This window comes from Giraffa tippelskirchi, chromosome 4 (genome assembly GCF_054371585.1).
Source record: "Giraffa tippelskirchi isolate mGirTip1 chromosome 4, T2T-mGirTip1v1.2.pri, whole genome shotgun sequence".
NCBI lineage: Eukaryota > Metazoa > Chordata > Mammalia > Artiodactyla > Giraffidae > Giraffa > Giraffa tippelskirchi.
This window is the reverse complement of record NC_137278.1, coordinates 50991755-51063843: the sequence shown is the minus strand read 5'-3', so window position 1 is coordinate 51063843 and position 72089 is coordinate 50991755. Positions and strand designations below refer to the sequence as shown.

At 36.4% G+C, this 72089-nt stretch overlaps 2 long non-coding RNA genes across 2 annotated transcripts; both read right to left on the bottom strand.

Moving 5' to 3' along the window:
* Positions 1-18441: 18441 nt before the first annotated feature.
* Positions 18442-57171, bottom strand: LOC145544533 (uncharacterized). The gene is made up of 3 exons (XR_014081469.1): positions 56869-57171; positions 56242-56389; positions 18442-19063 (listed from the first exon to the last, which is right to left on the bottom strand). It is a non-coding gene; the product is annotated as an uncharacterized LOC145544533 (long non-coding RNA).
* Positions 24164-27069, bottom strand: LOC145544532 (uncharacterized). The gene is made up of 2 exons (XR_014081468.1): positions 26557-27069; positions 24164-24769 (listed from the first exon to the last, which is right to left on the bottom strand). It is a non-coding gene; the product is annotated as an uncharacterized LOC145544532 (long non-coding RNA).
* Positions 57172-72089: the final 14918 nt, after the last annotated feature.

Genomic DNA, 72089 nt, shown 5'->3' with positions numbered 1-72089 from the left:
TGTACACACCAAAGCTTTCTTATCCATTCGTCTGCTGACGGACATCTAGGTTGCTTCCATGTCCTGGCTATTATAAATAGTGCTGCGATGAACATTGGGGTACACATGTCTCTTTCAATTCTGGTTTCCTCGGGGTGTATGCCCAGCAGTGGAATTGCTGGGTCATATGGCAGTTCTATCTCCACACTGTTCTCCATAGTGGCTGTACTAGTTTGCATTCCCACCAACAGTGTAAGAGGGTTCTCTTTTCTCCACACCCTCTCCAGCATTTATTGCTTACAGACTTTGGATAGCAGCCATTATGACTGATGTGAAATGGTACCTCATTGTGGTTTTGATTTACATTTCTCTGATAAAGAGTGATGTAGAGCATCTTTTCATGTGTTTGTTAGCCATCTGCATGTCTTCTTTGGAGAAATGTCTGTTTAGTTTTATGGCCCATTTTTTGATTGGGTCATTTATTTTTCTGAAATTGAGCTGCAGGAGTTGCTTGTATATTTTTGAGATTAATTTTTTGTCCGTTGCTTCATTTGCTATTATTTTCTCCCATTCTGAAGGCTGTCTTTTCACCTTGCTTATAGTTTCCTTTGTTGTGCAGAAGCTTTTAATTTTAATTAGATCCCATTTGTTTATTTTTGCTTTTATTTCCAATATTCTGGGAGATGGGTCATAGAGGATCCTGCTGTGATTTATGTCTGGCTATCACTTTAGATAGCACAATTTTGCCGAAGCAGAAAGAGCAACAGTTTGGAAATTTTCAATCAGCTGGCTTATCAGTCATGATAGGCTAGGTAATGCTAAATAATATTAAAGATATTTTAAAAATTCCACAACTTTATAACAACAAATATCTATATTTTTGTTCACATTTAATTTTTCATGTCAGTGTCATGCTGGAACTCAGGCCACGAAGTAGAATCTGTCTATAACATTGTTGGCTGTCCTTGTAAAGTAAAAAGAGAGTTTATAAATCAATGTGTTATACTGGTTCTTTAAGACTTGTCAGTTTTACTAACACACTCTACTTCTGTTGATGGATGATGGTGATGTTGAGATAGATAGATGATAGATAGACAGACATATAGCAGTGTGTGATATAGCAAAGCATCACATAACCTATGTTTCCCTCCAATCAATGACATGACCATTCTTGAGTTCCACTGAGGAAGAATGTATAGGTTTGCTCAGAGAACCAATGGACATAAGTGAACAGCAGTACAGGCTGGTCTGCCCATGGGATTTTCCAGGCAAGAGTACTCGAGTGGTTTACCATTTCCTTCTCTAGGGGACCTTCCTGACACAGGGATCACACCCTGATCTCCCGCAGTGTAGGCAGACGCTTTTACTGTCTGAGCCACCAGTCAGTTCAGTCGCGCGCAGTCGTGTCTGACTCTTTGCGACCTGATGAATCGCAGCACGCCAGGCCTCCCGATCCATCACCAAGTCCTGGAGTATACCCAAACCCATGTCCATTGCGTTGGTGATGCCATCCAGCCATCTCAGCCTCTGTCGTCCCCTTCTCCTCTGGCCCCCAATCCTTCACAGCATCAGGGTTTTTCCAAAGAGTCAACTCTTCACAAGAGGTGGCCAGAGTATTGGAGTCTCAGCTTCAACATCAGTCCTTCCAATGAACACCCAGGGCTGACCTCCTCTACTACGGACTGGGTGGATCTCCTTGTATTCCAAGGGACTCTCAAGAGTCTACTCCAACACCACAATTCAAATGCATCAAGTCTTCGTCGCTCAGCTTTCTTCACAGTTCAACTCTCATATCTATACCCGACTACAGGAAAAACAATAACCTTGACTAGACGGACCTTTGTTGGCAAAGTAATGTCTCTGCTTTTTAATATGTTGTCTATGTTGGTCATAACTTTCTTTCCAAGGAGTAAGCATCTTTTAATTTCATGGCCGCAATCTCCATCTGCAGTGATTTTGGAGCCCCCAAAAACAAACTCTGACACTGTTTCCACAATTTCTCCATCTATTTCCCATGAAGTGATGGGACCAGATGCCATGATCTTAGTTTTCTGAATGTTGAGCTTTAAGTGAACTTTTTCACTCTCTTTTTTCAATTTCATCAAGAGGCTTTTTAGTTCCTCTTCACTTTCTGCCATAAGGATGATGTCATCTGCATATCTGAGGTTATGGATATTTCTCCCAGCAATCATGATTCCAGCTTGTGCTTTCTCCAGCCCAGCATTTCTCATGATGTACTCTGCATATAAGTTAAATAAGCAGGATGGCAATATACAGCCTTGACATACTCCTTTTCCTGTTTGGAACCAATCTGTTTTTCCATGTCCAGCTCTAACTGTTGCTTCCTGACCTGCATAAATGTTTCTCAAGAGACAGGTCAGGTGGTCTGTTATTCCCATCTTTTTCAGAATTTTCCACAGTTTATTGTGATCTACACAGTCAAAGACTTTGGCATAGTCAATAAAGCAGAAATAGATGTTTCTCTGGAACTCTCTTGCTTTTCTGATGATCCAGCGGATGTTGGAAATTTGATCTCTGGTTCCTTTGTCTTTTCTAAAGCCAGCTTGAACATCTGGAAGTTCACAGTTCATGTACTGCTGAAGCCTGGCTTGGAGAATTTTGAGCATTACTTTACTAGCGTGTATGATGAGTACAGTTGTGAGGTAGTTTGAGCATTCTTTGGCATTGCCTTTCTTTGGGATTGGAATGAAAACTGACCTTTTCCAGTCCTGTGACCACTGCTGAGTTTTCCAGATTTGCTGGCATAGCGAGTGCAGCACTTTCACAGCATCATCTTTCACGTTTTGAAATAGCTCAACTGGAACTCCATCACCTCCACTAGCTTTTTTCGTAGTGATGCTTTCTAAGGCCCACTTGATTTCACATTCCAGGATGTCTGGCTCAGGTGAGTGCTCACACCATCGTGATTATCTGGGTCGTAAAGATCTTTTTTGTACAGTTCTTCTGTGTATTCTTGCCACCTTTTCTTAATATCTTCTGCTTCTGTTAGGTTCATACCATTTCTGTCCTTTATCGAGTCCATCTTTAGATGAAATATTCCCTTAGTATCTGTAATTTTCTTGAAGAGATCTCTAGTCTTTCCCATTCTATTGTTTTCCTCTATTTCTTTGCATTGATCGCTGAGGAAGGCTTTCTTTTCTCTCCTTGCTATTCTTTGGAATTCTGCATTCAAATGGGCATATTTTTCCTTTTCTCCTTTACTTTTCACTTTTCTTCTTTTCCCAGCTATTTGTAGTGCCTCCTCAGACAGCCATTTTGCTTTTTTTTTGCATTTCTTTTCCATGGGATGGTCCTGATCCCTGTCTCCTGTACAATGTCATGAACCTCTGTCCATAGTTTATCAGGCACTCTGTCTATCAGATCTAGTCTCTTAAATCTATTTCTCACTTCCACTGTAAATCATAAGGGATTTGATTTAGGTCATACCTGAATCGTCTAGTGGTTTTCCCTACTTTCTTCAATTTAAGTCTGAATTTGCAAATAAGAAATTCATAATCTGAGCCACAGTCAGCTCCTGGTCTTGTTATTGCTGACTGTATAGAGCTTCTCCATCTTTGGCTGCAAAGAATATAATCAATCTGATTATGGTGCTGACCATCTGTTGATGTCCATCCCTAAAAGAAGATACAAAGAGGTATTTTGTTGAATTAATGAATGAGTATTTGCTAGCAAATTTTGTGTATCTTGACTAGAACTTGATGTTGTAAACCTATCTATTCTATATGTTCATAGAGCAGTGAAATATAGCCTGGGACACTCTTCTCTAGTGCCATCCTTCCCCAGTTCTTCTTAAAAATACATCCTTTTCTTTCTTCACTCCTTAGGTTAAATATCACTTCAGAGAGAATTCCCTAATACTCTAGGTTAAATTAGTGGATTGTGGCACTTTTGTATAGAATACAAGTAATCATCCAAATGGAATATATCTTAAATTTATTCTCTACATTTAATGGAGCATGGGATGATAGTGAGAAGGACATGCCACCCACTGCAGTATTCTTGCCTGGAGAATCCCATGGACAGAGGAGCTTGGCTGGCTACAGTCCATGAGGTCACAAAGAGTCAGACATGACTGAAGGTACTTAGTACACATACACGGAGAAATAGCAGTGGTCAGATCCAGACAGATCTTATATAGTGCACCAGGACCCCTTGGACAAATTATCACTTAACTTTTCATTGCAAGCTCCTTGAAGACAGATTAAGGAATCTGACATGAGTGTCACCAGGCTAAAGTAAGGTGTTTCGTGTCTGCATTCCTATCTGGAGGATCTAAGGGAGGACCTGTTTCTTTCCTCATTCAGGTTGTTGTCAGAACTCAGTTCCTTGTAGTTATAGGACTGAAGTTCTCATCTCTTTGCTGGCCATCAACTGAGGATATTGGATTGAACTTGGCCAATCAATATTCCAGATATTTCTGAACAAATTTCTTATTAAAAGGTCAATTATTAACATCCTTTTATCATTCTTTAATCTTAATTATTGTTGCCATGTATAGAGAATACATACAATTATTTTGAGAATTAAGACATGGATACCTATGAGTGGTTGGGGAGGCATTGTTTTCCTTACCACAGTGATTTAAAAGATTTATTGCTTTTACAAAAAATATGCTTAATCTGCATAAATTTGATTTTGACTTAAGAAATCAATGTGGCATTATGTTAGGTATTGTTTAAATAGCATTTTATAAATTTACATGTATATAACTATTTATATATACATAATATGTACAAAGATGGATGAAATACCAAAACTAAGGGAAACTGAGTCCTGTGGATATTAAATGAATCAACCTTCTTAGGCCCAGGTAATGACAAGATTTCTTCAAGCCCCTTGACTTTCTCCCAATAACACTGTCTGCTCATTTCATTATATGTATAGAAAGCTATCTGAATAAATATTTTTTTTAAAGTTATTCAGTGTAGTGTGAAGCATATAATTAACAAAAAAATGCTTATGTAACTTCATTTTAAAAAGAGATTATCTTTATAACATTTAATATAAACATTTGAGTTTGAGTAAACTCTGAGAGATGGTGATGGACAGGGAGGCCTGGCATGCTACAGTCCATGGAGTCGAAAAAGAGTCAGATACGACTGAGTGACTGAACTGAACTCATTCATTTCTGTATGCCAATTTGCTGTTGTTAAATCTTTTACCAAGTAAAAAACATTTTTGGTCTAGTCACAATATAATAGAAATATACATCAAATAATAAGTTAAAAGTAAACTAAGCTTATTACATGTTTTTTTTTTAATTTTTTTATGCTTTCTCCCTCAAACGCAAACTATATAATATGTGCCCTTTGATCAACAGCCCTCCCCAGTAAGCCCTGTGAAAGCAGTATAAATGCTAATATTTTGTGGCTTAATTTTTGCTCAAATGCATGAACATAACATAATAAAAAATTGGTGTTTTTCTGGGGCTCAGTAAATGCTATTTCTTTTTTTCTCAAGATCTTTGAGAGAGTAAATAATATCAAAATACCCAAACAATCATGTAATGCATATCCCAGAATGAAAAAGGAAAATCACAGTCCATTTGTACACTCTCTGAAATTACCCAGCACAGACCACAGATTCTGCCCTTAACACAGGACCAAGCTATAAATCATGTAGTAATTTTTATTGTTGCTTGTTCTCTGGTTTGGGTGACAACTTAATATTCTACAGTAGTATTCAGCTGTAAAATGGTGCACATGACTGGTCACAGGCAGTAAAGGAAGTCCTTGTACTTTCTGATTGCTACAGGAAAATCTTTTGTGTAATTTGTAATTGAAATAAATAAATAACTATACAAACAGAGCAACTTAGGCCTTGCTGAAAAATGAGTAGAAAATCAAATTGAAAGTGAGTTTTCTTTGCCCTCCATGTTTTAAGTGCTCTGCTAGACAGGTCTGAAGGCAGGATACTTACTGTATGTGTTATTGATGGTAGTTTTCATTATCTTCATAGTTTCATTACAAAAGTACCAAAGCACCCATGTAATATTCCCCAACCTTCAGTTTCACTGATTAGAATTGTTCTTTGTATTTGGTTTTCATTTTTAATAGTAATCACAACATATTTGGGGCTTTATAGGTAGCACAAGTGGTAAAGAGCCCAGCTGCCAATGCAGGAGATGTAAGAGATGTGGATTTGATCCCTGGGTCGGGAAGATCCCCTGGAGGAGATCATGGCAACTCACTCCAGTATTCTTTCTTGGAGAATCCCATAGACTGAGGAGCCTGATGAACTACAGTTCTTGGGGTCATAAAGAGTCAGACACAGCTGAAGTGACTTAGCACTCACAACATATTTGTTATCTGCTTTCTTTTAATATAATCACCAAATGCTATACAATTATGTCCTCTCTACAATGTACTTGAAATTTCAAAAAAAATTAATATAATGTACTTTAAAACTTCACCAGTAATACACAAACATACACACACACACACAGGTATACATACAAAACTCTGATTTGTTCTTAGAGCAAGGAGAACAAAGGAATCATTAGATTTTTAAAGGAAGCTCATCTAGTTCAGTCACAGGCTAGTGTCTAAAAGCTTTTTGGCTTCGAAATTCGTGGATCAATATGTCGTACATTTATCTGCTATCTGTACCTGCTGCTACTATTTTATTTTAGGCCTTAATCATTCTATGTTCCCTACATTACAAAAACTTACTAATGACTCTGTCTTTACTCTTACCCCACTAAAAACTAGCTTTCATGTGGCAACCAGAGCTAACTCTTTAATAGATGTCTGATCATACCACTTTTTTTTCTTTCTCCGACTCCTATCACCTCAAAAATAGTTCATATGTAAATGTGTAGTGAAGACCTTTTGATGTCCTAGATTATTTCCAATTTGAAATTGCATTTTACTCTCATAGACTGCATACTTCTTTGCTCATTCTGCACCTCTAGTATAAAGAATTCCTATCCACAATTATGCACTAATTAAATAACACCTCCCTTTACTTTTTCAGTGACTAAAAACCACTTTATGTGAGCTAATATAGGACCTTTCTCCAGCCTGTTTCTAGTGTTTTTTTGTTTTTGTTTTTTGTTTTTTGTTTTCAGTAAACTACAAATACTTCTATATCTCTCCCTCATCCCTGTATTTTAAAATCTAGGAATATAGTAAGCTTTTGCCTCACTTATAACATATACCCAATACTTGATATGTTCTAAGTTATATTGACCTCCTAGAAATTTAAAACATGAATCAATCATGAATCATACATATGTGTGTGTGTGTGTGTGTGTGTGTGTGTGTGTGTGTATGTTGGGGATAAACAGGAAAATAACTTAAAAATATTGTGTATCTCATAAAAATGCTTTAAAAGATTGGTATTCATTATTGAATGTTTGGTAGAAGGTAAAATTCATGAATGTAGTCCTCTATCTGATCCTGGATTTTGTTGTTGTTGTTTTTGGGATGTTTTTGATTACTGATTCTATCTACTTACTAGTAATCAAAGTGCTCAGATTTTTCATTTCATCATTGTACAGTCTAGGTAGATTGTTTCTAAGAACTTTCTTCATGTTTTCAATTGTCCGGTTTGTTGGCATATAATTGTTCATGTAAATCTTTTATTATACACATGAAGAATGCTCAACATAATATTAAGTGAATTTATTTTATTGAAATATAGTTAATTTACACTGTAGTGTTAGTTTCAGGTATACAGGAAAATGATTCAGTTATACATATACATATATCCATTCTTTATCACATTGTTTTCTCATAGAAGTTACTACAGAATACTGAGTATAGTTCCCTGTACTGCATAGTATGTCCTTTGGTTTCTAGTGTATATATATAGCAGTGTATATATGTTAATCCCAGACTCCTAATCTATCCTTCCTCTGCATTCTCCCTCATAACCATAAATTTGTTTTCTATGCTTGTGGATATATTTCTGTTTTATATATAAGTTCATTTGTATCTTACATTCCACATGTAAGCCATATCATATGACATTTGTCTTTCTGTATCTGATTTACTTCACTTAATATGATAATATCTAGCCCCATCTATGCTTGCAAATGGCATTATTTCATTCTTACTTATGGTTGAATAGTATTTCACTGTATAAATATACTACATCTTCTTTATCAATTCATCTGTTGATGGACATTTAGGTTTCTTCCATGCCTTAGCTGGAATGAACATTGCTGCAATGAACATTGGAGTGCATTTATCCTTTCAGATTATGTTTTTCTCTAGATATGTGCCCAGGAGTGGGATTGCAGGATTGTATGACAGCTTTTTGTTTTTGTTAAGGAACATCCATACTGTTCTCTATAGTGACCATACCAATTTACATTCCTACCAACAATGTAGGAGGGTAACCGTTGTCCCTACATATATTTATAGATTTTTTGATGATGACTAGTCTTACTGGTGTGATGTGATACATCATGGTAATTTTTATTTGAATTTCTCTAATAATTAGTGATTCTGAGCAACATCATTAATGAAATAAAAAAGAAAAAGTGTTAGTGAAGTTGGTGAGAAACTTGGTGAGGCAGTGTACACTGTTGGTAGAATATAAATTGATGTAATCACTGTAGAAAACAGTATGGAAGTTTCCACCACATAAAGCAATAATTACCATAAGATCTAGCAAGTCTTCCTTTGTGTATTCAGGTGAAGAAAAAGAAAACATCAACTGGTAAAGATACATGGATCCCCATATTAATTGCAGCATTATTTGCAATAAGCAAGATAATGAAACAACCTAAGTATCCACCAAAAGATGACTAGGTAAAGAAATTGTGTTATATATATATATGCATACAATGGAATATTATTGAGCCATAAAATTTAATGAAATCCTGCCATTTGGGACATAATGAATGGATCTTCAGGGTGTATTGCTAAGTGAAATAAGTCAGACTGAGAAAAACAAAAATCCTATGATCTGTATTATTAGTGTAATCTAAAAAAATACAAAATAAAAATAAAACCAAACACATAGATGCAAAGAACAGACTGCTAATTGCCAGAGGCAGAGGGATGAGGGGTGGAAGAAATAAATGATTTTTTTTAAATTTGTTTAAATAAGATAAATTAAGAAATAATATTTCAATAAGTGTAAGTTCCATGAGGGTAGTGATGTTTTACTCACTGAATTATAACCAGCACTTCGAAGAATGCCTGACACATAGTAGATGCTTAATAATGTTTATAGAAGCAGTACATAGCTGTTATTGCTATTTGGAAAGTCTAGGCTGATAAAGGCAAATCCATCTTGTTGAGAATGTTAAAGATCTAAAATGGTAGCAAGAGTACCCCTCTGAAGGACAATTTTCAATGTTTTATGACAAGGTTCATGAGAGATCATTTGTATTGAAGTATAGTGATGTTAGTTTTGGAATGCTATGGGACAAACCAGCTTATGCTCAGAGGCTGATAGGTAATTAGGGCAATGGACAATGATACTGAAAACCCTGCACTAAGATATGCAGTTAGTGAAGATGGAATTCTGTCTAGTGATGTTCATTTATATTTCTTAAAGAAGATGGCTGAAACTGAGTAACTCAATTATTGATAAGAAAGACCAGGAGTAATAGAAAGAAATTTACTATTATGTCTTTAGTGTCACGTTAGTCACTCAGTCATGCCCAGGTCTTTGTGACCCCATGGACTATAGCCCTCCAGGCTCTTCTATTCATGGAATTCTCCCAGAAAGAATACTGGAGTGGGTAACCATTGCCTTCTCCAGGGGATCTTGCTGATCCAGGGATCCTGTATTACAGGCAGATTTTTTGTCTTCTGATCCACTAGGGAAGTGTATTATGTCTCTATGATGCCCTTAATTTAAAGTAGGGGAAAAAAAAAAGATAAAACAGATATAGGAAAATGATAAGAATGACTAAGAAATTTTGGGAATAAAATTTTCATGAAAGTCCATGTGTGGTTGTGTTTGTGTGTAGTGGGAGGTGGGGAAGTAAGTGTGAAAATTAAGCTATCATTGATTATGTATAACAGAAAATTTTAATGGCTTAAAATAAGGAAATGTGTTAAGCTAAGGAACAAATTGCTTAATATAGGTGACTGCAGGGTTGGCAGTTGAGTCTTTATGGAAGAATCAGGATTTTGTCATTTTTTTCACACTATTTTTGGGTTGTCCTCAGTTTAGTTCTCCTCATGTTCTTGAGATCCTAGGCCAGTATCACATACAGATACTTCAGTTGTCAATGAATAAGATGTTAAAAAGTGCTGCTCATCTCTCTTTTACAATGAAGGTGATTTCCCAAAATTGCTGCCACAGTTTTCCTCTCATATCATTGAAGAGAATTTCATCACACACCCATGAGCGTGGTACCTATGAGTAAATAAGATTTACCTCTGAGCTGATATTATAGTCATCCTGCCTCAGAAATTATACTGAAACAAATGTGCGTTTGTGCAGCAAGGGATAAATGAGCAACCAGTAACTATTTTAGTTAAGGATGCTCACAAATTGGTTTTTATATCCGTGATATTTTTTCTTTCTAATATAGAAAGATGAAATTTCCAATAGTGCATTTTAATGTCAGTATTCAAATGTAAGCAACTTGTTCAATCAGCAATATGATGCAATATTGATTTGTATTAATATTCCAAGCATGTATTTAGAGGTTTTCCAGATTTACATCCGAATTTCATTCAAAACTTTACTTATTTTATCATGTGAAAGAGCAATTTTAAATTGTGAGTAGATTGCCAACAAGAACACAACAAAGTTACAGGTGTTTCTATTAAAATATCATGTGTGTTTCTGAAAAATCAGTTTTGCAAAGTTTCACACTAAAACTGTCAGAGCTTATGAGAAAACGTAAGGGTAGAATCATGATAATTAAAACATAAGAAACTTTATAACTGAGGTGCTAATCAACACAATAATATCCACAATAAAACAATATGATAGCATAGTTACAAAATGGTATTTCTAATAAATAAATGCTATACTGAATACAGGTATGTGCATTTCTTTAAAAACAGAGAATGGGCTGTAAGAGTTGTGCCTCCTAATTAATAAATATTTGGACTATTTTAAAAAATGCAATGTGAAGATCTTCATAATTATACTTCCACTGTAAAGCAGGTGACCAACTGAGTTGAGAGGCAGGTGAAAGTGTGAAAAGACTCATTTCATTTCTATGGATTCCTCCAGAGCTCACTGTATTCTGCCCTTGTATTTCCATTCAAATCTTGCTACATGTACCAGAATGGCACAACACATTTACAGGATGAAGGTAAAAATCTCATATGAACTAATAATTTGATTAACATCTCTCTACAGTGTACCGATTATAGATCTATCATCTATCTATTTTTCTCCCTATCTATCCAATTCATGTTGCTGTATATAACAATACTCACTCTAAATATGGTTTCTCATGTGGCAAAGTGGTAAAGAATCCATCTGTGAATGCAGGAGATGCAAGAGATGTGTATTTGATCCCTGTATTGGGAAGATCCCCTGGAGTAGGACATGGCATCCCATTCAGTTTTCTTGCCTGGAAAATCCCATGGAAAGAAGAGCCTGGCAGGCTACAGCCCATGGAGTAGCAAAGAGTTGGACACAACTGGTCACAACACACACACACACACACACATACAAACACATTATTTCCTTCCCAATATCAACTCATTGGGAAAGAAAGACCTTGATGCTGGAAATGATTGAAGGCAAAAAAGAGGGGTAGCAGAGGATGAGATGATAGGGTAGCCTCACCAACTCAATGGACATGAATTTGAGAAAGCTCCAGGATATAGTGAAGGACAGAGGAGCTTGGCATGCTACAGTCCTTGGGGTCATAGAGAGTTGAACAAGACTTAGCAACTGAACAACAGCAACAACTAATATATATATATATATATTATATATATATATAAAACAACTAATATATATTAAATACAACAATATATATTAAATACAGTTGTATAAACACAATTAATATATATATATAACTAATATATATACATATAAACACACACTTCAGGTTACTTAAGCACAAAGTACAGCCATGCAAGCGTCATATTTAAATAAGTCAATCATGTTTCAAATAGTTAAATCAGTTCCACATAATTATCAGGTAGATAGATGGGAATGTGTTTTTGAAAGGAAATAACTTACTTGTTGCAAATGAGTTTCTATATGCTTTAATGTTGTTAGTATAAAATGATGCCATACCATTTGATCTCAAAAATTCTGAAGACTCTTCAAGAACTAGACTAGTTGAATGAATCCCTTCTTCCTGTTCTTTCATTCACTGTTAGAAACTTGCAATATGAAGTGGAGTCTGGTAAATCCTTTTTCCTTAATACATGACAGGAACTATACATTTTAGAAAGAAACTAAAATTTTTGCCTTGTATGGTACAAAACTTTCATAATTGTTAAGCTGATTTTTTTATTTTGTTCCAAATATCTTAGAAACCAAAAAAAAGAAGGATGGCAGTTATGAGACTCTCAATGCTTTTAATCCAAGATACTCAGGAGAAATGTAGCTTCATTTATTTTTTTTCCTGAAAGATGATATAGAGAACATGGTATGAAGCACACAAGAATATACTTGTAACACTATTTTTTTTTTAATTTGTTGTTCATAAACCCAGAGATCCAAAATGAAAAATTAGTATCAATTAAAATGACTTTGGATGACAACAGAAAATAATGTGCTAATGCCTGGTTTGGCCAGGGGACAAGAAAGATGTTTCTTAGCTGAATGCCAGTTAGAAATTAAAAGACTATTTACATATTTAACAATCTACTGAGCCAAAAGGTAGTTGAATCTATCTTACTAATTTTTCCAAACAGAATTTATGCATGGATTTGAAGGTAAAATGAAAATTTCCATCAAAGCAGCATAGATAAGCAATCATTGGTGCTGGAGAAAGAACATATTTTCTGAGATAGTTGCCTTTGAATGGAGTGAAAGCATTAGAGTTTTATGGAATTCATCTATGTTCATGAAATAGAAACAGTATTTTCAGAGATAGAACATAACAGATTCTTCATTAATATGTATATTTTTATAAACCTAAAAGTGTATGGTTGAAAAATTACCTTAGAGCAGCTCAATTGCAAAGGTCAAGTTCCATATTTACAAAATTTCGAATATACAAGGCTGTGTGTATGTGTGTAAGCTTTAAAAAGTAAAAGGGTTCCAAATCTGTTGTATATAAAAATTATAGTTAGTTTTATATAATAGTTATATTTACATTTCCTTTTCCTACAATAGCTTTCTTTACATCTATATCTATATTATTTACTATATATGTATATTTATAAGCATATATATTTAAAATCAAGTTATAACTTTTATAGCTAGTTACTTTTAAAATAAAGTTTTATTAATAACTTGCTAAAATTACTTTGAATTCATCTTACTATATTTCTAATTTTAGACATTTTATGTCTTTAATGTTCAGGCTTAGATTTGTGACATCTGGATATTTATTTACAGCAAGTAGTCATCATGTGATGCAAATGTTATTATATATCAGGGAAACAAATATTTATTAACACCTGAGGGATTTTACCTTATTGACATTGCAAAAATCCTTTAAATTATACTTCCAACTTTGTATACAAAAGACTTGGTTTAGAGGGAGAATATCATAGAGCATAGGGTTAGAATAAGAGATTTTGATTTAAATTTAAACCCTTTAATTTACAATTTGAGTAACCTGGAGCGAGTTATTTATCCTTTCTAAGTTCTAGCATAACAACATTTTCTTATAAGGTTCGTGAAAAAAAAAAAATTTGTAGAAATATCTTGACACAATACTTGGCACACACAAATGATTAAAAATGTGTATGCTATTGTTTTTATTACAATGCTTTTTACTTTTATATCATTATTGTGCAGTTGCTTTATTGACATTTTTAGCATTATTATTACTGTCATAGAAACTAACAGGTTTTTGTCAAAAATCACTGTATTATAAATAGTTTAACAACATTTTAATTGCATATCTTTGTTGCAAAAACTGGATTTTAATTTCATGTTTTTCTGCATAAAATATAGGTTTTCCACTATGCTTCCGAAGTTTTAAATGTTAGTTGCTTAGTTGTGTCCAACACTTTGCAACCTCATGGACTGTAGCCCACCAGCTCTTCTGTCCATGGAATTCTCCAGGTAAGAATAGTGGGATGGGTAGACATTCCCTTCTCCAGGAGATCTTCCTAATCCAGGGATTGAACCCAAGGCTCCTGCATTGCAGGGAACTTCTTTATCATCTGAGCCACGAGGGAAATATTTAAAATGATGGACCTTTGGGAGGCCATTAGGTCATGAGTATGAGTACTAATAGTGATTAAGATTTCAGTTCAGTTCAGTTGCTCAGTCGTGTCGGACTTGGTGATCCGATGAATAGCAGCATGCCAGGCCTCCTTGTCCATCACCAACTCCCGGAGTTTACCCAAACCCATGTCCATTGAGTCGGCGATTCCATCCAACCATCTCATCCTCTGTCGTCCCCTTCTCCTCCTGCCCCTAATCCTTCCCAGCATTACGGTCTTTTCCAATGAGTCAACTCTTCGCATGAGGTGGCCAAGTATTGGAGTTTCAGCTTCAACATCAGTCCTTCCAATGAACACCCAGGACTGATCTCCTTTAGGATGGACTGGTTGAATCTCCTTGCAGTCCAAAGGACTCTCAAGAGTCTTCTCCAACACTACAGTTCAAAAGCATCAATTCTTCGACGCTCATCTTTCTTCACCGTCCAACTCTCACATCCACACACGACCATTGGAAAAACCATAGCCTTGACTAGACGGACCTTTGTTGGCAAAGTAATGTCTCTACTTTTAAATATGCTATCTAGGTTGGTCGTAAACTTCCTTTCAAGGAGTAAGCGTCTTTTAATTTCATGGCTACAATCACCATCAGCAGTGATTTTGGAGCCCAAAAAAATAAAGTCCGACACTGTTTCCACTGTTTCCCCATCTATTTCCCATGAAGTGATGGGACCAGATGCCATGATCTTAGTTTTCTGAACGTTGAGCTTTAAACCAACTTTTTCACTCTCTTCTTTCACTTTCATCAAGAGGCTCTTTAGTTCTTCTTTACTTTCTTCCATAAGGGTGGTGTCATCTGCATATCTGAGGTTATTGATATTTCTCCCGGCAATCTTGATTCCAGCTTGTGCTTCTTCCAGCCCAGCGTTTCTCATGAAGTACTCTGCATATAAGTTAAATAAGCAGGGTGACAATATACAGCCTTGACGTACTCCTTTTCCTATTTGGAACCAGTCTGCTGTTCCATGTCCAGTTCTAACTGTTGCTCCTTGACCTGCATACAGGTTTCTCAAGAGACAGGTCAAATGGTCTGGTATTCCCATTTCTTTCAGAATTTTCCACAGTTTATTGTGATCCACACAGTCAAAGGCTTTGGCATAGTCAATAAAGCAGAAATAGATGTTTTTCTGGAACTCTCTTGCTTTTTCGATGATCCAGTGGATGTTGGCAATTTGATCTCTGGTTCCTCTGCCTTTGCGAAAACCAGCTTGAACATCTGGAATTTCACGGTTCACATATTGATGAAGCCTGGCTTGCAGAATTTTGAGCATTATTTTACTAGCATGGGAGATGAGTGCAACTGTGCGGTAGTTTGAGCATTCTTTGGCATTGCCTTTCTTTGGGATTGGAATGAAAACTGACCTTTTCCAGTCCTGTGGCCACTGCTGAGTTTTCCAGATTTGCTGGCATAGCGAGTGCAGCACGTTCACAGAATCATCTTTCACAATTTGAAATAGCTCAACTGGAATTCCATCATCTCCCCTAGCTTTGTTCGTAGTGATGCTTTCTAAGGCCCACTTGACTTCACATTCCAGGATGTCTGGCTCTAGGTGAGTGATCACACCATCATGATTATCTGAGTCATGAAGATCTTTTTTGTACAGTCCTTCTGTGTATTCTTGCCACCTCTTCTTAATATCTTCTGCTTCTTTTTGGTCCATACCACTTCTGTCCTTTATTCAACCCATTTTTGCATGAAATGTTCCCTTGGTATCTCTAATTTTCTTGAAGAGATCTCTAGTCTTTCCCATTCTATTGTTTTTCTCTATTTCTTTGCATTGATCGCTGAGGAAGGCTTTTTTTTCTCTCCTTGCTCTTCTTTGGAACTCTGCATTCAGATGGGAATATCTTTCCTTTTCTCCTTTGCTTTTCACTTCTCATCTTTTCCAGCTATTTGTAAGGCCTCCTCAGACAGCCATTTTGCTTTTTGCATTTCTTTTCCATGGGGATGGTTTTGATCCCTGTCACCTGTACAATGTCACAAACCTCTGTCCATAGTTCATCAGGCACTCTGTCTATCAGATCTAGTCCCTTAAATCTGTTTCTCACTTCCACTGTAAATCATAAGGGATTTGATTTAGGTCATACCTGAATGGTCTAGTGGTTTTCCCTGCTTTCTTCAATTTAAGTCTGAATTTGGCAATAAGGCGTTCATGATCTGAGCCACAATCTGCTCCTGGTCTTGTTTTTGCTGACTGTATAGAGCTTCTCCATCTTTGACTGCAAACAATATAATCAAACTGATTTTGTTGTTGACCATCTGGTGATGTCCATGTGTAGAGTCTTCTCTTGTGTTGTAGGAGGAGGGTGTTTGCTATGACCAGTGCGTTCTCTTGGCAAAACTCTATTAGACTTTGCCCTGCTTCATTCTATACTCCAAGGCCAAATTTGCCTGTTACGCCAGGTGTTTCCTGACTTCCTACTTTTGCATTCCAGTCCCCTAAAATGAAAAGGACATCTTTTGGGGGTGTTAGTTCTAAACAGTCTTGTAGGTCTTCATAGAACCGTTCAAGTTCAGCTTCTTCAGCATTACTGGTCAGGGCATAAACTTGGATTACCATGACATTGAATGATTTGCCTTGGAAACCAACAGAGATCATTTTGTCGTTTTTGAGATTGCATCCAAGTACTGAATTTCAGACTCTTTTGTTGACCATGATGGTTACTCCATTTCTTCTAAGGGATTCCTGCCCACAGTAGTAGATATAATAGTCATCTGAGTAAAATTCACCCATTCCAGTCCATCTTAGTTAGATTAGGATTAGCACCCCTATAAAAGTGACCACAGAAAGCTTGATCACGTCTTCCATCATGTGAGGTAATAGTGAAAAGGTAACCTTTAAAGGGGAAGCACATCTTAAGCAGACATTGGATCTCTCAGTGCCATAATCTTGGACTTCTTAGCCTCCAGAACGGTGAGAAATAAATTTCTGTTTATCAGCCATCCAGCTCATAATATTTTGTCATGGCAACCCATATCAACTAAGACAATAAGAAAGGTAATTTTCTTATTTTATCACAATGATAGTAAGTTAACACTAACTAAAGGCATTCAATTAGGTATTTTGTGTTAATGTAATTCTTCCTGTTTTTGCTTATTCTTCTCATCTGCTTAATTATATACCTTATTTAACCACAGCATGTGCCTATACTAATAGAAGGAAGTACAGAGAAAGAATGCTATCTGTATGTGTCTTTGGAAAAAATATTAAATATGACAATGCACTTCAATTTAACTTCCTATTCTATTCTTCATTCTGAGAATTTTGCAGAATGTGTTTCTGAGCTTTAGTCTCAATGTTTTGGTGACTTCTTTTTTTATCGTCTACTAGCACTACTATCATTCTTTTGTCACCATCCATCATCTAAATCAAGATGAATGTTACATAGCAGATTTGGGAAAATCAGACTTCACATTGAAGAAATCATTTTATAAAATAATTTAAATAAAACATTTAAACTAAGTACTTTAAATATATAAAGTATTTATTGATTGTGTACAGACATATAATATCCTTGAAACCAAGAATACTTGGTTTTTGCATAGGAAATATCAAGTAGAAGAATGTGACCTGATGTAAAATCTATGAATGAAGTACCCAGTACAAGCAGTTAATATCTGCTTCACTAATTGAAATTATATTACTTATGAATTTATATTCATTTTCTGTTTTCCTATAAAGTGTGTAATATCTAGAAGGAAAATGGAGCTCTATATGCTGATCTTTTTAATGACATCATAAAGATCAAAGAAGAGAATTGAACCCAGATACATAAAGCTTTTATTGATGCATGTCCGTTTGTTTAGCTAGTGAGTAAAAACGGACTCGGTTTCAATCAGCCTGCCATGATTTTAGTCCACAGTGAAAAATGACCATGGTGGAGTGAGCTTTCTACAGATAAAGCTATATTCTAGACACCAGTGGCAAAAAGAAAGAGAGGAATAAATTACTTTCTTCTAAAGTAATCCAAGTTAACACTTTAATTTTAGAAACAAAGAAATGAAGATCTGAAGAAATAAGTGAACTCATTCATATACAGTAGCATTTCTTTGAATAAAAGAGGAGAACATGTATCGCACCATCAAAAAGAAGCATATTTCAAAGTTTTATATATATATATAGAAGAGGTTAAATAGTGTAAAATACAAATATTGGAATGCAAATGAAATCTAGATTTATTGCTTCATTCATTCACGCATTGTATACATTTACTCTCTCTTAAGAATTGTGCTGCACAATGTTTTCATGCAATGTTAAGAAAAATAGTGTCTTAAAATTTAAGAAGCTTTCAAAGAATGGATGTGATAAGCATTGAAAAATTAACTACATTAGAAAGCTAAATACTTTCAAATATTTGAAAGGATTAAAATAAAATAGGCATTTGGAGAAAATACTTAACCAGGGGCTAGGGAGCAGTGGAAAGGTAAGGTGTCTCCAAGAAAATTGACAATTACACAGACATCTGAAAAGTACAAATAACTAGTCAAGAAAACAAAGGAATAAATCTATCACAACATTTTAGGGAAAACACGTCACAGACAAATAAAATAATCATTTTTTTAAGAAATTGGAGAAGAGCAAGGTGCTTGTGATAAACTGGATCTTGGTGTCCAAGGGTGAGAACAGTAGAAGATGTGGTTGGAGATACAGGCAGAGAACATATCCTGTTTGCTGGTTCTGATCAAGCCTCCTTCTCTCCAGTTTCCACTGTGTAACAACTAGCAATATGAGGATGCTCGATGACTTTGCTTGTCAAATACATATTTTCTGGTTCTATGAAATACAGATAAAAGTTCTTTTCTTAGCAAGGTTATTTTGATGATTAAGCAACATGCTGCTGTTGCTGCTGCTAAGTCGCTTCAGTCGCGTCCAACTCTTTGCGACCCCATAGACAACAGCCCACCAGGCTCCACCACCCTTGGGATTCTCCAGGCAAGAACACTGGAGTGGGTTGCCATTTCCTTCTCCAATGCATGAAAGTGGAAAGTGGAAAGTGAAAAGTGAAAGTGAAGTCGCTCAGTAGTGTCCAACTCTTAGCGACCCCATGGACTGCAGCCTACCAGGCTCCTCAGTCCATGGGATTTTCCAGGGAAGAGTACTGGAGTGGGGTGCTATTGCCTTCTCCTAAGCAACATGAGATGTGTGCAAATGATTGAAACAATTAAAAACATCGTGACTCTGCAGGATCATCATTGTAGGAAACATAACCAGCTTCAGCTTTCAATGTTGGCTAGGCTTTTGATATATATTCACAAAGATAAGTTTATTTTACGAAGATGTCATGATTTTGTTGTAAGTTCACTATATTCTTGGATGTCACTAGAACATTTCAAAACTAAACCTAAAGCAAACAGTTTTTTTTTTTAAGTCATTCAATTGTATCTGACTCTTTGCAACCCCATGGACTTCTCTAGGCCCTTGGAGTTCCCTAGGCCAGAATACTGGAGTCAGTAGCCTTTTCTTTCTCCAGGGGGTCTTCCCAACCCAGGAATAGAACCGGGCTCTCCTGCATTGCAGGTGGATTCTTTACCAACTGAGCTAAGGAAATGAAATAGAATATTGATCATGATAAGAGTTAATAGATCCATGAGCAGAGTGTTCTCCTCCCACCTCTTTACACAAAGAAGGGAGCCACACAACCTATTGAGAAAAGTAAATATTAATTAAGAAAGCATATTAACTGCAAGCTGAAAGGGCTTGAGAGCACAGTTGCTGGTGGGATACCAGAGAAGACTGATTAGATTATCTCTCTATTATCCCAGCGCATGTGCAAAACAAAGACTTAGCTACTCAGTAGAGAAAAAAAATAAAAAATAAAGTGAAAGTGTTAGTTGTTCAGTGCTGTCTGGCTCTTTGTGACCCCATGAGCTGTAGTCTGCCAAGCTCCTCTGTCCATGGAATTCTCCAAGCAAGAACACTGGACTGGGTTTCCATTCCCTTCTCCAGGGGATCTTCCCTATCCAGGAATTGAACTTGGGTCTTCCATATTGCAGGCAGGTTCTTTACTGCCTCTGAGCTCCTCACCAAGGGTCCACATCATTTGGAGGCTTCTCTGAAGCCTTAATCAAGCTAGTAGCATCAGCAACTCCTTGAATCTCATCATTCTTATCACTTAAGTTGCTGAAAATCTTTACAGTTTACATATTTGTCATGATGTGCAGCTCAGTGAGAGTAAGTTATTTAATTTCTTTATTGAAAAAAAAAAATGTCAAGATGGACAAGGAATCTTCAGGGGTATTTGCAGCAACAGGAAAATGGTGCCCTGAAGTACCCTGAATAAAACCAACTGAATTTAAACTGTGTGTGTAACATGCCTTTCAGTGTGATTAATATACTCTAACCTCTTTTTGTCTTTCTTAATTTCAAAAAAGGAAGCAGTGTGGAATATATGGATAATTCTTAATTTAAACAGTTTTTAAAAATCTTGATTCTTTGAGAATTTCTTGCCATAGATGGGTGGGAGAGTGATTGAGAATTACACAAAATTCTCTCCCTTTCTGAGTTCCAGGATACACATTATATTGTATTATACTATTATTCAATACAATATTATAATATTAGAAACAAACTAGTAATCAAAAGTAAGCTAAAACTCACAGGAGAATAAATAAGCATTATCAGGTTGTAGGGTGGTGGGTAAAACCAATAACAGAGCATATCCTGAATACTTTGAATTAACATTTTTAATATTTTAATATTATTATCTTAATATTTGAATATATATATATACATATATATATATATATATATGGTGTATGTGAGAGAGAGAGAAAGAGAAAAAGGGTAGGAGGAGCAAGAGAAAAAGAGAGGGAGAAAGGGAGGAGGGTGAATTTGACAAGTAACATTGAAATTTAAAGTTATATTTTTCTAAAATCATTGAATGTCTTATGGTCTTTATTATACTCATCCAGGTAATATCTTGTAAAACACATTTCACAGGCAGGCAAGATATTTGGCTTTTTTTTTTCTTACCATGATTTAATCCACTTGTGAGTTCAAAACTTAAATTCTTTTAAAGATTCAGTCCCTTTGGAAATGCTAATCCCAAAAGGATTCTTCTTCCCTTTTTTGGTGTAAAAGTAATCATTCATGTCTTGGCAATTATATACTGCATTCTATTTTATTTCTATTGCGTTTTTCACATTAATCTTATTCTCTTAATATTCTAGTTACAATCCTGTCCATTTCCAGTAACACTGTTAACACAAAGTGAAAAGTATTCTTCGAAAAGAAAAAGAATTATGTTGAAGTTTTATAGAAGCTTATTTTTTCCTTCCTTTTCCTTTTTTCTTCAAAACATTGCACTCCAGTAATGCTTTTACATTTGAGGCTAAGTCTGCAGCTCAAAAATATTGATTCTTTTATCTGCAGGATGTTCTTGTCCACAGCAGACAGCACAAATGAATGAAAATACATTTATTTTCATCCCTTTCAGAAAAGGCTTGCAATCTGTCTATGGCCTTTTATGATAAAGACACCAAGTCCTTTTGCTTAATGTTATGTAAAGCATGAGTACAGAATGACCTCAATAAAAGATTCTACCTCAGGAAAGTGAAAGAATAGAGAGGGACTTGGAAATATTTTGTATAATAAGGCATGCCATTCAATGCTTATTAAGTGACTTCTAAAACTAAAAACTTGCTTAAAGTTTAGAAATAAAATAACCAGAAGTGTGAATGTTCCAAAATTTCTTGAAATATCATCCACTCTAGTGAGAAAAGGACAATTCTATGGAAAACAGCATTAGTATTTGAGAAATTCCTAAAAAGAGAATCTTAGTCTATCAAAAGACCCAGATTATAGGTCCAGTTATCAGCAATTAAATTCTCAATTGTAAAATAAAGTTCAAAACACTTACCTTACAGTACCCTCTAGCAGTGAAAGCCACTTATTCTGTGTACATATTGTTTTGTTGTTTGTATTATTATGGTTCAGTTACTGGTATTCCTAATTATGTCTTCCATATTTTCATATTTCCAGGTACATTGTAATCTTTCAAACTGTGGTGCTGGGGAAGACTTGAGAGTCCCTTGGACTGCAAGGAGATCAAACTAGTAACTCATAAAGGAAACCAACCCTGAATATTCATTGGGAGGATGGATGCTGAAGTTGAAGCTCCAATACTTTGGCCACGTGATGCAAAGAGGCTACACATTGGAAAACACCCTGATGCTGGGAAAGATTAAAGGCAAGAGAAGGAAGCAGCAGAGGATGAGATGGCTAGATAGCATCACTGGCTCAATGGGCAAGCTCTGGGGTACAGTGGAGGACAGAGGAGCCTGGCATGCTGCAGTTCATGTGGTCACAAAGAATTGGACGGGACTTAGCAACTAAACAGCAACAAATAATAATAACCAAATACATAAATGTGTGTGTGTGTGTGTGTGTGTGTGTATATGGATTTGTTTAATAAAATATTGAAAAGCAGTTGTAGTGATTGAGTACTTTCATCTTGTGCTTGAAGGTTATTGAAGCATCACTGTTTAACATCTAGGGGTTTTTAATTAAAGTACATCAGATGACTTCCATATTATTCCTCCAGACGACCATATTCCTTTGTTGTTGTTCTTCAGTCACTCAGTCGTGTCCAACTCTTTGTCACCCCATGGACTCCAGCGTGCCAGTCTTCCCTGTCCTTTACCATCTCTCTGAGTTTGCTGAAACATATGTCCATCAAATTAGTGATCCCATCCAACTGTTTGGTAGTTAGAATAGGAAAAAGGAGTCCAGAAAGGTGGTGGCTAAAACACAAAGAAGGGAAAAGCCCACAAAAATAGAACAAAGGAAGGTCCGAGGACCAGAGTGAGCACCTCAGGTAAGACAAACAGCACTCCTGGCTAGCCCAATCTATATAGGGGGGGCCCAGGGAGAGGAGAAAAAACATGTAAAAAGAGGAGCCAAAATTGGGCTAGGGGCTTTCTTCTCTACACTTCTTTTGGGTTGGCCTGCCCTCATGTCTCGAGGATGTATTTTCCTTTACTTTCTAAATAAAACTGAGCTGTAACATGGGGCTGTAACACTGGTCCATCCAAGGGCTATAACACTGGTCCGTCCATCACTTCAAATTTTTGTTGTGACGAGACAGAACTGAGGAAATTACAAATTTCCCTGACACAACCAGCTCATTCCATATTTCCTTACTTATTAAACAAGATATTTTTCACAAGTTCTGCTGTTCACATGCAAGATGCATGAGATTATTATGTAGTCTTGATTTTATTTTGCCAAGCTTCTGTCTTTGTTGACTTTATGTCTACTAAACCCCAAATTCTTTAGCTAATAGCCAAGGTGTTAATTATTTATAAGAAATGAAACTAAATTGAGAAGGGGTTTTCTCAATTGAATTAAATGTGAAGGTGGCACTAACATACCAAACTATCATTCTTGCTAGTAATTTATTTCTTTCATCCTTGTATTAAGATGTTTATAGTCAGTATGTTAGGGTATATAAAGGAAGAAAAGTAACGGGGATCTTAGAAGAATAAAACAAGTTAAATCATTAGGTTAGATCTGCTTTCTCAGTCTTTCTTGATAAGACTTGTGCAGAATGTCCATTTAGAATTCAGCTAGAAATACACAGAAATTTCTATGACAATCAACCAGGCATATCTGAGGCAAGCCATGGTTTACTTCTGAAGAATTCTCTCATGCTCCCAAGTGGTCTGGACTAAGGAAAATTAGGTTTTCTCACAGGAAGCAATTGCTTTTCTGAAACTGTGTGTATATATGTGTATTTCCTCAAAAACAGGGCCTCAGGATATGATAACTTGTAAATGAATGATTTGTCTCATTTTTCTCTAATGAGAAATAATCTATACCAAAGCACAGGAGAGAGGAAGAGCTTCTAAGACAAAAGAATTTTAACAGCAATAATTATAGTTCTTATTGCAGGAAATGTTTAATGTTGGTTCAATAAGATAAGAACAGTGACTCACATAATTCTCTAGCCTATTTATACCCACATTTAAATAATTAAACATTATGGAGATAGCAATGCTCACCCTTAGTTTGGAAGAGCAGAATTAAAGTGGATTTCCTAGGATAGGAGTAGAATCAGAATTTAACACCATTTAGTAGAATCCCTCAGTTTACTTAAGAGTTTATCATTTACAAAGTTCATTTGTGCACATTATCATAGATAAATCACCAGTAAAAATGAGGAGGTAAGACAAAGCTATTAATCTTTTTACAAATGAGGAGATAAGACAAAGCTCTTCATACTTTTATGAATATAAGAAATAAACTGATTTGTTTATTTGTTTGATCAGTTTTCAAAGATCAGAAAAATGTCATTTTCTTGACAGTCTTCCCTTAATTACTCAATTGCAAACAACTCCATCATCCTCCAAATTTTCAGTGAAATAAAATAGTTCTATCCCTCACTATTCTTACCTATAAGCTTCCCAGGTGGCTCAGATGGTAAAGAAGTTGGCTGCAATGCAGGAGATCCAGGTTTGATCCCTGGGTCAGGAAGATCACCTGGAGAAGGGAAAGATTACCCATTCCAGTATTCTTGCCTGGAAGATTCCATGTACAGAAGAGCCTGGCAGTCTACTGTCCATGGGGTCGCAAAGACTGAGCAACTAACACTAACTAACTACTCTCCCCTATAGAATCTAACCATGATGAACAAGTGTATCTAAACATTTTGCAATTCATAATGTACAAGGCACTGATTTAATTGAATGTTTGTATTTACTCACTTGCTCTTCCTAACATTAAGTATTATCTCCAATTTGTAAATAAGAAAATTAAAAACTCAGTAAAAGAACTTGTAAATATTACTCTAACAGTATGTGGCAGAGCCAAAATTAAAACAGCAACCTCAGGTTTTTATACACCTCTTACTGTCTCTTTGAATAAAGAATATCATATTTACTTGTATATTACTTAGAATGTATAGCAGAATGCTTTGAGAATACTAGGTAGTAAGGAAATGTTCATCAAATGACTGAACTAAAAATAAACAGGGAGTGGCAGCAGTTTGATGGCTGCCAAGAGGCAGGTATTATTCTCCTTCCTCAGTGCCCTTAGGGCAAAACGTCTATATATCCTGGCTCCTTTCCTCACCTCCTCAGTGCAATTTTCTCAGGGTCACTGGAGACACTGTGCCTTGGACTTGAAGTCCCCAAAATTCTCACCCAATAAAACATAGCTATCAAAAAACTATCAATAAAATAAATTAAATAAGACTTCAAATAAAGAAAAAAAAAATGTTCAAAAATAAAGATGAAAACAGGTCCACTTGATCTTGACAACATAATCAGAATCCTATCAGTAAGCAAACATAAAAGGGCGAGAAATAGTCTTAGTATTCTGTTTCCCTCAACAAGCATATATATGTTAGACAAACAAAACATAGTTTAATGTAAGATAGAAGGCAAAATATTGAAAGAAAAGTGAATTTGTGTGTGACAGCTAAGTTAAAGGTGAAAATTGTCATATAACAAAGGATTTCTGTCTAATGCAAATGGTGTGAATTGCATAACAATCTAATTTCTCTGAAAAAAGTGATATCATGCATTTAAACTTAACTGAGACATTTTCAAACTAATTATTTTGCATAATTTTAAGTCTCTGTTTTTCTCTTCTCTTAAGATCTGTGTATCATTTAAATCTATATACCCAACCTATAGATCAAAAACTGTTATACCATAATAAGTAAACAAATATTTGCTGACTTTATTAATGACAATATTATCTCTACAAATAAAATAAGAAAAATAATTTTAAAATGTAGCAATAAATATACTAAATCCTAAATAATATAAGAAAGCTATCATTATATTATTATAACTGCATCTTAAAATTCTGTATTCTCTGAAGCTTAAAATACCTATTTGCATACACAACATAGTTATATGAAATGTACTTGAAGTATGCATACAGATTTTGGAAAAGGAGAAGCATGACTGATTAAAAAATGATTTCTGCGGAGGAATAACAGATGAAATGCAAATTTTAAAATATTAATTTTTCTGATTATGCAAAGTTGGCAAAAGTTGTGAACAAACTCCAAAATGCAAGGGAGGGATACATAGCGTAAATATATTCTAAAAAGTTCACCTGAAATTAGATTAGTTTTAACAGTCTGAATCAAACCTGTAAGAGTCCATAGAATTCATAGCTGTTAGCAGCATAACTCTGGGATCTTACAACATTCAAGTACCAGTCCAGTCATGAACTTTTTTTCTGTCTTGTACCGAAATAAACCTTTAGAAATCCCATTAAGTTTCTCTATAAGAGAGGGTCATAGATATGCCTACCTGATTTGCTTGTTGCATAGATTTTAAATAGTAAGTATATAAAGGATTTAAGCAGTTATTTGGCTTGTTACATAGCATCAGCAATTGTTTTTTTTTTTTCCATTTTAGATTAAAAATAATGTTAGTTAGTAAGTAACCAATGACTGTGTAAGAAAAATGGAGAAGGATTTGGTTGGCTCTCAGATGAAACAGAGTATTGGCCTACAATGAATAGACTTATCACTTACAAAGTAAAAATACAGAAACAAGTTAGAGCCAAACAATATGTGAAAATAAATAAAAATGGAGGCACCATGGCCCTTATGTGTATATATGTGTGTTCAGTTGTTTCAGTCATGTCTGACTCTTTGTGACCCCATGGACTGCAGCCTATCAGGCTCCTCTGTCCATGGGATTTTCCAGGCAAGAATATTGGAGTGGGTTGCCAAGCCCTCCTCCAGGAGATCTTCCCAACCCAGGGATCGAACTTGCGTCTCCTGACTTGTAGAAAGATTCTTTATCATTGAGCCGCAAGGGAAGCCTAATGATAGACCTTTGTAGTTCTTGTTGTTGTTTAGTCACTCAGTCTTGTCAGAATCTTTGTGACACCATAGACTGTAGCCAGCCAATCGCCTCTGCCCATGGGATTTCACCAGCAAGAATACTGGAGTGGAGTGCCATTTCCTCCTCCAGGGGATCTTCCCCACTCAGGAAATGAACCTGTATCTCCTGCACTGGCAGGTGGATTCTTGACTGCTGAGCCACAAAGGAAGCCCCATAATGGACTTTAGGTCTACACAATTCAAGAAACAAAGCTTAAGCTTAGTTTTTTTTCCCAAAGCCCTCATTTCCTCAAAGTCATCACATACCAATTGCCCATCATATAATGATCATTAATGGCATTTTGGAAAGCCCCCAGTCCAACCGATAAGAAGAGACCCAACAACTATATTTACTGTTTTTGTTGGTGTTGTTGTTTTATTGAGGCATAGTTGCTTTACAACATTGTGTTAGTTTCTGATATACAATGAAGAGAATCAGTTATTTGTATACATATATCCCCTCCCTCTTGGGCCTCCTACCCATTCCCCCCATCCCATCACTCTAGGTCATCATAGAGCACTGAGCAGAGCTCCCTGTGCTATACCGCAGCTTCCCACTATCTATTTTACACATAGTGGTGTATACATGTCAGCATGCAGAAGACCTAATAGGCATATCTCCAAAGAAGGCATACAGATGGCCAAGAGGCAGAAGAAAAGATAATCTTATTTCCTGCTTTTAGCCAATAAATAGTTGGGCTTACCCTGCTTTTAGCTGATTGCTTAACTTTGGTTTTGATTTGCTCTGCCCAGTTCTTCAACTGTGGTACACTCAAATAAACTTAGAATTTGATCACTCTCAAGTAATGTGTCGGACACGACTGAGTGACTTCACTTTCACTTTTCACTTTCACGCATTGGAGAAGGAAATGGCAACCCACTCCATTGTTCTTGCCTGGAGAATCCCTGAGACAGCAGAGCCTGGTGGGCTGCCGTCTGTGGGGTCACAGAGTCGGACATGACTGAAGCGACTTAGCAGCAGCAGCAGCAGCAGCAAGTAATGTTACTTTTCTTTGACACCTGGCCCTATTCCAAGATAAGGAATTGCTTTATTCTAGAGAGACTGCAAAAGTTTAAAAGTCAGTAACAAAAAGCAGCACTCATAAAGGAAATTTAATTTTAGAAATTATAAATGTTTTTCGCAAAAGTAACTACAGTTCTTATATAACACACACATGTACATCTATCTATTTCTATTTCTGTGTCTATTATTTCTACTCCGCCTCATGGGATTTTGCTGCATGAACTTTTTTCGAACTTGTGGTGGGTGGAGAGTGTGACACTGACCCATGATTTCAGTCTTGGCTTTGTGAACCACTTGGAAAATATGCTGCTAACATATGTGATACAAGCACAGGCCTGCAACATTTTTAAGAGTGTGGATATTGCCCTCTAAATCTCCTGCCTTCATCATAATAAGAACTTCTTCCCTGCACCTTATGATGTGGATCCAAAATGAAAATATATAAAGCATACATGAACCCAATTTACCAATTCTAGCCAGACCCCACTGCTAGAAAAAGAGCTTCCTGGCAGTCTAACCGGGCTAACAAAACCCAAACACCTAGCAGACTGACAATATACAATAAATGATTGATATTCAAAGATGCCAAATTTTTAAGTGTTTTCTTATACAAGAATAGCAAGTAACCAATAAATACTATTTGTCAGTTAAATAAATACATTACAAACTATTTTATTACAGCATATGTATCCTCTCTATATTGGCACAGATGAGCTTTGAATATTTTATTGATTCTGTTCGGTGAAAGAAATACTGCAAATATGTAAATAATATTGCCCATGAAATGTAATAATGACTAAATATAGATATAAGATACTTTGAAATGTTAAAATAAGTTTATCAGTATGACAGGACCTATAACATTTAAATAATATTTATTGTAAAAAATAACCATTATACACATGCAAACTATGCCCACAAGATGAAAATAATGTATGTGTTCTCTGAATCTTCACATATAATGCCTTCAGTCATTAAATCATTTCCTTCAGTAAGATTTTTAAAGAGATCTTGGCAACATGTAGTCAACTCCAGAAACAACATATCAACCATTGATTCAAACTAGTATCTCTAAAAAGTCATCATATTTAAAACTAGAATATTTCCATGCATGTGTGCTTAACTTTCTTCCAGGTTATATATTTTCCAAAAAGTGTGGCTGCAGGTTGCTTCTGAATTTGTCACATAGACTTTAGAAAAATATGTTGTTAGTAAACACTATTCATTTGAAGATCATTGACATGAAAGAGTTACCACAACTTTGCAAGTTTCCCACGTTACAAACATCATCAATTAAAACGAAAGGAGTTCATTAGATAGTGAAGTAATTTTCAGTCAAGACAAAGTAGTAGTAGTAGTGTTAATCACTCAGTCATGTTCAACTTTTTGTGACCCAATGGATTACAAATAATATCAAAATTCTTGCTGAGAACTTCCAAAGCTTTTTTTCTTTATAAGATGGCAGCATGCTATTACTTTTCCATGCTTTCCACATTAACTGGAGATGATCCTTAACACCTGTCACTCAAAATATCCACTGGACAGATTCTTTTCCTTGAGATGAATTAAAGACATATCTAAATAGCATGTCAAGCCATTTAGATCTACTTGCAATTTCTCCTTAAAGTGGCCCTAAATATTCTGTGCATTTCAATAAAAGAGAAATATTTCATTGTCGCAACTTTGTGAAGCCAGAGAGATGATTATTCAACTAGAGTAATTTTCAATAATTTCTGAAAATTTCTTTCAGTAATTTCATCAGAAGCAATTCTTTTGAATATTAGAAACATCAAGAAATTCACGTTTACCTATTTTGGAAGTTCTAGTATATGAAAGTTTAGCATGTTTAGTGGGTTGCTATGATCTATGTGGATGGAGAATTTTCAGATTGAGATCTTTTTTCGGGTTTCTTTGATAAGTTTAAGGTTTTTTTTTCATATAATAGCTCTTATTCATGATTCTAAAATTCAAATAACCACTTATTTAAAGTCTGAAACCACCTTTTCTACTCCCTCATGAAAACTTGACTGTAAGTTGGAAAAAGGGCCAAGAATTTTGTGATTTTTTTCCTCTTTTTGGTTTCAGAAACACATTCTACTTATATCAAAGGCCTTTTGGGGGACATAACAATTTAGTAACTTAATGGAGCTCATATAACATAATTGCCCTAAAATCGTTCATGAGCCATTCTATTTTTCCTCTATATAAATCTTCTTCGCTAACTATTCTAGAATAGCAAGTGAATAACACCATCACTTCTGAAAAATGAGAGTATCAAGAAAAGATAAACTGAATTTTACATATGCAATTTACTTTTCAGACATTTTTAAAGAAAATAGGCTTTTACATTCTGGATTCGTGAAATAGGCATTGAGACTCAAGTGGTTTACTTTTTCCCAAAATGAACATCTTTTTATTCATAGTGTGTTATTACTCTTCGCAGCCATACCCTCAGGCTTCACAAATTGCACCAAGTAGGTTACCAATTTCCCTGACACCTTCCTGCCTTTTTGTTGGGGAGAGGGCATTTTTGCTCATTCTATGCCATAAACATGGATATACAAGAGAAAGCTGAAAGAAGAATAGAGAAAATAAGAAGGGATTGGAAAAAAAGACATGTAAAAATTCCCACATAGCAGATAAAAAATAATTTCTATTTGACAGGGCATGATATATAGTAGCAATTCAGAAAATCTGCTATCCAATTGTCAAAAACAATTTATTTTGAGACTTTGTAAACTTTGTTTTGTTTTTAGACAAGAAAACTGCAACAGAATAAAGAGTAAAGTTTAGTGAAGCTAGTAGCTCCTTCCACAGGAGGGTTTACTGTTAGTAAACCAGACTGTGCCACCTCCAATTTCCATGACCATTTAAACACATTGTTCTTCAAAGTGAACAAATTAATCCTCATCTATAATTAATAATTGTTTGGTATACCTCCAGGCTTTTTTTTTTTTTTAACTCATTAACCTCACTCTACTTATTCTAGCCCACAAATGATCTTAATGAACTTTCGTGACACTTCTGTTTGTTAACAGAAGATTGAGTATTTAATTAGTCTCAATTAATTGAATATACCTCAAGTTTTTTGCACAGACTATCAAAAACAGAGTCAACACTCAAAGCCGTTTTTGAAACCAGTCCTTCTTAACTTATTCCCTGTGCTTATTTACTCTTGGTTGAGGTTCCTTATATGATGCATTTTTTGTGCCATCTGAAGACATCTATAAATATATCTAGATAATATGTGCAGGTTCCTTTAGAAGTATCTTGATCAGCTAGACATTTGCTTTGTGTACAGAAAATATGCACTCACCTCCTAGATGACTAATCATTTTGTCTATTTTGTTTCATTAAACAACTTTAAAGTGAAAACACCTGACTTTTCTCTCTTTACCAGGGATTTGCACTGTGAACTACAATGGAGATCATGCTTTTGAATCTTAAATTATTTAAAAAAGTTATTGAGAATTTTTTTAAAGAAACTACAATACTAATTTTATGAGGAAGCTATATAGAAACCCTAATTTTTAATGTTCAGCCTTTCTCCCAGGCCATGAATATAAAGAGGTGAGTAAAGACAATATTATAAACGTTATCTTATATCATAATTTAGAATGGAGTTAGTTTCAAAATCCAGAACACTTATAAGAGAGCTTCTTTAACTCTTATGTTTCAATCCTGGTTTCAGTATTTTCAGCCTTGCAAAGCCAAGAAAGTTACTCAATTTAAGAGTCTCCCTCCACAGAATATTAATTATAATACTAATTGTACAGTGGGGATTAAGTGAGATGGTGTATGGGAACATTGTTCTGTCATCAGTGAAATACTTCCCATATATGAGAGAGGATGTGACATTTATGGTAGACACAGGGGAGATCTTTAATAGATAAATCAAGGGGTTGAGTGATAATAGAGAACTATCTGTGGATAGGATACCTACATAGAGGGAATACTGCTGTGCTCAGCAGAAAGGCATATATCATCAAGTACCCTTTCTCTTTACATATTTCTGAAAGATAAGCAATTTTGGTTGCCAGGCAGAAAAAAAACCACCATCATGTATGGTTTTATTTTACCTGCGCAAAGAGTGAAGCTTTTTTATTTCTTTTTTTCAGTAAGTCTAAGGGTTCAAAATTGGAAAAGAAGTGCATCCAGGCTGCTTATGTAACTTATATGCAGATTACATCATGTGACATGCCAGGCTGGATGTATCACACACTAGAATCGAGATTGCCAAGAGAAATATCAACAACCTCAGACATGCAGTTGATGCCAATTTAATGGCAGAAAGCGAGGAGGAACTAAAGAGCTTCTTGATCAGGGTAAACGAGGAGACTGAAAAAACTGGCTTAAAACTCAACATTCACAAAACAGAAATCATGGCTTCCAATACCATCATTTCATGGCAAACAGATTGGGAAAAAAGTGAAAACCACGGCAGATTTTATTTTCTTGTACTCCAAAATCACTGAGGACTGTGACTGCAGCCATGAAATTAGACGATGCTTGCTCCATGGAATAAAAGCTATGAGAAACCTAGACAGCATATTAAACAGCAGAGACATGACTCTGCTGAAAGGTCTGCACAATCAAGCTGTGTTTTTTCCAATAGTCATGTACAGATGTGAGAATTGGACCATAATGAAGGCTGAACACTGGAGAATTGATACGTTTGAATTGTGGTGCTGGAGAAGACTCTTGAGAGTCCCTTGGAATGCAAGGACATCAAACCAGTCCATCATAAAGGAAATCAACGCTGAATATTCATTGGAAGAAATGATGCTGCAGCTGAAGCTCCAATACTATGGCCACCTGATTTGAATAGCTGACTCATTAGAAAAAATCCTGATGCTGGGAAAGAGTGAGGCCAGGAAACTTGTCCAGGTAGTCCTACTGTCTTACAAAGTAAAAATATCCAAACTGGTTAGTCAAGTAAATAAGGTTTTGGCCAACACACGTTTTTCTCAGTTCTGTCTCTTGCCACCTCTCTCCTCACTATGCAAACAGTTTCACTATACTCCAGTACTAGCAGCTTTGTGATCAAAATCATTTCTCTACTATACATCATGTCTTCCTTTTGCTTTTGTTGTCATTTTGCTCATATTAACTAACAAAAGCCCTCGCTTTTTGAGACAGGTCTGTCTTATCCCCAAACTAGAAATTCATGATAGATTAGTGAACTTAGAATTTAGTTCTGGTTATATCATTTACTGGGCTTCCCAGGTGGCACAGTGGTAAACAACTTCCCTGCCAAAGCAGGAGACACTGAGTGGATCCCTGGGTTGAGAAACTCACCTGGAGAAGTGAACAGCAACCAACTCCAGTATTCTTGCCTGGGAAATCCCATGAAAAGAGGAGTCTGATGAATTTCAGTCCATGGAGTCACAAAAAGAGTTGGACATAACTTAGGGATTAAACAGCAACAATAACGTACCATTTCAGTTCAGTTCAGTTGCTCAGTCATGTCAGACTCTTTGTGACCCCATGAATCGCAGCATTCCAGGCCTCCCTGTTCATCGCCAACTCCCAAAGTTTACCCAAACCCATGTCCATCGAGTCAGTGATGCCATCCAACCATCTCATCTTCTGTCATCCCCTTCTCCTCCTGCCCCAAATCCTTCCCAGCATTAGGGTCTTTTCTAATGAGTCAACTCTTCGCATGAGGTGGCCAAAGTATTGGAGTTTCAGTTTCAACATCAGTCCTTCCAATGAACACCCAGGACTGATCTCCTTTAGGATGGACGGGTTGGATCTCCTTGCAGTCCAAGGGACTCTCAAAAGTCTTCTCCAACACCACAGTTCAAAAGCAACCATTCTTCGAAGCTCAGCTTTTTTCACCGTCCAACTCTCACATCCATACACAACCACTGAAAAAACCATAGCCTTGACTAGATGGACCTTTGTTGGCAAAGTAATGTCTCTGCTTTTAAATATGCTACCTACGTTGGCCACAACCTTCCTTCCAAGGAGTAAGCGTCTTTTAATTTCATGGCTGCAATCACCATCAGCAGTGATTTGGGGGCCCCAAAAAATAAAGTCTGACACTGTTTCCACTTTTTCCCCAACTATTTCCCAGGAAGTGATGGGACCAGATGCCATGATCTTAGTTTTCTGAACATTGAGCTTTAAGCCAACTTTTTCACTCTCTTCTTTCACTTTCATCAAGAGGCTCTTTAGTTCTTCTTCACTTTCTGCCATAAGACTTCTGCCATAAGACTGTGGCTCAGATCATGAACTCCTTATTGCCAAATTCAGACTTAAATTGAAGAAAGTAGGGAAAACCACTAGACCATTCAGGTATGACCTAAATTAAATCCCTTATGAATATACAGTGGAAGTGACAAATAGATTTAAGGGACTAGATCTGATAGACAGAGTGCCTGATGAACTATGGACAGAGGTTTGTGACATTGTACAGGAGACAGGGATCAAGACAATCCCCATGGGAAAAAAAAATGCAAAAAGCAAAAATGGCTGTCTGAGGAGGCCTTACAAATTGGTGGGAAAAGAAGAGAAGTGAAAAGCAAAGGAGAAAAGGAAAGATATACCCATTTGGATGCAGAGTTCCAAAGAATAGCAAGGAGAGAGAAGAAAGCCTTCCTCAGCCATCAATGCAAAGACATAGAGGAAAAAACAGAAAGGGAAAGACTAGAGATCTCTTCAAGAAAATTAGAGATACCAAGGGAACATTTCATGCAAAGATGGGCTCGATAAAGGACAGAAGTGGTACAGATTTAACAGAAGCAGAAGATATTAAGGAAAGGTGGCAAGCATACACAGAAGAACTGTACAAAAAAGATCTTCATGACCAAGATAATCATGATGGTGTGATCACTCACCTAGAGACAGACATCCTGGAATGTGAAGTCAAGTGGGTCTTAGAAAGCATCACTATGAGCAAAGCTAGTGGAGGTGATGGAATTCCAGTTGAGCTATTTCAAATCCTGAAAGATGATGCTGTGAAAGTGCTTCACTCGCTATGCCAGCAAATCTGGAAAACTCAGCAGTGGCCACAGGACTGGAAAAGGTCAGTTTTCATTCCAATCCCAAAGAAAGACAATGCCAAAGAATGCTCAATCTACCGCACAATTGTACTCATCTCACATGCTAACAAAGTAATGCTCAAAATTCTCTAAGCCAGGCTTCAGGAATACATGAACCATGAACTTCCAGATGTTCAAGCCGGTTTTAGAAAAGGCAGAGGAACCAGAGATCTAACTGCCAATATCCGCTGGATCCTCAAGAAAACAAGAGAGTTCCAGAAAAACATCTATTTCTGCTTTATTGACTATGCCAAAGCCTTTGACTGTGTGGATCATAATAAACTGTGGAAAATTCTGAAAGAGATGGGAATACCAGGCCATCTGACCTGTCTCTTGAGAAACTTGTATGCAGATCAGGAAGCAACAATTAGAACTGGACGTGAAACAACAGACTGGCTCCAAATAGGAAAAGGAGTACGTCAAGGCTGTAAATTGTCATCCTGCTTATTTAACTTATATGCAGAGTACATCCTGAGAAACGCTTGGCTGGAAGAAACACAAGCTGGAATCAAGATTGCCGGGAGACATATCAATAACCTCAGATATGCGGATGACAACATACCATTTACTAGGTGTTAGACACTAGATATGTCTCTTATTCCCACTGGATTATTGTTTCCAGTCTAGAGTTAAATAAATTTAACAATTATGTTCAAACTACCGCACAGTTGCACTCATCTCACATGCTAGCAACGTAATTCTCAAAATTCTCCAAGCAAGGTTTCAACAATGTGTGAACTGAGAACTTTCAGATGTTCAAGCTGGATTTAGAAAAGACAGAGGAACCAGAGATCAAATTCCCAACATCCATTGGATCATCGAAAAAGCAAGAAAACTCCAGAGGCACATCTGCTTCTACTTCATTGACTACACTAAAACCTTCCACTGTATAGACCACAACAAACGGAAATATTCTTAAAAAGATGGGAATACCAGACTACCCTACCTGCCTCCTGAGAAACCTGTATGCAAGTCAAGAAGCAACACTTAGAACCAGATATGGAACTATAGACTGGAAGCAAATTGGGAAAGGAGTATGTCAAGGCTGTATAATTCCACCCTGCTTATTTAACTTATATTCAGAGTGTATAATGTGAAATGCCAGGCCGGATGAAGCACAAGCTAGAATCAAGATTTCCGGGAGAAATATCAATAATCATAGATATGCAGATGACACCACCCTTATGGTAGAAAGCAAAGAGGATACAAAGAGCCTCTTGAAAGTGAAAGAGGAGAGTGAAAAAATTGGCTTAAAGCTCAACGTTCAGAAAACTAAGATCATGGCATGTGGTCCCATCACTTCATGGGAAATAGATGGGAAAACAGTGGAAACAGTGACAGACTTTATTTTCTTGGGCTCCAAAATCACTGCAGATGGTGACTGCAGCCATGAAATTAAAAGTTGCTTGCTCCTTGGAAGAAAAAATATGACAAACTTAGACAGCATATTAAAAAGCAGAGGCATTACTTTACCTACAAATGTCCGTATAATCAAAGCTATCGTTTTTCCAGTAGTGATGCATGGATGTGAGTGTTGGACCATAAAGAAAGCTGAGCACAGAAGAATTGATGCTTTTGAACTGTGGGGCTGGAGAAGACTCTTGAGAGTCCTTTGGACTGCAAGGAGATCAAACTAGTCAATCCTAAATGCAATCAGTCCTGAGTATTCCTTGGAGGGGCTGATGCTGAAGTTGAAGCTCCAATACTTAGGCCACCTGATGCAAAGAACTGACTCTTTGGAAAAGGCCCTGATGCTGTAAAAGACTGAAGGCAGGAGGAGAAGGGGACAACAGAGGATGAGATGGTTGGATGGCATCACCGACTCAATGGCCATGGGTTTGAACAAGCTCTGGTGATAGACAGAAAAGCCTGGTTTGCTACAGTCCGTGGGGAAAGAAAGAATCTGACACAATTGAGCATCTGAACTGAACTGAATAATAATTATTTATGCTCAATTTATTGGGTTTTTGTGAGAGTAAATGAGATGCAAAAAATGTTGCTTCAACTTTAATGGGCTATATTATTAAGAAAAAATACTAAGGTAATCATTGTTTTGTAGAAACTTCTGCTGGTATCTCTTCTAATCTATGCTTTCTTTTTTGCATTATTCATTTGGAGTAAAGTGTAAATAAAGCAGGAAAAAAGAGTAGTAACTTGTTAATCCTTCAGTGATGACTGCCTTGCATAGATTCATTGCATCAAATGTGTTTACATTTTTAAATGATTTGCCAGTGTGGACATTTTACCAAAAAAATTCTAGAGAAGCTATAGTGGGAATTTGAATAAGATTTGAGCATTTTTCTAGGTCTGTGGTTATTATCAATAAGGTTTTTTCTTATGAGGAGTAAATAGTGTGTAGGCTATAAGAAGTGAATTATTATGGAAAGTAATGCTTTCACTCTGTCCTTAAAATCATGGCACAGATAAATACTGAATATGAAACAAACTTTTTCTTTTCATAATTTTCCTTGGTATGATAATTCATTGGCATACGCTCTTTCAGTTCAGTTCAGTTCAGTCGCTCAATCATGTCCAACTCTTTGCGACCCCATGAATTGCAGCACACCAGGCCTCTCTGTCCATCACCAACTCCCGGAGTCTACCCAAACCCATGTCCTTCGTGTCAGTGATGCCATCCAACCACCTCATCCTCTGTCATCCCCTTCTCCTCCTGCCCTCAATGCTACCCAGCATTAGGGTCTTTTCTAATGAGTCAACTCTTCACATGAGGTGGCCAAAGTATTGGAGTTTCAACTTCAACATCAGTCCTTCCTATGAACAACCAGGATTGATCTCCTTTAGGATGGATTGATTGGATTTCCTTGCAGTCCAAGGGGCTCTCAAGAGTCTTCTCCAACACCACAGTTCAAAAGCATCAATCCTTTCACTCTCAGTTTTCTTCACCATCCAACTCTCACATCCATACATGACCACTGGAAAAACCATAGCCTTGACTAGATGGATTTTTTTTGGCAAAGTAATGTCTCTGCTTTTAAATATGCTATCTCGGTTGGCCATAACCTTCCTTCGAAGGAGTAAGCATCTTTTAATTTCATGGCTGCAATCACCATCAGCAGTGATTTTGGGGCCCCCAAAAATAAAGTCTGACACTGTTTCCACTGTTTCCCCGTCTATTTCCCATGAAGTGATGGGACCAGATGCCATGATCTTAGTTTTCTGAACGTTGAGCTTTAAGCCAACTTTTCACTCTCCTTTTTCACTTTCATCAAGAGGCTCTTTAGTTCTTCTTCACTTTCTGCCATACGGGTGGTGTCATCTGCATATCTGAGGTTATTGATATGTCTCCCAGCAATCTTGATTCCAGCTTGTGTTTCTTCCAGCCCAGCATTTCTCATGAAGTACTCTGCATATAAGTTAAATCTGCAGGGTGTCAATATACAGCCTTGACATACTCCTTTTCCTATTTGGAACCAGTCTGTTGTTCCATGTTCAGTTCTAACTGTTGCTTCCTGACCTGCATACAGGTTTCTCAAGACACAGGTCAGATGATCTGGTATTCCCATCTCTTTCAGAATTTTCCACAGTTTATTGTGATCCATACAGTCAAAGGCTTTGGCATAGTCAATAAAGCAGAAATGGATGTTTTTCTGGATCTCTCTTGCTTTTTCGATGATCCAGCAGAAATTGACAATTAGATCTCTGGTTCCTCTGCCTTTTCTAAAACTGGCTTGAACATCTGGAAGTTCATGGTTCACGTACTGCTGAAGCCAGGCTTGGAGAATTTTGAGCATTACTTTACTAGCATGTGAGATGAGTGCAATTGTGCGGTAGTTTGAGCATTGTTTACCATTGCCTTTCTTTGGGATTGGAATGAAAATTGACCTTTTCCAGTCCTGTGGCCACTGCTGAGTTTTCTAGATTTGCTGGCATATCGAGTGCAGCACTTTCACAGCATCATCTTTCAGGATTTGAAATAGCTCAACTGGAATTCCATCACCTCCACTAGCTTTGTTCATAGTGATACTTCCTAAGGCCTACTTGACTTCACGTTCCAGGATGTCTGTCTCTAGCTGAGTGATCACATCATCGTGATTATCTGGGTCGTGAAGATTTTTTTTTGTACAGTTCTTCTGTGTATTCTTGCCACCTCTTCTTAATATCTTCTTCTTCTGTTAAATCTGTACCATTTCTGTCCTTTATTGAGCCTATTTTTGCATGAAATGTCCCTTTGGTATCTCTAATTTTCTTGAAGAGATCTCTAGTCTTTCCCAATCTGTTGTTTTCCTCTATGTCTTTGCATTGATCACTGAGGAAGGCTTTCTTCTCTCTCCTTGCTATTCTTTGGAACTCTGCCTTCAGATGGGAATATCTTTCCCTTTCTCCTTTGCTTCCCGCTTCTCTTCTCTTCCCAGCTATCTGTAAGGCCTCCTCACACAGCCATTTTGCTTTTTTGCATTTCTTTTCCATGGGGATGGTCTTGATCCCTGTCTCCTGTAGAATGTCACGAACCTCTGTCCATAGTTCATCAGGCACTCTGTCTATCAGATCTAGTCCCTTAAATCTATTTCTCACTTCTACTCTATACTCATAAGGGATTTGATCTAGGTAATACCTGAATGGACTAGTGGTTTTCCCTGTTTTCTTCAATTTAAGTCTGAATTTGGCAATAAGGAGTTCATGATCTGAGCCACAGTCTGCTCCCGGTCTTGTTTTTGCTGACTGTATAGAGCTTCTCCATCTTTGGCTGCAAAGAATATAATCAATCTGATTTTGGTGTTGACCATCTGGTGATGTCCACGTGTAGAGTCTTCTCTTGTGTTTTTGGAAGAGGGTGTTTGCTATTACCAGTGCATTCTCTTGGCAAAACTCTATTAGCCTTTGCCCTGCTTCATTCTGTACTCCAAGGCCAAATTTGCCTGTTATGCCCGGTGTTTCTTGACTTCCTACTTTTGCATTCCAGTCCCCTAAAATGAAAGGGACATCTTTTTTGGGTGTTACTTCTAGAAGGTCTTGTGGGTCTTCATAGAACTGTTCAACTTTATTAATAGGAAAAGACAACTATGTTTTTTTTTTAAAGCAATCTTTATGACAGCAAGAGTGAAACCAATGTAAACAATACAATTCAGAAGATTATGACATTTCAATTCAAGTTCATCAGTTTACCACTTTGTGGGGGGGGAGCTGTTGTTAATGGGAGGCTATTCATGAGTTGGCTCAGGAGATAAATGTGAAACGTCTATGTCTTACACTCAACTTTGCCTAAAACTACTGTGAAATAGAATCTATCAAAATACTTTCCAAAAGAGTTAAAAAAAAAAAAAGTCTCTAAAATGCCCACGCAATTTATTAAAAAAAAAAAGACTTTTCCTTAAGGGGAATAAGAGTATGCCTGAAGACTTTTTGATCAAATGCTCAAATCTCAAAGTAAAAATTAGCATACTTATTTGCAACTTTTAGGAGATTTAAGACTCAACGAAGTGAAATAAACAATGGAATTGTAACTTATGACAAAATTGATAGGATTATTTTGGGGGGAGTGCTTTAAAATACAAAATCTTTATAAAGACTTATAAATTTATAATAAATTTATAATTTATTCATTATTATTTAAATGCAGAATTATATTTTGATTCATAGCATTCTGTTGATTTTTTTTTCTAAGAAGCCTACTTCTGTGAAGTAAGCTATTATTCATTTTTGGTTAAAAGTATTTTCTAGAGTCATTTATCTAGTACATCAAAGATCCAAATATCAAATTATAGTGTATTGAAAAAGAATAAGAGGCAAATCATAATAGCTGGAAGGTATTAAGTTCCAAGTCTGTCATGTTTACTCTTAGATAATAGCTGTATATTTTATTAGTGGTATATAAAGTTAAATGCAATCAAATCCTTTCAAGCTCAAAGCACATTAAAAATTAGCTAGTGTGCTTTTGATTTCCATTCTTCTAGTTTTTATGTCTATTTTTTCTTCCACTGGAAATCATGTAAAAGGAGGATTTTTTTTTTTTAACACAAGCAAAAGTATTAGCTGACTCTACCAATGCTGATAGATAATATAAATGTTGATGTACCCTTTCCAGGTTTCAGTTTTTCCCTCTGATCTACATTTGTTGAAAGCTAAAAACTTCTCTAACAATTATTTATTTAAAAAACTAAATAAATAGATTTATTTGCTATATTAAAAGTTGACCCTGAAATTGGGGATTGTTATAAAGGGAGAAACTAATGTAAAGGGAGAAGAAAGAAGAACAGATGGTCGGTTGTTTCAATAATCCAGAAGAAATGTGTCAGTGTCATGAACCAGAATGGCAGCCGAAAACAGAATCAGAAATGGTCACATTCCAGAAATATTTTGGAAACTGTCCCAAGGAGGTTTTGTGATGAATTTATTATTGGGGTATAAGAGAGAGGGAAGTGAAGAAGAGATAAAAGAGGGATGGAAAGAGAAAAGGAAGAAAGCAAACAATAAATAAGCAAAGAAAAAGGGTGAGAGTGGCTAGAGATATGTTGGCTTAATCAGCTGCAGGGTTGGTGTTGTAAACAATTGAGATGAATTTCAGTTTAAGGTGTATCCCTATTAAACATCAGCATGAAGCTATTATAGAGAATGAAGTGTAATAAAAATAAGTTCAAAGGGGGACTGCAGAAGAAATACATAAATTTTGGGACCTTTGGTGCACAGATGACATTTGTACTAACACATATATATGAAATTTAGTAAATCAGTAAAGATAACCCTGTATATGAGACAGCAAAAGAGATACAGATATACAGAACAGTATTATGGACTCTGTGGGAGAGGGCGAGTGTGGGATGATATGGGAGAAGACCACTGAAGCATGTACACCCCTGTCTAGGCATACTAGACTATTTCAGTTTCACATATGCACAAAGATATGTTGGCAGCTTACCAGACCACCTGACCTGCCTCTTGAGAAATCTGTATGCAGGTCAAGAAGCAACAGTTAGAACTGGGCATGGAAAAACAGACTGGTTCCAAATAGGAAAAGGAGTACGTCAAGGCTGTATATTGTCACCCTGCTTATTTAACTTATATGCAGAGTACATCATGAGAAATGCTGGGCTGGAAGAAACACAAGCTGGAATCAAGATTGCCGGGAGACATATCAGTAACCTCAGATATGCAGATGACACCACCCTTATGGCAGAAAGTAAAGAAAAGCTAAAGAGCCTCTTGATAAAAGTGAAAGAGGAGAGTGAAAAGTTAGCTTAAAGCTCAACGTTCCAAAAACTAAGATCATGGCATCTTGTCCCATCACTTCATGGGAAATAGATGGGGAAACAGTGGAAACAGTGGCAGACTTTTTTTAGGCTCCAAAATCACTGCTTATGGTGACTGCAGCCATGAAATTAAACAAATGTCCGTCTAGTCAAGCTATGGTTTTTCCAGTAGTCACATATGAATGTGACATTTGGACTATAAAGATAGCTGTGTGCCGAAGAATTGATGTTTTTGAACTGTGGTGTTGAAGACTCATGAGAGTCCCTTGGACTGCAAAGAGATCCAACCAGTTCATCCTAAAGGAAATCAGTCCTGAATATTCATTGGAAGGACTGATGTTAAAGCTGAAACTCCAATACTTCGGTCACCTGATGCGAAGAACTGACTCATGTGAAAAGACCCTGATGCTTTGAAAGATTGAAGGCGAGAGGAGAAAGGGCTGACAGAAGATGAGATGGTTGGATGACATCACTGACTCAATGGCCCTGAGTTTTAGTAAACTCCGGGAGTTGGTGATGGACAGCGAGACCTGGTGTGCTGCAGTCCTTGGGGTCGCAAAGAGTTGGACACGACTGAGTGACTGAACTGAACTGAAAGGAGATAGAAGTTATTAGGTGACTACCGTAGTTTATGAGTCAAGTAAGATGAAAATTTAGCATTGACCATGGGATTTCGTCATCTATAGATGATTGGTGACCTATTCTAAGGCAGTTTGGGAAGACTAGTGAGGGAAATAATGATTTGAATACATGCAAAGAAATTGAAAATGGAAAAGTATAGGCAGTAAGCTCGGAAAACTTTGAAGTTTAGTTTTTCTGTAAAGAGAAGCAGAAAATGGCATTTGAGATGGAAGTGTTAATGGATTTAGAAGACAGACTTTGAGGAGATCCCAATGATACCTACACCTTGTTGTTTATGCCTCTTTGTAACCCTTTATGGGATATACCTATGAGTCACTTCAAACTTACAGTATGTGACAAAAGTAATGAATGTTACTTCCATGACATCTTTATATTAGAATCTTTCTAGAATTGCTCTGCTTGCTGCTTTGGTCTGACCATCCATAAGTCCTATAGTCACAAAAAATAAACCTTGCCAAACACCTAAATGTGCTTTGACACAAACTATCCCCAGTTCAGCCCAGAGAAAAGAGACCATCTTTGGCTCACTTTATGAATGCAGCTGTGCAGAAGGCCCAGCTTAGCCGCGACCAGACTCTTGACACATAAAATCTGTAAGGAGACAATAATCATGTTATTTAACATTTCTATCTAGGAATGAGATGCAAACATAGAAGAGGCAATCCTTGAAATTTGTATTATTGGGAAATTGCAGTTACTAGAGTTGGTGATGGACAGGGAAGCCTGGCGTGCTACAATCCATGGGGTCACAAAGAGTTGGACATGACTGAGTGACTGAACTGAACTGTGAAGGATTATATCTAGGCGATGGCCATGGGAAACAATGTCTAAGGTTGATGGAGGTTAATGTGAGAAGGTAATTTCAAGAAGGAGACCAGTTTGTTGATATATATATATATATATATATATATATATATATATATATATTCAAGTCACTTAAAGTTTAGAATAAAATAGTCTTGCAAAACATGATAGTGAAATATGACCTAAATAGTTGAAAAATTAAGACCAGTAAGCTGGGTAAATGATTATAATAATGAGGTCCATTTAATGATATAGCTTACTATCAAAATATTCAACACAGTTGGCATAGTGAGAGAAAAGCAGTACAGAATACGTGGTACAAAGACTATGGGATCAAACAGATACCACTTGAGAGAGCCACAGGGTTACCTGGTTCTCAGGAAACATTAGAGCATCAATTATATCAAGAATGAAATATTAGTCAAAAAGATTAAGGATCTAGGTCGTTTGTCTGGCATGAATTATAAACTGAAAAGGGCCCAGTCCCAGAAGTTGTCAAAAGTGAGAAATGGCGATAGAAGAGACAATACATATACAACTGCATGGAGTTTATGGTATAGATGTTAAGGTGAAATCCGGAAACACGGGACTTTCTAGGGAAACTGATAGGGGAAAAAAGATGTAATGAATAAATCTTCAGTAAATTATAATTGTCATAATTCTTGTTGCAGATAAAAAAGAGTAAGTTTAATACATATATATATATGCATATATAAATTAGGTAAGGAAGATTTCATGCATGAAACCTTGCATGAAAAACTTGGTAAAAGCATAATAAATGATTGAAATTTAGGTATGTATAAAGCCTGAGTTTATTCTATTCAAAATGCATTCATTAATTCATTTTGCATATAAGAAGAAATCAGACAGACAAAATCCTGTACTCACAGAACTTTAACGTGGGTGCCATTTGTCAAGTTAGACACAAAATATTATATTAGTTAGTATGGTAAAAAAAAAAAAAACTATCAAGAAAAATATGCCAGGTAAGATGACAGAAAAATATCAAGACTTTTTGGGAAAAATATAGAAATGATAAAAACTATTACAGAAGGGTTGTAAGGAAAGGGTTCTTTGAGCAGTTGACTTCTGAGGAGCCAATGGAAAATGAGGAAGCAGATCATTAAGTCCATGTTCTAAGAGAATACTTCCCAACCAGATAAACAGTAGCATCAATGTTCCTGAGATGGCAATCTTAATTCATTTCAGGAAATACAAAAGAACCAGTGACACTTCTGTGAAATTATTTTAAGATATAACAGGAGAAACTCTGAAGAAAAAAATTAGAACATTCTCCAAGGAAGGCATCCTGGGTCAAGGTAAAAAAATTAAATTTTTGTTTTAGATGTGAGAGTGAAAATGAGCTGTAGCTCTCCAGGCTCCTCTGTCCATGAAATTCTCCAGGGAAGAATACTGGAATGAGTAGCCATGGTATGACAAGAAACCACAAAAGAATACTGAACATGAAAATGTCTTGATTGTATTTACTTTTAAATCAAATTATGCTGATCACTTTAGATGTCATAGTATAGACAATTTAGGAAGCAACTAACATGTTCTAGGAAGAAACCATGGTGAATTGTAATAAATACAGGAATAATGCCTCCCTCATGCAGGAAAGAACAAAGTGTGCTTGTAAAACAGTAAACAGGGCAGAATTGAGGGTTCATGTTGAGGGTAAACAGATAAAAATTTGGAAATATAAAGTAAACCAGACAGTAAAAGAGCTTGGCTTGCACTTAATTTTATTTTGACTGATCTTGAAATAAGAGAAAGAAAAGGAAGTTACTGGAAAAAGCAGGAAATCTATGTTACAGTGACAAAGAAAGAGTTCATGAAATGTGGGTTTCTCTTGACTGATGACAATAGAATGGAGAGAAAATGATTCATAAAATATATTTTAGATGATGAATATGTTAGAATAGATAGAATGATTCTCATAAATAACATCCATTTTTTTATATAATACTCTGTAAAGATGTAGTGGGACAACATTGTTTTCCATTTAATGAATTTTACATATGTTGTTTAGATAAACTTCACATAAAAGGATACATTTTATGAATTATTATTATCCAGAAGGTAAAGAATCAAAATTCTATCTTTTAAAATAAAAATATTGGGAAATAGGTACACTGCTGGTTTCAGCTATGACATGTAAAAGATTTTAAAAAATGTCATTCTTGTTCTAACATTAAGAAAAAAATAAACTGAACAAATTGAAAACCAGTGACTTTTGTTATAGTCATTAGAGAACTGAGGCCACAGGGCAGACTCCCATCCTGCAATTTAAAGAGATGGAATATAAAATATCCAGTGAGATCATCTTATCTGAAGCAAAAGCTGATGTACATACACTGCTAAGAATATTTTTATAAGAATTTTAATGAAATGGTGCAGAATGAGTGTAGATTAATTTAATACTGAGAAACTTCTTGGGGCTACAGCCTTAGAGGGACTTCACACTACTGTAGGCATTATCACCTGGAACCTAACTAAGTTATAGAAGTAAGGAGCCTAGGAAACTGCCCTTTCTGTTGTTTCAGGCAATGGAAAGGGATAAGTAACTGTAAATATGCCCAAAGGGTTGTTCATAAAAAATATGTTCTTTTCAAGGAAAGTAATATTACTTAAAACTCAACATGCAAAAAAAAAAAATAGTAATAATAATAATAAGATCATGGCAGTCAGTCCCATCACTTTATGGCAAGTAGAAAGGGAAGAAGTGGAAAAAGTGACAGATTTTCTTTTCTTTGACTCCAAAATTACTGTGGACAGTGATTTCAGCCATGAAATTAAAAGATGCTTGCTCCTTGGAAGGGAAGCTGTGACAGACCTAGACAGTATATAAAAAGCAGGCATATCACTTAGCCAACAAAGGTCCATATAGTCAAAGCTATGGTTTTTCCAGTAGTCATGTACTGGTGTGAGAGTTGGACCACAAATGAAGCTGAACACTAAAGAATTAATGCTTTCAAATTGTGGTGCTGGACAGGACTCTTGAGAGTTCCTTGGACTGCAGGAGACCAAAGCAATGAATCCTAAAGGGAATCAACCCTGAATAATCATTGGAAAGGTTGATGCTGAAGCTGAAGCTTCAATAATTTGGCCACACGATGCAAAGAGGTCGCAAAGAGTTGGATACGACTTAGTGACTGAGCGACAGCAACAGCAACAAAAATCACCAAGTGGCCTACTCTATAATAAATGTAAAATTAATTTCTTTATAGCAATTTAAAGTAGGTTTTAAACTTGGATCTACATAAATTAATGAAGTGCCAAGGAAGGAACAAATGAAGGTAAAATAAATGCTTTACTGTTCTTATTCGTATTTAATTGACCATGGAATTTAGCTCAAAATAATAATAGTAGCAGTATATTTGACTTTTAAGTGAAATTATTAGCAACAATATTACAGAGTTGGCAGGGAGAAATTCAGAATACTCTGTTGTATGATACTAACACTACCTAAGAATTAGTGTAATGTTATCTGAAAGTGAACTTAGATTAGTTTTAAATATATATGGCAAAGTCTATTGCAACTATTAAAAACAATATGATAAGATCTAGCCATGATTTGTCTACAAGAAAAAACAAAAACTTTAGTTATAAAAACACAAATAGATTAAAAGTAAAGAAAATGAGAAATGCATACCATGCTAACACCAAAAATAATTGGACTAGATATATTAATTTCAGAAAAAAATTCACTATGCAGCTAATATTAGAGAATGAAAATACATGAGGAAAAACTGACTAAAGTATAAGGAAAAACAGACAAAACTATGTTATGTTTGTAGACTTCTATAGCCATTGAACAGAAAAGGATGTTAGGCATAAACTTAGGAAATCTGATTAGTTTATACACATTAGCTAATGATAATTTATCATAATAAAATATATATACCAAGTCATGTTAATGTATAATATTAATGACAGAAACTGTGTGTCAGAGGTGTATTATATTAACTCTGTACTCTGTTTCCATTTTTATGAAAATCCAAAGCTAATCTAAAAGCTAGAATTTATTAATAAAAACTGGGAAACAAAGTGAAAGCCTGTGAACACTGTAGTACATGTGTGCCCTGTGATGTTTTCCTGGTTGGGGGAACTTGTGCCTGTGTTCTGGTTGATGGAATTGGATCTCCTCTCTCTGGAGGTACTTGCAGTGTCCAGGAGTAGTAGGTTTGTGGTGTCTATGGGTTCAGTGTGTCTTTGGGCAGGCCTTCTGGCTGTGGCAATGTTAGACACGTCTATTTCCGCAGCCACTTTAAAGTGGCCCTCTCAGCATATCTTCACTGCTGCCAGCCCCCTACTTATTCCTGGAATCACTGCTGGTGCTTCTGCTCCCCATTCCCACCCTGCACTGCTGGACGAATCTTGCTAGGTAGGGGCTTGTGTGGATCTTTCCTTGGCTCCCCAACCCTGCTCTCTGTGTTGTGGAGACTTGTGTGGGCTTCCCTAAGCACCTTGAGCTGCCCTCTGCGTCATGGGGCTTGTGTGCACTTGTCTTGGCTCACTGGGCCTCCCTCTGTGTCGCAGGGCTTGTGTGTTCTTTTAGCTCCCCAGGCCCACCCTCTGTACCACAAGGGTTGTGTGCGCTGGAGATGTTTGTATGCCTTCCCACTCTTGGTACCCCGAGCCCAGCCTCTGCTTTGCAGGGCTTCTGTGGGCTTCTCTTGGTTCTGAGCCTGCCATCTGATCAGGCCACAGTTCGTGAGCTGTTCATGGGCTGAGAAGTGCAGCTTTCTCTGTTTTCTGGCTTCTAAGTTCCTGCTTGCACCAGTTTTCCAAGATGATGAAGCTCCCCCTTGGGTTCACCTGTGAGGGAGCTTCCCAGGGCACAGAACATCCTCCTGTTTCAGGGCTCCCTCTCTCCATCAGGGCACAAGCTTCCATCCAGAAGTTCTCAGTCTTTTCCCTTTTTATGTCTCCATCCTCTCTCCTACCTCACTTCGGGGAGCTTATCCTGTCCCCCTGGAGGTCTGGGGTCTTCTGCTGTTGCCTAGAGGTTGCTTTGTAGGAGTTGTTATGTATCTTAATGAGTTTTTGATGTATTTGTGGGGAGGCTGGCAATCTCCCCACCTTACTCTTCCACCATTTTCTTCCACCTCTCTCCTTGAGAAAAATATTAATAGTATAGTTTAAAAAGACATTTTAATAACTTGAGAAGTAAAAAGTGAATTAAACTGAATAAAATGGAATTCTAAAAAACAGTAGCCACGAACAAAAAAATCACTTTTGCCCAGATATCTAATATTTTATTGAGCATGATTTTAATCTCCCTGTTTCTACTTTCCATGTTTTTTTTTTTTCCATGTTTCTACTGCACATAAGTGATAATCTCTAGAAATTATATAGTCTATGCATAAATCATGTTCTGCAATAGGTATTTTGATTTTGCTGATAGAGTTTTCTTTGACAAAACTTTTTCATTCCATCTATTTCTTCGTACATCAAGTATTTTTGCCTTCTTTTCTCTCATTATAGCACTTTCTTACGTAATGGAGTTCTTGTATTCTTGTCGGATATTTAAAATACAAAAGTATTAAAATAAGTTTTTTTAGAGCTTGCAATAAAGTCACTTTTCATTTTAGAGAGAGAGTTTCTTTTAGTTTATGTATTCATCATAATGTCATTTTTTTCTCTAATGACTTCTAATGAAAGAGGGTATATAGACATAGATATAGACACAAATTTATTAAGATCCATTTATCCAACTATCTAGCCAAAATCGGGACAATAAATATATGAATACATCACCCCCCCAAGTTTATGTATTTCCATTTTTAATAACTACCCCCCAGACTTTCTCATCCATGACCTCAACTCAAACAACTGTTAATCTGCTTTAATATTTTTGGATTAGTTCACATATTCTAAAAATTTACACAAATTAAATTATACAATGTATATTTATTTTTCTCTGGAATTTTAGCACCCTCTATTTTTTTTTTCAAAGCACCTGTGAGGTTGCATATATTTATGGTGTACAATACCCTTTGATTGTTGAGTATTATTTCATTGTATGGTTATACTGCACCTTGCGTATCTATGTTTGTATCGTTTTCAGTACTATTGCTACAAGTAAAGCTGTCTCTAATATTTGCATACAAGTCTTTGCAAGGATGTATGCTACAATTTCTTTAGGACAAAACCCTAGAGGTAATCTGGTAATATGATTATATAGTTTTATATATACAAACCTCATACATACTATTAGTAAACATAATATATATATAATTTAATCAAACTAGAATTTGTGTGTATATATATATATATATACATCTATATGTAAAATATTTAATTTTTAAGAAATTGCCAAACTGTATTCAAGTGACTATGTATTTTTTACAGTCCCACTTAAAGTGGCAAAGTTCCAGTTGCTCTACAACCTTGATAGTACCTCATGCTGTCAAACTTTAATTTAAAACATTCTAATGTGTGTATAGTGATAACTCATGGATGTGTTAATTAAGAATTCTCAAATAATTAATGATGTTAAACATTCTTCCAAGTGTTTAGCTTTCATCTCTATATAGTCTTTGATAAGTATGTATTCAAATAATGGTGCCATTTTAAAAGTGAGTTGTTCACTTTCCTATTACTAAGTTTTTAGAGTTATTAATGCATTCTGGAAGAAAATCCTTTTTCAGGTATACAATATATAAATATGTCATTCCAATTTGTGATTTTTCTTTCTGTCTACTCACAGCATCTTTTGAAGAGTTTTAAATTTTGATGAAATCCAGCTTTTAAAAAAAATATGTGCATCATGCTTTTGTTGTCATGTTTTTAAATACTTGTTTAACTCTAGATAAAAAAAAAAACACCTTTTTTCATATTTTTCTTCCAGAATTCTAATGGTTTTATGTTTAGGTATATGATTTATTTTTACTTAGATATTATGTAGGATGAAAGGTATAGATCTAAATTCATATTTTTTCATATGAATATCCAATTTGGCCACCTTATGTGAAGAGCCAACTCCTTAGAAAAGACCCTGATGCTGGGAAAGATTGAAGGCAGGTGGAGAAGAGGATGACAGAGGACGAGATGGTTGGATGGAGTCACTGACTCAATAGACATGAGTTTGAGCAAACTCTGGAAGATGGTGAAGGACAGAGAAGCCTGGTGTGCTGCAGTCTGTGCATGGGGCCTCACGGAGCTGGACACAACTGATCAATTGAACAGCAACAACAATCCAGTTGGTCTTGGCTTCCCTGATGGCTCAGTGGTAAAGAATCTGCCTGCGAGGCAGGAAATGTGAGTTTAATCCCTGAGTCAGGAAGATACCTTGGAGAAGGAAATGGCAACCCACTCCAGTATTCTTGCCTGGGAAATCCCATGAACAAGAGGAGCCTGGGAGGATACAGTGCTGTTCAGTTCAGTTCAATTGCTCAGTCATGTCTGACTCTTTGCAACTTCATGGACTGCAGCACGCCAAGCTGCTCTGTCCATCACCAACTCCTGAAGCTTAATCAAACTCATGTCCATTGAGTCAGTGATGCCATCCAACCATCTCAGCCTCTGTCGTCCCCTTCTCCTCCTGCTTTCAATCTTTCCCAGCATCAGGGTCTTTTCAAATGAGTCAGTTCTTCACATCAGGTGGCCACAGTATTGGAGTTTTAGCTTCAACATCAGTCCATCCAATGAATATTCAGGACTGATTTCCTTTAAGATGGGCTGGTTGGATCTCCTTGCAGTCTGAGGGACTCTCAAGAGTCTTCAACACCACAGTTCAAATGCATCAATTCTTTGGCACTCAGCTTTCTTTATAGTCCAACTCTCACATCCATACATGACTACTTGAAAAACTATAGCCTTGAATATACGGACATTTGTTGGCAAAGTATTGTCTCTGCTTTTTAATATGCTGTCTAGGTTGGTCATAACTTTTCTTCCAAGGAGTAAGCGTCTTTTAATTTCATGGCTGCAGTCACCAATTCTGAGGCAGAACTGTGTTTGAGCATCTCCTGTGGAGGTATGGTTCAGCAGTGAACTGCCACAGGGACAGGGGCTCTGGGTGCAGCAGACTTGGGTATGGCATAAGCCCTCTTGGAGGAGGTCGCCATTAACTGTCAGACCTTACATAGAGCTGTCAGAGCTTACATGGGACTGGGAAATAGACTTTTGGAGGGCACAGATAGAACCTTGTGTGCACTAGGACCAGGGAGAAAGGAGCAGTGACCCCACAAGAGACTGACCCAGACTTGCCTATGAGTGTCCAGGAGTCTCCAGTGGAGGTGTGGGTCAGTGGTGGCCTGCTGAAGGGTTGAGGGAACTGAGTGTAGTAGTACTGCATGGGATCTTTTGAAGGAGGTTGTCATTATCTTCATTACCTCCACCAGAGTTTGTCCCCAGGTAGATAGCAGGGAGGGAACACAGCTCCACCCATCAACAGAAAATTGGATTAAAGATTTACTGAGCATTGCCTGGCCCATCAGAACAAGACCCAGTTTTCCCCTCAGTCAGTCTCTCCCATCAGAAAGCTTCCATAAGCCTCTTACCCTTCTCCATCAGAGGGCAGACAGACTAAAAGCTGCCATCACAGAAAACTAACCAATCTAATCACATGGACCACAGCCTTGTCTAACTCAATGAAACTATGAGCCATGCTTGTTGGGCCACCCAAGACGGACGGGTCATGGTGGATATTTCTGACAAAATGTGGTCCACTGGAGAAGGGAATGGCAAACCACTTCAGCAATCTTGCCTTGAGAACCCCATGAACAGTATGAAAAGGATACAGTACATTGGGTTGCAAAAGAGTCAGACAGGACTTAGTGACTAAACAGCAACATCCAATTGGTCAAGCAAATAATCTTCTCCATAATTGCCATGGCAACTTAGGTAAAAATCAATTAACCATATTTGTGTGGGTCTTTTACCAGACTTTCTATTCTATTCCATAGAAATATTTGTCTAGCTTTATTGTCTTTGTCTCTGCAACTTTAAAGTTTCCTTTCCTTTTATATAATGCACTTTAAATGCATTCTTCATTTAATCAAACTAGAATATATGTATTGTTTTTCATTATATGTTATTTCCCTACAAAAGCATCAACCTCATCACAATTTTCACACATTTTTATCAGAAATCTATCATAAAATTTTATTATTTGCCAAATTTGATTATAATTAATTCTCCTAAACACTTCTAACTATATTTGTTTCGCATATTTAGTGTTTTTAAAGTAGCAGGTAATATATTTTTCCTATGATATCCATTGACTTTGGCTCTATCAGTTTACCAAGTTTTCTTTCTTTTTTCAAAGTTTTTTTATCACTGATCATTGTTAAATTCTTATTCATGTTTCATTAACTTTTTCTTATTAATTTTATCATTTATTGAGTTGTGTGTAGATAGTATGCATTTTTTCTTATTAAAAAGAATAACTTTAAAACTAAGCAGCATCTGAACATTACCTCCAACATTATGAAATTAGGCCCGGAGAGTGACATGGTATTTTTATTACGATTATTTTATTACAAAGAAGCTGAGCAAATGCTTGTTTTGTTTCTATTTTGTCTTAATCTCCATGTCACATACCAGATGTGGCTTTGCCAGGCTTTGTAGAGGTGCTTCTCAAGTTCCCACTAGAGAGAAACTCAACATAATGTTAGGAAAAAGATGAATTACTGGAAAAACTCTCACCAGTAAGTTTTTGATCTAATCTGACTTAGTTTGTGTTTGGATCTCTCAGCCTAGTGGTCCCCCGAGAATGGATTCTCTCAATAATTTTTCTTTTCTGTTCCATGATTAAGGGAGTGATTTTCTTAAATAAGATGGGCTCATCTTCTTTTTTTTTTTTTTTTACAACTCAGTAGTGTTTTGCCTGGGACCCCAGGTGGTTCAGAGGTTAAAAAATCCTCCTGTAATGCAGGAAATGCAGGTTCAATCCCTTGGTCGGGAAGATCCCTTGGAGTAGGGCATGGTAACCCACTCTGGTATTCTTGCCTGGAGAATCCCATGGACAGAGAGCCTGGCGTGTTACAGTTCATAGCATCAGGAAGAGTCTAACACAACTGAAGCGACTGAGCATGTACACACAGTGTTTTGTCTGAAGGGGTTTTTGAGAAGATCCACAATGCCTCTGCATATACTTTGCAAACTTTAATATTTTGTATGTGGTATATGGGGGTCACTCTTTATTTTCCTTTGTTTACATATTATTTTGTCATTTCAGAAGGTATCTTTTGAAGAGCTAAAAATGAAAAAGTTTTACAAATGTCAACTCTAATTAGTAACTTTCAACTGCCGTAACTATCCTTGTTTTATAATAAACAAAAGTAAACATCAGGCAAGGCTAACTTTCCTTGCTATTTGACTCCCAGAAATAATTCTTTAATATACTTGGCCATTTATTTTGTGTGTGTGAAATAAATTTTTATAAGATTATAAGAAAAAAATTTCAGGAATTTTAAATTAATTACAGAAGAATAGATAATTGTCACATTTAAGTTTCTTAAGAAATATGTTATATCAACCCACTTGTTCACATTTTCTTTTTTCTCTCAGATTTTGTAGCTTATGTAATATAGGTCATTCATTCTTCATGTTAACTATTCCTAAACACTTGATGCTATTGTTTTTAACATAACTGGTATTTTCATTTATATGATATTTTAACAAATTAGTCATGATTTTTTTGATGTGTAGCTTTTTAGGAAATCTAAGACTTAAGATACAAATAAAATTAAATGTTTATAAAAATCAAAGAAGAGTTGCATTATTTGCCCTTCTGCTTCCTTAGCAATGATATTGGCGTTGAAAGTTTTCCTTTATTCAGACTATACATTTATTCTCAAAACTTGTTACAACTATCTTTGTTCAAATATTCTTTATATCAATTTTATATAAATGCCATTGTAAAAGATGTGGTGTCTTATACATGGTAAAATATTAATTCCTTATACTTCAAAGTTCATAATATGAAAACAAACCTCCCAATTTTTATTTATACTTTATAGTCAGCATACAAATATCTCTTTAAAAAGTGGTCTTAAGAAGATCTTAAGTTGTCTTGAGCACTTAATGAAAAATTACATTTTGACATAAGAGAATATAGAGCTTTTCACATGGTTTCAAACAGTAATCAAATAGGGCACAGTTGAATACAAAACAAAGATGCAGAAAAATGAATTCTAATCACTGCTATATTAATATTAATTCTAACAAGAAGAATAAGATTTTCATAGATTTTTGATGAAAATAATGAAAAAAAAAATTTGGTTGCCACATAAAGAAATCTTCACACAAAAAGCATCTAAGTTTTTACTGTTTGCAAATGGAATGATAAATAAATTATTATTTATTCAGTTAGTTAATGAACCAAACAGCATGACTTAAAAGCACTTAAGTTCTTGAAGAAATGTCATAGAGATAATGATATGAAAACAATTTATAAAATAGAATAAGAAATGAAGTAATGGTAAATAATTTTACTTAAAATACGAAGGGGAGTGAAGCAGTCCAGGTAAAGGGAGATGAAAATTTAAATGAGACTTTAAGATTAGTTACATTTCGGATTGACAGAAACAGAGATGTAAAACTATTCATAGTAATTAGAATAAAGTAAAGATATAATCGTAGAATTTGCAAAGTAAATTTACTTGGTTTCATAAGGGAAAAAGGGAATGGTAAAAAACAAAAGCAAACAGCAAAGCTTTTAAGGTAGAGCTGTGTTTTAGAGAACCTTATATGTGGAGTGATGTTTGTTTGATTTTATTTTGAAAGCTAGTGCTTCTTAACATTTCTCTGTTGTTGTTTGGCTCCTAAGTCTTGTCCAACTCTTTTGTGACCCCATGAACCGTAACCTCCCAGGCTCCTCTGTCCATGGGATTCCCAGGCAAGAAAACTGGAGTTGATTGCCATTTCCTTCTTTAGAGGATCTTCCAGACCCAGGGGTTGAACCCCTATCACCAGCATTTGCAAGCAGCTTCTTTACCACCAAACCACCAGGGAAGGCCATTTCTTTAGTCATAGGTATTGTTTGAGGATGTGATCAAAGTTACTGATGGTTGTACTGTGTGCTACAGATGACTCTTGCTGGCCTGTGGATGTTAATTCCTACATTTTTAGAAATTTTGTGAACCAGCTAGCATTAACTACTTGAAACAGGTAGTTGTGGGAGTATTACTGCTATGGAACTAGGCAATAATAGAATTTGGCTTGTTTGCTATTTTCTCCCTTACTCCAACTCCTTTCTCTTCCTACTCATCTTCCTTTATACTCTCTCTCTCTGTCTCTCTCTTCCTCTCTGTCTCTTCCTTTATTTCTCAATTTTTTAAATTTAATTTATTTTTATTTTTTTATAGCAGAAAGCCAGTTGTTAGTCATTTACCAGACTGCTGATTTTTTCACTCTCAAATTTTACTTACTGTTGCATATTTTACGGTGTACAAGATGGTTGGATGGCATCATCAACTCAATGTACATGAATTTGAACAAACTCTGGAAGACGGTGAAGGACAGGAAAGTCTGGCATGCTGAAGTCCATAGGGTCACGAGTTTAACACAACTGAGTGACTGGAAACAACATATATTTGAGATTTTGCAAGCAACATCGCAGTATACATTTTTCATAAAACCTTTGAAATGTTACATGGACTTATTCTATTTCATGTATTTAAGTGTAAGATTAAGAAGCATTCTATACTTATTTAGGAGTCACTGGATCATTAAGTTAAAAGCTACATTACTAAACTTAGTAAAGTTAAAATAATCCAGCAATGCATTTTAATTTTCTTGTAGGATAGAAAGAAATAATTCAGGCTCACAAGCTGTAATTTTATTGTAATAAATTCAGATTGAGTTGCCTATTTACTTAAGCTACCATTTTGTAGTACTTATTTTGTTACCAAATGTTGTAATAATCACTGTAAGCACCTTATTTCCTTTTATCCTACACAACAACCCAATGTATCAGATACAATTATCTCAAATTTACAGAGATGCTAACTGGGTCTTAGAACTAGAAGTGACTTCTTCATATTTATGGTTCATACCTGGTAGAGCCTGGACTTAAACCAAATTTAGTTTAAAACAATATGTTCTCAAGGCCATAAATGAATGGGAAGCCTTTGTACCTAATCAGACAACTCCAAAATAGATCAAGCCTTCTTTACAGAAGGAGCATGATGTCATAAACAAAACTTGACCAGTCAGGATGCAGTTTTAGAGTGGAGGCAAATGATTTCAGTTTAAGTTTCAATAAAGTTGAAGTATACACATAGGGAATTTCAGAGTTCTCAGAATTAGAGCTTGTTCCACATCTTCATGTTCAGATGCTCAGTCATGTCTGACTCTTTGTGACTTCATAGACTGTAGCCCACCAGGCTCCACTGTCTATGGAATTTTCCAGGCAAGAACACTGGAGTGGGTTGCCAATTTCCTTCTCCAGGGGATATTCCCCAACCAGGGTTTAAACCTGGGTCTCCTACAATGCAGGTGGTTTCTTTACCAACTGAGCCAGAGCTTGTTCTAATCCTGTCCTGTTAGCAAAGTAGATCAAATATTTATATTGTAAATGTTTTTCTCATTTCAAACCAGAAGAGGCATTAACAGAAGGAGTAATTTAGCAGAATTTGGTTAAGAGGAAAGCCACTGTATCCACGGTAGGGAATACTGAATGAATTTTCCAATCATTTTCTCTTTTGCTACTCTTAATAACTGGGAGAAGACAGGCAACAAGATTATGAATCACTAAGGTTCTCATTTATTTTCATATATGTACCTAGTTCCTAAAGAGTTCTTGACCCATGAAAATTGTTCAGTATATGACAGTTAAATGGATTATTATTCCCATTTTGTAATGGAAAAATATCAGGTTTTCCTGAGTTCATTGAACTATGAATAACAGGAAGCAGAATTTAAACATAGGAGTTCAGCACTGAAGTTCAGGATTTTACACGTCAGCTGGCAGACAAGTTTCTGAACCAGCCTGTGATCCCAAAAGCCTTGAAGATGATGACCTATTCTCCTTCCTGTCTCATGCGATTTTCATTTGCTCTTTTGTCAGATGGCATCAATTCAATAAATTAAAGAAAACAGATGGAGAGGCACATCAAGCCAGCATTACACAATCCACTAAAGTAATTAAGCAATTACTTGCAAGAACACATTCCTCCCTCAAATATAATAATGTGTTGCATTATCAACATTTTTCTTACAGAGGATTAAGAGCATTAAGAAAATTAAGCATCATTAAAAGGCTTGCCACAAAATTACATAGTAAATTATTAAAGTTAAACCCTTTTTGCTTCATCAATGGGTTTTTGTCCTTTTATTTAGTAGGGATCAATTTAGTGAAGGGGAAAATAGAATGAGGGAAAATGGAAAACCAAAGAGACTGGCATGGGTTTATCATGCCAGAGATTAGTGGCAAGCTTCCAATGGGTGCTATAAAAACCTTACTTAGAGGCCTCTTCTCTATAAATTATCTAGCAACATAAATTGGAAATGAAAAAGAAAAGAGAGACTCATCTGTGAAACCAATGCTGACACACAAATTACTTTTTAGCATTCTCCAAAGCAAACCAGCTGCTACCTAGAAGCCGAAGGTAATCTTTACCACAGGGACGGACACACACACACACATTCACACACACACCACACACACACACACACACACACACACTGTGTTATGGCTTTGCATTGCATGAGAAAAGACTGAGGAAAAAGAGAGATGAGTCACTGACAGTTATGGGAGCACAGGCTGACACAGAATTGTCACTTGTCTCTGTCAGGCCTGAGGGACTTTAATCCCTAAGCATCAGATTGCACCCAGAGGTAAAATTGGCCCTTTCTTCTACTTTCCTTAACACTAGTGGTTCTGATTTCAAAGCACTGCAGAGGAATCAACCTACATGTGTCTGTAAAATGACTAATAAGTTTGCAGGTTAACATGACTATGATCACTTCTACTACATTAGCAATATTTTATTAGCTTAATTTTATCACATGGCCCTTACCATTGGCTCCAAAATGGGAAACATAGGGTCATTTATTAAGAGACAAAACAAATAAACAAAAAAAACTGTCAAATGATCCTTGAACCTCACATGATATTACAAAAAGTGTGGTTATCTTGTCATGAGAGAGCATCCTCTGAAGAAGAGATCCTTCATGTGAACAGATAATATTTACTGTGAGTATCAGTAATATAATGGGGAGTTTAGATTTCATACACAGTCATTAAACATGTGATTTAGACAGAAGTCAAATATATTAATGAAGATCTGCATGAAGTCACTCTTATTCTCTGCATATCTCTACAAGGTAGAATACTGAGAACACATATCTTTTAGAAATTTTAGAGAATAGAAAGATGAAGAAAGAATATTAATGTTTAGACACTGAATGTGTTCTATAATAATTTGTGAGGGAGAAATCAGAGAGGTAGAGAGGGTCACTATTTTTTGTCTTTTAAGCATTATTTCTTAAAATACATGTTTTAATAAAGTATCACTTAGATTAATTTTGTGGAAGAGGCTTTTTACAACTAGATTTTTCAAACGTGTAATAGGCAAAACTTAAAACAGTGCCTCAACCAATGACCATACTTGTTGTGTCATGGATTGCTAGCACCAATATCATTACAGAGCTGTATAGAAAAATGTATTATTTTGGTCTCACATTCTTAATTAGATAAGATTGGTGTGGAACCCAGGAAACAAGGAACTGGAATTGATGTGAAATGCTATTATTTTGCTTAATTATTAACAGTATTTCCACCAATATGTGTTGAAAAAAATTATTGTACACATAGTTTATTCATTTGAAAACACCCTGACCTATTCAATAAATTAGATAAGGCTTTAAGAATGCTTAGTGAAACAAAGCAGACTTCCTCAGAATCCTCTATGTTAGACAAAAAAGGTCCAAGACAGCTAGCTTAGTTAGAAAGACAAACAGAACTGTTCTTGAGAAGGAAGAAAAGTGCAAAGATGGCAGGATGTTCAGAGAAAGCACAAAAGGTTCCGTCTGCATTATCTGAAAAACAAAAGGGACTATGTGCTATTATTTTTGTAGCTTTGGAATTTAGACCTGAAAAATACAAAGACCTTCAGTATCATTCTATTTGATTGGATCATCATGTTGAATAACTATGTGAAACATCTGTCTCCTTACATTACTGATATTCATATTCATATTGTTTGATCACATATGGCTTCTCTTTTCAGCAAAATGCTTTCTTGTGTTAAAATCAGCATATATATTCTTCCTTGGGAGTGAATATGAACAGGCTTTGGGTGTGGTGAGCAAGAGGGTTAAGGTTTGAATTTTTTCCACTGAATTCAACTCTGAATTTTACTTAGAATAATCAGAAACAATCCTCACATTCTGAACATCTAAATCAAGTTGATATTTATAAGACTTAAATGTCACTTTTACTTAACTAAAGATTGTTAAGGTTGTGACTGTCTGAATCAAGTTGATGAATACAGAACTGTTGTGCTAAATTGAATCACTGAAGAGCTGAGTCAAAAGCCACCTAAAACTTTCCGTTCTTTTTAACATATTTTAGGCTTGATCAGCAAAAATAGTTTCAAATCCTTTGTTCAGTTAGACATGTTACAATATATAAATGTAAAGAACATGAGGGAAAAAATCAATATGTAAACTTCAGCAGACCAGAACCTAAAGAAATATCATTGAAAAGTAATTGCAAAAAAATCAGGAACTGATGTGAAATGTTACTATTATTGTTGTTTAGTCACTAAGTCTGACTATTTATGACCCCATGGACTGTAGCTTGCCAGGCCCCTCTGTCCATGGGATTTTCCAAGCAAAAATTCTGGAGTGGGTTGCCATTTCCTTCTCCAGAAATGTTATTATTTTGATCTAAATTATTAATAAAGAATTTCCACAAATCTATGTTGTGAAAAAGTTATCATACACATTGTCTGTTTGAAAACAACCTGATTTATTCAATACATTAGATGAGGCTTTGAGATTGCTTAGTGAAACAAAATAGACTTCTTCAGAATCCTCCAGGTTAAACTAAAACAGTCCAAGACAGCTAGCTTAGTCGGAAAAACAAAACAGCTGTTGTGAATCCTGAGAGAAAAAAACAAGAATTGAATCCAAATAAAGCAATGGTTTTATGATGCTGAAACTGTTTACCGGAAGATGCTGAATATTCATTGGAAGGACTGACGCTGAAGCTGAAGCTCCCGTACTTTGGCCATCTGATGAGAAGAACTGACTCATTGGAAAAGACCCTGTTGCTGGGAAAGATTGAGGTAAGGAAGAGAAGGGGAAGACAGAGAATGAGATGATTGGGTGGCATCACCAATTCAGTGGACATGTGTTTGAACAAACTTGGGGAGAGTTGAGGACAGGGAAGCCTGGCATGCTGCAGTCCATGGGGTCCCAAAGAGTAGATATGACTGAGTGACTGAACAACAATAGCAGTATGGCAATGATCATTGTCTGAACTCTAAAGACTTATGCTTGACTTCAAATTTTGCAGTTGATTAAGGGCCACATTCTCACTTAAGAAGAGACAAATATATTTGCTGTTCTGTTCATATAGAGTCCTAGGATAGCACAGGTGAACAATACTTCTTCTATGTTATACCTAACTGTGGGATGCAGCTTGGAGTTCCGAAGGCCAGGATTAGGTGGTAAAGTGAGAAATTAAGTTCAGATTGTGTCAGGAAAGAGAGAATAACCTTGTCTCAGTAAAACACCAGCCCATTATCTAAAGAGCTTAAAACAAAACAAAAAATTATTGTTCACTCACATCATATGTCCATTGTAGCTGAGCAGGTATATCCTGCTAAACATCATCTTATAAAAATCAGAGAGATAAATACTCTAGTAAGATATAAGTTTAGTAAAAAAATAAATAAAAATAAAAATCAGACAGATAGTCAGTCAGTCAGTTCAGTCACTCAATTGTGTCTGACTCTTTGTGACCGCATGGACTGCAGCACCCCAGGCTTCCTTGTCCATCACCATCTCCTGGAGCTTGCTCAAACTAATGTCCATTGAGTCGGTGATGCCATCCAACCATCTCATCCATTGACTTACCCTTCTTCTCCTGCCTTTAATCTTTCCCAGCATCAGGGTCTTTTCTAATGAGTCAGCTCTTATCAGGTGGCAAAATTATTGGAGCTTCAGTTTCAACACCAGTCCTTCCAATGAATATTCAGGATTGATTTCCTTTAGGATGGACTGGTTGGATCTCCTTGCAGTCCAAGGGACTCTCAAGTCTTCTCCAACAGCACAGTTCAAAAGCATCAACTCTTTGGCAGCCAGCTTTCTTTATGGTCTAAATCTCACATCCATACATGACTACTGGAAAAACCATAGCTTTGACTAGATGGACCTTTTTTGGTGAAGTTATGTCTCTGCTTTTTAATATGTTGTCTAGGTTTGTCATAGATTTTCTTCCAAGGAGCAAGCATCCTGTAATTTCATGGCTGCAACCACAATCTGCAGTGATATTGGAGCCCAATAAAATGCAACCTAGATGTCCGTCAGCAGACAAATGGATAAGGAAGCTGTGGTACATATACACAATGGAATATTACTCAGCCATTAAAAAAATACATTTGAATCGGTTCTACTGAGATGGATGAAACTGGAGCCCATTATACAGAGTGAAGTAAGCCAGAAAGAAAAACAACAATACAGTATACTAATGCATATATATGGAATTTGAAAGATGGTAACGATAACCCTATATGCGAGACAGAATAAGAGACACAGATGCATAGAACAATTTTATGGACTCTGAGGGAGAAGGTGAGGGTGGGACGTTCTGGAAAAATAGCATTGAAACATGTATATTATCGTATGTGAAACAGAACACCATTCCATGTTCGATGCATGAGACAAGGGCTCAGGGCCGGGGCAATGGGATGACCCAGAGGGATGGGATGGGGAGGGAGGTGGGTGGGGGGTCCAGGAAGGGAAACACATGTAAACCCATGGCTGATTCATGTCAATGTATGGCAAAAACTATTACAATATTGTAAACTAATTAGCCCCCAACTAAAATAAATAAATTTATAAAAAAAAAATAAAATAAAATAAATTTGTTACTGTTTTCATCGTTTCTCCATCTATTTGCCATGAAAGAATGGAACCAGATGCCATGATCATTGCTTTTTGAATGCTGAGTTTTAAGCCAGCTTTTTCACTCTCCTCTTCACTTTCGTCAAGAGGCACTTTGGTTCCTCTTCACTTTCTTTTATAAGGGTGGTGTCATCTGCATATCTGAAGTTATTGATATTTCTCCCTGCAATCTTGATTCCAGTTTGTGCTTCAACCAGTCTGGCTTTTACATGATGTACTCTGCTTATAAGTTAAATAAGCAGGGTGAAAACATACAGCCTTGATATACTCCTTTCCCAGTTTAAACCAGTCCTTTGTTCCATGTCTGGTTCCAACTGTTGCTTCTTGATCTGCATACAATTTTCTCAAAAAGTAGATAAGGTGGTCTAGTATTTACATCTCTTTACGAATTTCCCATAGTTTGTTGTGATCCACCTAGTCAAAGGCTTTAGTGTAATCAGTGAAACAGAAGTAGATATTCTTCTGGAATTTTCTTGCTTTTTCTATGATCCAACAGATGTTGGCAAATCGATCTCTGGTTCCTCTGTCTTTTCTGTATCCAGCTTGAACATCTGGAAGTTCTTGGTTCACATACTTTTGAAGCCTAGCTTGGAGAATTTTGAGCATTACCTTGTTAGTGTGTGAGATGAATGCAATTGTGTAGTCTTTTGAATATTTTTTTGGCATAGTCTTTCTTTGGAATTAGAATGAAAACTCATGTTTTCCAGTCCTATGGCCATTGCTGAGTTTTCCATATTTGCTAGAATATTGAATGTGGCACTTTAAGAGCATCATCTTTTAGTATTTGAACTAGTTCAGCCAAATTCCATCACCACCACTAGCTTTGTTTGTAGTGATGTTTCCTAAGGCACACTTGACTTTGCGTTCAGGATGTCTGGCTTTAGGCGAGTGATCACACCATTGTGGTTATCTGAGTCATTAAGATCCTTTTGCATAGTTCTGTGTATTCTTGCCACCTCTTCTTAATATTCTGCATCTGTTATGTCCATACTGTTTCTGGGCTTTATTGTGACCATCTTTGCATGTAATGTTCCCTAATCTTTCATTAATATTCCCTATATCTAATTTTCTTGAAGAGATATCTAGTCTTTCCCACTCTATTTTTTCCTCTTTCTTTCCATTAATCAGTAAGGAAGGCTTTTTTTTTTTTTTTTAAAGGAAGGCTTTTTTATCTCTCCTTGCTATTCTTTGGAACTCTGCATTCAGACAGATATGTCTTTCTTTTTCTTCTTTGAGTATTTGCTTCTCTTCTTTTCTCACTTATTTGTCAGGCCTCCTCAGACAGCCATTTTACCTTTCTGCATTTCTTCTTCTTGGGGTTTTGATCATCACCTCCTGTACAATGTCATGGACCTCCACCCATAGTTCTTCAGGCACTTTGTTTATCAGATCTAATCCCTTGAATCTATTTGCCACTTCCACTGTATAATTGTAAGGGAAATCAATTAGGTTGCACCTGAATGGTCTAGTGGTTTTCCCACTTTCTTCAACTTAAGTCTGAATTTTTCAATAAGGAGTTCATGATCTGAGCCACAGTCAGCTCCTGGTCTTGTTTTTGCTTACTGTATAGAGCTCCATCTTTGGTTGCAAAGAATATAATCAATCTGATTTCAGTATTGCCCATCTGGTGATGTCCATATGTAAAGTCTTCTCTTGTGTTATTGGAAGAGGATGTTTGCTATGACCAGTGCATTCTCCTTGCAAAACTCTGTTAGCTTTTACCCTACTTCATTTTGTATACCAAGGCCAATGTTGCCTGTTATTCCAGGTATTTCTTGACTTCTTACTTTTGCATCCCAGCCCCCTATGATGAAAAGGGCATCTTTTTGTGTGTGTGTGTGTTAGTTCTAGAAAGTCTTGTAGGTCTTCATAGAACTGTTCAACTTCTTTGATGTTAGTGGTTGGGGCATAGATCTGGATTACTGTAATATTGAATAGTTTGCCTTGGAAACAAACAGAGATCATTCTATTATTTCTGAAATTATACCCAGTTACTGCATTTTGAAATCTGTCCTTTTTAGTTCACTGATTCCTAAAATGCTGTTGTTCACTCTTTCCATCTCCAGTTTGACCACTTCCAATTTTCCTTGATTCATGGTCCTAACACTCCAGGTTCCTATGCAATATTGTTCTTTACAGCATTAGACTTTACTTCCATCATCAATCACACCCACAACTGGGCATTGTTTTCACTTTGGCTCATCCTCTTCATTCTTTCTGGAAGTATTTCTTCACTCTTCTCCAGTAGCACATTGGGCATCTACCAAACTGGGGAGTTCTTTTCAGTGTCCTATCTTTTTGCCTTTTCATACTGTTCATGAGGTTCTCAAGGCAAGAATACTGAAGTGGTTTACCATTCCCTTCTCCAATGGACCATGTTTTGTCAGATCTCTCCACCATGAACTGTCCATCTTGGGTGACCTTACATGGCATAGCTCATAGTTTCATTGATAGTACATTAGGGCAAATATGGCTAGTCTCCATGCCAAAGGAAAAGATAATTTTGAAGAATTTCATTAGTGATAGTTTACCATAGCCCAGAAGTATAACACACCATGTTTGTTCACAGCTCAGTGACCAAAATGAGGTACACAGTCCACTTGACTACAAAGGCACAAAATAAGTCAATCACCATATATCTGGGAGGTAGAAACAGAAGGGAAACTATTTGCCAATTAGTAGTGACAGCTACTATATCAAGATGTTTCTTTATCAATCTGAGTTTGAGATTTAAGGTAAAAGACTTAGGAGTTAAAAAAAAAAAAGGTTACATTGATTGATAGAATAATATAACTCCTCAGGACTCTTATTGAAAATTTTAAAAGGACTACATAAAACTTTTGTTAAGATATGACCACTGAACTTGTGACAGGGGCTGTTTCCTATCCTAGGTAAGGTAGCCTTTCTGATATGAACAAACAAAATCTGGAAGGTGAGGCTGCTCTCTGTGAAGCAGACTTTTTTTCTTAAATTTATTTTCATATGAGGAATTTGAGAGACCTTGAGAGCCCTCACAGTTCTGTCAAGATTCTTCTTTCAAGTTTAACCTGTTTATTTTCTGGTTAAGCTTCTGAAATGCTCAGGACATTTTAGAAATGTTCCACAGGTATAACCTGGGTTCTTGGTATCTCCTACTTTGTATTATATCTTTTCTAATTTAATGGGAAGGAGACTACTTCCAAACTGGTATCAGGAAGATAATAAATGTGAGAGGCTCTATCTGGGCATTGGCAAGGAAACACTAGTATGGTAAAGGGATGCATGCATGCTTGTGTAGAGTGGTGAAACAGTTGAATAAATAATGTTCTCATGGTTCTGGGGACACAGTGAGAGGAAAGTGGAACTAATAGGCACAGAATCTGTGGAAAATACTCTTTGTCTTCCCATAATTACTAATAACTCTGAACATTTATCAAGTGCTTATCTATGGCAGGATCTGTGGAAAGTGATACACTGTGCATTTTTTTAATTTATTTTTTAATTGGAGGAAAATTGTTTTACAATGTTGTGTTGGTTATGAGGTCAGTAATATTATATACACAAAAGGAGAATAGAGCAAGACAATGTTTAATAAGTTTTCAGAGAACACAAAGCTAGTGGCAGACCCAGAATATTAACCCAGGTAGACAGAGTCCAGAATTGACTGGAGTGTGTATGGCAAGGTGAGTGAGAGGTAGAAATAAATGGTGTCAAACTTAAATTCATGACCTGATGTGGAGAATCAGGTAAAGACAGACACATGGCATGTGTAAAAAACAAGTGAGAGAATTCACATTTGGTGGCTTGGGAGGAGTCAAGAGACACTGAATAATGGAAAATAATATGATGACAATGCATATTTTCTCTCATCTCCAGACGAGTTGTACAATGTGTCAGGACATGCAACTATACAACTGTCTATATCATTTAAGATCTGTGTACTAAGAAGTCACCACCACCCAAATAAGATTCTGTTAAACTTAGTCTGGTATATGGGGAGGGGAGGGAGGCTCAAGAGGGAGATGATATGTTTATAATTATGGCTGATTTGTAATGCTGGAGACGTGGGTTCAATTCCTGGTCAGGAATATCCCTAAGAGAAGGAAATGGCAACCCAGTCCAGTATTCTTTCCTGGAAAGTTCCATGGACACAGGAGCATGCCTGGCTACAGCCCATGGGATTTCAGAGTCGGACATGACTTAGCGACTGAACACACATACACACACCGAGTGTAAGACAGTTTTTAATCTTTGGAAACAAAGAGGAATTATCAAGTTTAGATACGACGCATACAAAAAACTAGAGAGGAGAAAGTGAAAGTTAAAGTCGCTCAGTCGTGTCCAACTCTTTGAGACCCCATGGACTATACAGCCCGTGGAATTCTCCAGGCAAGAATACTGGAATGGGTAGCCTTTTCCAGCAGATCTTCCCAACCGAGGGATTGAACCCAGGTCTTCCACATTGCAGATGGATTCTTTACCAGTCTAGACTGGCAATATTAATAATCTTAATTTCTCTAATCCAATTAGGTATTTAAGTAAAGCTAGGATTCACTATCTGTGAATGTCCTTTTCAGCCTATTCAGTGGAATTCTGATCTATTTTCAGTGTATCATTACATAGAGGAAGTGGCCTTCTGACTCTAACCTGAATTGATGGATTGTTTACCAGTCATGCTGATTTGTGGCAAACCCTAAACTTCAAATTTGCCCTCTCAGTTCTATGAATATGTTATAAATTCTTATTCATTTCTGAAACTTATGCATCAATTTCTCTTGTTTAGGGGACCATGTGGATAGTAAAAAGAAAAACTGATCCTGAGTTCAGAGCTCTGGGCTTCTAGTGTTATTTAGTTCTTGCTCCTGCAATGCTCTACTTCATTGAGAGCTCTCAAATAATTTTAAACATATTTTGTACATGCCTTTTTTGTTTGTTTGTTTTCTATTTATGTTCAGTGGAAGAGTTAATTTGAAATAACTAGATTTTCTACAGCCAAACCACCCTGAATGAACCTGATCTCTTCTGAAATGACTAGCTTGACACTGTTAAAATCTGTATTTCCTTGGAAACACTTTAAATTTAATTCAATTAAACAACAACAAATTATTAAATCTTGGAGACAAAAGCAACTGACATTAATGTCACAGGAACACATGATATAATTGGATGTTCAAATGATTTTTAAGTGAAATGTGTGTTATTGATAATTATATCAGACAATAGGTCTAGACTTGGGTTGTTCTGGAAAAATCAGAATGCAAAACAATTGTATGTTGCCCAAGGTATAATTCCTCCATATTGGAGTTTTATGCAAGAATTATGCTTGATGTGACATGAAGATATATACATGTGCATGAAAAATTTCCCTTTCTTCCGTGAATGGTATGCATTAATAAATGAAAGAAGGTGATAATCTGATGAATCAAGCCTTCAAACATGCATGTAACTTTACCATGAATATAGTGTCTCCTTCATAGGAAAACAATGGTAAAGTCATAGAAATATCAATGGGCTTTGTACATTTAAAGGAGACAATATTATAGTAGATGACATGAATATTGTTCAGTTGTCTATACAATATTTTAAAGAGTCTTATCTGATCAACCCACTCCAGTACCCTTGCCTGGAGAATCCCATGGACGGAGGAGCCTGGTAGGCTACAGTACACTGGGTCGCAAGAGTCGGACACGACTGAGCGACTTCACTTTCACTTTTCACTTTCATGCATTGGAGAAGGAAATGGCAACCCACTCCAGTGTTCTTGTCTGGAGAATCCCAGGGACAGAGGAGCCTGGTGGGCTGCCGTCTATGGGATCGCACAGAGTCAGACACGACTGAAGCGACTTAGCAGCAGCAGCAGCTGATTTACAAAATATATGAAAGGTATATAACACAAAGAAGATGTGAATACCTAATATATATAATTTCTAGGGTACAATCATTCATTCTAAAGTGAAGTATTATTATCTTTCTATCAATTTAAAAGTGATTGTCATGAAATGTTTCATGTTTTAGTTCTAATTTAATTTCCTCAGTGCCTGAGGCAATAAATCCTTATAGAAGTACAATAAATATTATCTGAATATTTAGCACCACATAATAGCACCAATTACATTTTTGCTAGATTTTTACCACCTATCTGTCTTCTCCACACAGTTAAAAAGTTTTCAAGAATAAAAATGTACTGCCTACCACAGATAATAAATATAAATAAAAAAAATAAAGTGATTTTCACATAACTCCTAAAATGTAAATATCTTATAGAATAAATATATGTTTCCTTTTATTTTACTTTAAAATAAGAAATGGCCTGAACTCCAGTTCAAAATAGAGGTGTATATGGACCCCAAATCTATCTTTGACATAATAGCAATAGCTAATATCAAATCTTCTTCTGAGAATCGTCCCTAATAGGTGATGTGGTTAGAATATAGGAGTGGTAATTGCCCGAGGGGATGGAAATGGTCAAGAACAGTGTAATATACAGTGTATCATATCAGAATGTTTATATTATATAAAAAGTCTCTAAGAACTTTGGTCAAATTCTATTTAATTCAAGCAAATTTTGCACAGACACACCACTTTATATATAAGAAGATTGTGATGATTTGTAGTCAGATATGACAAACAAATATCTAGTGGTTTCTCAACAAACAATATGAAAGTATCCACCTGCCTGATTTGCTAGGAGTCCAAAATATCTTGCCTTAGAGCTATTTTAGCCTCTAAATATATTCTGCCAAAGTACCTACTATTGTAGAAAGATGTGGATATGTTTTCCTCTTGCCACCCACACAATGAAAACCAGACTGAATTTTACCCTACATCAGAATATGTCAGGAATCCATTATCATAGCACATTAGATTTCCATTAGCTTTGCTTATTTGGCCAGTTCCTCAAGAAAATGGGTCAAGGTCAGTTATATTCCATCTGACAAACCACAAATTAATATTTATGTTCTTCTTTTTTAAGTGAAGGTAAGTTCACTAATTCATATGTGTGTACCTGTTAGTTGCACAGTTGTGTCCAACTCTGTGACCCCATGGGCTATAGCACACCAGGCTCTTTATCCATGGGATTTTTCCAGACAAGAATACTGAAGTGGATAGCCATTCTCTTCTCCAGGAGCTCTTCCTGACCCATGGATCGGACCTGGGTCTCCTGCCTTGCAGGCAGATTCTTTACCATCTTAGTTACCAAGGGATCTCTCACTGATTCATACCATTTATCAAAGGGTACTTCTTGTGACAGGTCATTGTTCAGAGTCACTAGTTATTCCTGAGGAATATCAAGATGCATTTGGATATTGAAGAATATTGTTCAAGGTCTGAATGCTTTGCCTCCAAGAAGTGTTTAGCTTTTAGATGCACTTTTATCATATCTCCAGCTTAATTAACTTTGTATCTTATATATCAACTGTTTCTCCCAGAGAGGGAGCACATTTACTGTCCTAAGAACTAACCACTCTTTAAGTCTCTTTTCTTTTCTATGACCGTTATTACATAACCCTTGGACCATTGTCATAATTAAAAACTAGCATATGTCTTGAGACAATATTTCTGCCACTGTCTTCAGAGAACATGTCTGTCTGTCTTGTTCAAACACTCAAATGTTTAATGAACGATAGGGGGAGCTGAGGTCAAAATTCTGCATTTTATATTATAAAGACCTGACAACCTTACACAATATCAGGGAAAATGTCCATTCCAAAACAATATTTTCAACTAAAAACTCATTGAAATAAAAGATTGTTAGGCTACTGTGTGAGTTTGGTGGCTGTTCATATATGGTTAAGGGATTATTTACTTATTTATAGTGTGGTCAGATGATAATCTGTTGGAAAAATATTTTCAAGAAGAAAAATTTTCTTTTGTGTGTGTGTCTGTTTATTTTCTCAAAGTACTACACCACCTTATGGGCTTCCTTGATGGCTCAGTGGTAAAGAATCCACCTGCCAATGTAGGAGACATGGGTTCAACCCCTGGGTTGGGAAGATCCCCTGGAGAAGGAGATGATAACCCACTCTAGTATTCTTGTCTGGGAAATCTCATGGATAGAGGAACCTGGCAGACTACAACCCATCGTATCACAAAAGTATCAAACATGACTTAGAATCTGAACAACAACACCACCACCTCATAACATACTCTTAGTTAAAAGATCTGACCCAGCATACCCTGTGAAAACCCTAAATTTGGACTTAAATTGTGAAATTACTGATTTTATTTCATTGAAATATATGTTTTTTAATCTTGATCAGTAATAATGCAGCTATTCTCAGGTAATTATTCTCTTAGGTAATGATTACTGAAATTGACACAATCTCTTTTGAAAGTATTGAATCGAAAATGCTTCCATTCCACAAGAGTAAGGGAAGCATATGATATGCTATATATTTTAACTACTGTATACCTAGCATAATGTTTGACCTTATGCAGGCATACCTCATGCTAGTTTGCTTCACTTTTGCCATTTCCAGGGGATCTTCCTGAGTCAGAGATAGAATCCCTGTCTCCTGCATTGCAGGCAGATTCTTTGCATTCTGAGCCACCAGGGAAGCCCTTTTTCTAAGACAGCAATTATTTTTAATAATAACCTGTTATGCCTGCTGAGTCCTGAGGTGACACTACTCTGAAGTTTAGTTCAGTTCAGTTGCTCAGTCATGCCTGACTCTTTGCAACCCCATGAACCACAGCACGCCAGGCCTCCTTGTCCACCACCAACTCCCGGAGTCCACCCAAACACATGTCCATTGAGTCGGTGATGCCATCCAACAATCTTATCCTGTCATTCTCTTCTCCTCCTGCCCTCAATCTTTCCCAGCATTAGGGTCTTTTCAAATGAGTCAGCTCTTTGCATCAGGTGCCAAACTATTAAAATTTCAGCTTCAGCATCAGTCCTACCAATGAACACCCAGGACTGATCTCCTTTAGGATGGATTGGTTGGATCTCCTTGCAGTCCAAGGAACTCTCAAGAGTCTTCTTCAGCACCACAGTTCAAAAGCATCTATTCTTCAGCGCTCAGCTTTCTTTATAGTCCAACTCCCACATCCATACCTGACTACTGGAAAAACAATAGCCTTGACTAGACGGACCTTTGTTGGCAAAGGAATGTGTCTGCTTTTGAATATGCTATCTAGATTGGTCATAACTTTTCTT